The sequence below is a fragment of the Clytia hemisphaerica genome, unplaced genomic scaffold (assembly GCF_902728285.1).
Source record: "Clytia hemisphaerica strain Z4C2 unplaced genomic scaffold, Clytia hemisphaerica genome assembly, whole genome shotgun sequence".
Taxonomy (NCBI): domain Eukaryota; kingdom Metazoa; phylum Cnidaria; class Hydrozoa; order Leptothecata; family Clytiidae; genus Clytia; species Clytia hemisphaerica.
The window spans coordinates 244,253-316,060 of NW_027104302.1; the positions used below are offsets into that span (position 1 = coordinate 244,253).

Here is a 71,808-nt window from a genome sequence, read left to right on the forward strand (position 1 = left end):
GCTAGTTGAAACTACCGCGCGCAGGTAGCAGCGTGCTAATTTCCTTTATCTGATATTCCGATAGCGTATTTGCGGCCGCCCACGCTAAAGCTCTAAAGGGGCGGGCCAATATATTAAAATATGCCCGACCTTCAGAGCAAAGCGTGTCGTAGCGTATTTCCACACCTGGTACCAGATAATAATTTCCTTAGTTAGAGGAGTCTATGCTCTATGTAACAAATCCCTCATTACTAAAAATAGACAAAAAGAGCGACAAATTTCATAAAGAACGACAAATTTTAGTTGGACCCGCCAATCCCTGAGAATAACGAGGCTGGGCTACCAGGCCTCCAGCTCTACTCTGTAAAGTACCACAAACTACCAGAGTGTGTATATCACGTATCTCACAAAATAAGAGACGTTTTGGTTTACTTACAGCAATAATAAAGAATTTGAAACAGTCAATAAAGGAATAAAGTGTTCAATACATAACAAACAAGTAAGCACGCAGAGCGAATTTCAAATTTTAATCTAAAATATCTTTTAATCTCAAAAAACATCACGTAGAGAACAGGAGATGTTTTTTTTGAGATGAAGATATTCTAATAAATAGACGTTACTGCGTAGAAGAAAATATGTACCGTTTGGTTTGACAGAGCTATTGCCAAAACATTTATTTAAACTCGCATGAAATTCCATTAATCTTTCCAACTTTTACCACCGTGAGTAGTATCACAGCGTATACATATAACGCCATGAAGACAAATCCTGAAGGACACGCGTACTTAGCAAGAACAAAAGTAACCATGGCAATCATCCAGGATGGTTCCTCGAAAATTTCTTCCCTTAAGGGGTCCTTAAGTAGGTAAATTTTAGAGAAAGCTATGTTGTGGGATTCACGGTATCCAACGGTCGTAATCTGTTGTTTTTTTCTGCCGATATCTTGAGATTAGCTTATTACCTTGTTACACAAATATTACTAGGCAAGTATTCAAAAAAAACTTAAAATTTGCCTTAACTCGCATGAGTTCAAAAATTTATCGGGTGTGGCAAACTCGTCTATTGTATCCCATGCTTTATTTACGTTACTCTAATGGTATGACCAATGTCAATTGAATTTCTATTTCTGTTCTTTATCCTATTAATTATGGTATGACGCCCATCAGTAAAAACATAAAAAAGCTGCTAATACAATACACAATTTTGAACGGTATTGAGAAAAAGCCGTGGTCGTCTGGTATAGTCAAGGAACTAGGTAGTCTGAATCGCAGACCTCTATAGATATACTTGCCTCTTTTAGAAACTTTTTTTCGCTAGGGGATGAGCAGAATGCCTAGGAACGAGGTCGTTGGCATTGGTTAATAATCGCTTTAATTTCAATTGTGTCCCTGAGGTACGAGAAGATTACACAGTTTTGACATTTTGAATAAAAATAAATTCTTTTGTTGTTCTTTCCCTTCTAAACCAAAGTTATTTACATTCTTCTATCAAAAAATTCATGTAATAAAGAAAAGTATCTAATCGAACAATGAACACAATATTGATACTTGAATTCTCACTATAAAAGAGAGGTTGTCTTTCGACAACGCCTTCCTTCCCGCCTAAAATTGCGGAAACTAACTTTTTCTATACATGTAACAATTTTCAATAACCTTAACTCTGTAGTTACCTTTCAAAAAATTGCATTTTAAACCATAATAATCGGGTCGGAGATTATTGTCAAGTGACATCGCTTACTTCTAAATACAACAAAACGGAGGTATTATGCTATCCGAATATTACTCCATAAAAAAGCTCCAGGCTTTCAGGTCTCCTTTCTTATATAGGAGTTTTACACTAAAAACGAAGAAAGATATGACGTATACTTAACACAGTCTAATACAATTCTATGATATAGATAATTAAGAAAAAAATCAGCTCTTACTCCTAAATTGATCAAAGTCCAACCTCGTTCCATCCCTGTGCATTATCAGTTTTTTATGCTTACTGATAGCGCTAGATAATATTTTCTGTCGTCTATATCAGTAACGTAAATAAAGCCTGGGATACACAGGGATGAGGTTGATCGAAGTCTACAAAAAACAGAGGTTATCTAGTTTAGTTTTGATCTCCTTTTGGAAATTACATTTAAATCTTTACAGAAAAATTTGTTATTAACCAAAATCACATCTAACATAATAATATATTCCTCCTTAAAAATCATATCTAAAAAGCTTTAACTCACAACATGATCAGAATTTTCAACAGGTAAACGCTGTTGTTGGTGCACTTCCTCCGATTGTCCTTCAATCTGACCTGCATTCAGAACTCTATCATTAACAACACTCGTCGCGTTCGCATCAAGTAGTTCTTCTTCAAAATTCTCTACGTTGGCATTATCAACAATTTCAAACTGCTCGTCTCGACTTTCCGATTGTGAACTAATAGTCTGATTCGGGGCATTAATTCCTCTACCATCTCCGACAACCGCGTTGTTTGACGCAGACAGATTAATAACTTCAGGTAAGCTTGTTGCATTGGCTGACGTTATCTCCTCTGTGGATGACGGTAAAGATTGATGGTCGACATCAACCAGCACGTCGCTCGATCCGGAATGAAGCATAATAACAGGTAAGGTCTCATTCCCTGGTTCTTCTTGAATAGGAGATGACGGTGAATTATTTGCTCTATTTCGTCCACCAAATTCTTCCACAGGTTGTGCTATAACAATGTTCTGCCCGGGTTGGGCGTTTTGGTCACGTGATAAATTTAGGGCGTTATCAAGAGCTAAGACAGGGGCGTTTACACCTTCTCCGCTTTGATTTATGACAGGTCTAATGAAATTCTGTGCTGGAAGAACCAGGTTTGGAATGACACCGACTTCTTCTACACCATGAACGCCCTGGGCGGCTGGAGCAGGTGGTGGTGGAAGAGCAGGGCGTCTATCAAGTTCTAATCGTAACCTATCATTATCATGCCGAAGTTGTCTGTTTTCATTTTCAAGAGCAAGAGTATTGTCATTTTTACGTGGACGAAAACCAAGTCGTATAAGTGGCGTCCAGATCTCCAAACCTGCATGTGTGAGAATGACAAGAGATGTCAGCAATACCAACGTTATGAAGACAAATGGTTGCCATTGTATTGGAATCTCTTTGAACAAGAGACGAAAACTTTCTCCAAATGCTGATGCACATAATTTCAAAGGTTCCAAAAAGAATCGAGCCAGACAAACTGATATAGCCTGAAGAATGAAAGAATGAGAAAATTTGAAATCCAAAGGTCAGAAAACTTGGTTTACTTTGTTAAAACTTTAGCAAGAGTTTTTTCTTTATTCTACTGCATAAAGACTGCCCATAACCATTCTCATTGCCTGTGTTTGGACTGTATTCGAGTCTTACCCACTAGACCAAAGTCACCAATATCACTGACCCGGTAGGACCTACTCCCTATTTGAAAAATTGATCGCAAAAATGTCCCTGATAAGAAAAGTAATCTAACTTCACTCTCATTGCAAGATTAGATTTGGAGGTTTTTGGCAAAACTCACCGAATTACATGATTTTTTATAAGCATATCATAGGTCTGATACAGTATGAAAAAAAATTGAACATACGCTAAACATCACCTTGAGCCTACGAAAATGTATTTTCCTAAATTGCCTGTTTTTGGCTGGGATTTTGCGGATTTTCGGAATTTCCTTAAAATTTTGTATAGCCCTCCTTGTAAGCATTTTCAGCCTTCTGAAGCCCTCGACCTAAGCATCTCCGAGCCTGTTTTCAAATTTTTGTATGCTTATAAAATTAAAAAAATTTTGGGTTCCAAAAATTTATGAACAAATTTATGAACTTTGCAAGGGGTATAAATCTTCTAATCCACCAAATTAGCCCTGTGAAAAAAAGTCTTTCGGTCAAACGTCAAATTAAGAACACTCCAAAATGAAAACTCTTATGGTATTCTACAATTGCAGATTCTTATTGTTTTCGGCGTTGGTTAAATTTGACATTAAAGTCAACAATCGCGCAAAGTCCTTACCAAGCTGGCGCAAAACGTCGTTTCAACGTTCATCTAACGTTATATGGACGTTGTGAACATTAGATAAGCGTTGAAACAACGTTGTTTGCCAGCTGGTTCAAAAGATCCATTACTTACCATCATTGGACTGACTTCCCAAAAAGGATCCACCAATAAATTCTCATGATATTTGACACATTCGTCGTCTGCCAGTGTGAACCGGTCCTTAAACCAAATCAGCAGAGCGTCCAATTCAGATATCTTTTCCACAGGTAGACATTGTTCAGGGGGTTTAGGGAGCTGCATTGTACTAGCAGTCTTCTTGGCAAGGGCCATTTTATACATCCTGTTAAAAGAAATTATCATTTAAACATATTTTGTCCCTGTTCGAGAGATTTGAGATCTATTTAGTTTAATGCGCACATTTCTGAAATAGTAAGAAATATTAATCAGACTTAGAGAATAGTTCCGCTTGAAATTTTTTGCTAGGCAAGTTTTTTTCGAGGCATGTTCGTCTTATTTAAAACCTTTAAAATCTTATAATATGAGATATTATATGGGTGCTGGCAGCCGGTCCGAGGAACAAAGTCAACATTGGAAAGAGCGGAGGTTCCAACTGGGAGATAGACTGAATGATGCGCTTATACCATAGACCACTTAGCCATCGCTGCTAGCTTCTAGTTGAGATATATGGATATACATTCTACTCTTTAAAAAACATAAAATAATTAGCTCTATTGAAAAAAAATTAGGACTCGTAGTCCAAGCAGAATGTTTATAAAAGCAATTCCACGAGCTTAGAAAGTTTACCCTACCTGTAATATTCCCAACAAACACTGATTACGAAAACAACGAAAAACAGGAACGTCAAACGCCCCATCATGCTTTGCGGTATGGAGACCACGTGATGGATAATGTAAAGTATGAGAAGTGTGATAACAACAATAGCCGCTGTTCGCGCGTTCATGTATGGTTTGATACAGACGTATGAGGAACGGGACAGAGGCTAAATGAGAAAAAAATAATTATAAAATTGAACAGAGAAGAGTACTCCATAGACAGGAGTCCTTTATAATGCGTGTAATAAAGTAGTAAAGGCGTTAAATGATAATACGATTATTGTTACATGATTTAGTTTGTAAAATCCTTTATTTCTGGTATGTCTGAATTAGTCGTCTAGCTTGCTAGACTAAGTACTCCATAACAAATTGTGCCAGTTTACCATTTTTCCCCATTTTATCGAAAGATTTGCAAAATCTCTAGGAAAATGAAAGAAATTTGTGCAAAAAAGGGCAAAACCGCGAAAATTAAAACCCACGAAATACAAGTTTTCCGATTTTTTTTCGACCCCGAATATTAGTTACGCAAGAAAGTTTCATGGAGATTGGACTATCTAATCAGGAATCGTTAGAGTGGATTTCAATGTACCCCTCTCCTCAAGGAATAACACAAAACCCTGACACCTAAGGATCAGATAGGGTTAAAAGAAAACGTACAGTTTTTAGACTTACGGGTTCAAACCCAAAACTAAAATAGAAAATTTGGTCTCACACACTTCTTTGTATGAGGTTAATAGACAAAATGATATCAATACTTCAATTATTCACCTTGAACGCTTGGACAATGAGATCCAGCAGTTGTTTGTTATCAGGTGGTCGTTGATCGTCTTGCAGTAAATGTTCTAGTTGTTCGTAATCTGATCGAAACATCATTAACTCGATACCGTACTAAAGAACAAGCAAGAGAAGATGCTATTACCACGTTTTTTTATAAGAAGAAATTATATAAAGAACATTAAGGCTTCGATGGCCAAAGAATTAAGAACATGTTAAGAACATTTTAAGTATTTGCGAAACTCGAAATCATCGAAATTCTTGAGAAAATTGACAAAAATACCCGCAAATAGGGAAAAAAAAGAATATGTTAAGAACATTATTAGGCTTTAAACTCAATAAGTTAAGAACGTCCGAAGGCTTCAAAAATATTGGTATTGGATCTTCTTATAAAAACCGTAATGTATTGAAATTAGCGCCCGATTCGGACGATGGGTTGAATCTAGCGTTTTCTTTGTTTTCTGTAAATAATTATCAAAAGTGTTCCAATGAGGAACCTCCCATATGGAAATATCTAAATGAAATAAAATGTGAACGCTGAAATCGCCATTCTTGTCCGATCTTTGATTTATTTATAAAGAATGCCTTGCCGAAAACAACAAATATACAAAGCCACATTTCAAACTAGGATTTTTGCAGGGGGGGTTTGTGCTAAAATTTGACGTCAACACAAATCCCTCAAAAAAGGCCCAAAACCTTCCGAAACGACTTCGGGTTTTTCTCTGTTGGCTCTAGGACCTAAATAGATTTCTAATTAGCCAAAACAATTGAGGAAACGGATTAATGTTCGCTAATAAGAGGTATTTTTTATGAGGAATTTTTCAAGGTGGAAACCTAATTCTGCTGGGCTGTTATGTTCATAGAGAGGCAACTCTTCAATACAAAACAAAGCCACTTAATTCTCATTTAAAACGTATTGCCCGCGTGGTTTTTAAACAAACGCCATATTGAAAATAAAATTTATAGCCGGTTTTCGAAAAAAAAACGTGTGCCGTGTGAAAACAAAGAAGATGCGAGATCCTATCCGTTATCCCAAAAGCGGCGCAAATTTTAAAGCTTCACTTTTTTTGCTTGAGAAAGGTTGATCACGCGGCTTTAAATTAAATGGTTAATACCTTGTTTTCTTCGCCTTCTAGAGGCTTCATTTTCTCTTTAAATTCTCTCACAAACTGTTTGAAATATGGCAGACTTTCCATAGTAGTGTATTGATCCGAATTCGAAAGTCGTTCTTGGAATTCTTTCATCTGGTGAACTGTTTTGTTTAACTTGGTTTGACAAACTTCTAACCTGAAGACAAATACAGATAAAATAGGAAGACATGCAGTCCTGTATGGGAAAAAAAGAATTTCTTAAGTTGAGTCCGAAAAAGCTTGATTTGACACTCTTAGATTGGAAATGAAGCCATTTATTGCCCATCTAAACTCACGACCCGTGTGGTTTTCACACAAACGCCAGGTGTATAAACAACTGTAATCTTTTTATATAAATAATAAGTTTTCTCTTTTGCTTTCTTGTCTCTTTTCCGCGGGGTAGGCTACCCATTCGAGTATTATTTCCAGGAAAACTGATCAATCTTTATGGAGAGCTTTTCTTTTCTCAAACTTACTTATTAGCGAACGTAGTGTAGTACGGTGCACAAGGTTGTGGGTTCAGCCCCCAGCCGGGTCATACCAAAGATTCCCAAAATGGTAATTGATGCCTCTCTGCTTGATACTCAGCAATCAAGAGAAGGATCAAGGGTAATTGTGGCAATCCAGGGAAAAACAGTGACACCCTCCCCTACCTTCGGGTCACCTCCGACTGCGGTCGCAGACTTACTATTAATTACTTCCTCCCAAGGCCATTCTAAATTTCCGTCATGGATATTCAAAGAAGGGAGAGGAGAAAAAACTACATACAGAAGTTTCACTTTTCGTTAAAAAAAAGGTTTATTCTTGATATCCATGACGTAATCTTTTATACGGAAACACCCGAAAAATACCAGGTTTTGAACCAGTTTTGATTTTAAACAATGAATTTAATTAGAAAATTGACTAAAAAGTAATCTAGCTTTAAGCTAAAAATTCTACAAAATTGTTGAATAATTTGTTTTTTATGTACAAAAATTAGAAATTCTGTTAAAGATTATTTTAATACGAATCTTTCAAATCAAAGGCCGAGTGTTTTGAGATGAACAAAAGCATCGAAGAATGTTTTTTCTCATTTTGAATTGCTTCAGGCTATTAAAACATTTTTTGAATTCTAACTTTCAGGCATATTTCCAGGGTTTTTGGAATAATGAATCGAGTTCTCAAACCGGCTCAATCTTCAAGAAAAAAAACTGTGAAAAAAGGGTAAAAAGGTAAAAAAATTCTTCAGGTATTCAATAATTTTAGCAATTAATTCTACAACAAAAGTCAAATTTTATAGGGGCTCCATAACCCTAAAATCATATAAGGGGGGGGGGTACCATTTATAAGGCCCCTAAGAGTAGACTACACCGGAATGACACAGCCATTATGTCGAATGCTGCATTCATTGCACCAACGCGAAAAAAACTTTTCGTCTTTATTCTAAAAATATTTTTCAAAAATTAAATTTATGTAGCAATCAGCGAACACACATGGTAACTTTTCTCCACCCTTTTCTCGCAATTTGCGAGTAGGGTATGTCTTTCATCAAGTTCACAGCAATAAGTGATATGGACAACATGACAATGAGTAACCCTAAAATAATAGCAGGTGTTGGATAAAGGTTATCAAAAATAACATCGTGTAAATAGGCCCATAAAAATTCAGTGTTCCGGAACAATAAAACGATACCAACGTTCAAGCATTTCAAGCTCAAAACTTCCATTAGCAGCGCTATTAAGCATACCATTGCCCCAGCAAGTACCAGATAACAATACTCCAACGGCGATCTTGTAAGAACGAAATCAGCATCGAAAACGAGCGGCGAAAATGCGAAAATAATAACACCAGCGAAATTGATAACGAACAACGATTGTCGGAAATCGGTTTTCCCGACCATTTTTCTCGTCAAAACATTACAAAACGAGTAAGCAAAAATGCTCATAAAACTGAACACTACGCCAATGACATACAGATACGGATTCGGTTTAACCGCAGACAATCGATTCCACACGATTAACACAACTCCGACGTATGAAGCCAGACCAAGTAAGATATCAGATAGTCGGGTCTTCTCTTTTAAAAATATCCAAGACATGATAATGGAGAGGGCAGGTGACGTGGCAGCAATGACGGCTATCGTTCCCAAATCGACGTACCTCAAAGACAAATTAGTAAGCAACGCTCCTCCGATTCGAAACACGGCAGCTATCAGGAGAAAACAAATATCAGTTTTGTTCTTAGGAATAGGACGTTTGCCATCTGTTAACAAATTGGACCCTACTGCCACAAGCCCAGTGATAAAACGCAACAACATAGCTTCTGATTGGCCCACTTGGCTGTTTTTGTAAACGTATTGATAAATCGCGTTACTGACCATATATAGAAAGCCATAACCAACAGAGCATACTAGACCAACCATCAATTTTCTTTTACCAGTTAAAGAATCCATAATCAAAGTCAATGTTCAGTATAAGTTCAGTAAAGTTAAATATAACTGAAATTTGATATATAAATCAATCGTTCCAGCTGTAATACTCCGATCAATGGTAAATTATTGGGGGCAAAGGCGGTTGACAAGACTGTCACGCCCTAAAACGAACTTCACCCAATATGTTAAATTAAAAATGATACATTTTTTTTTCATCCAGTCAATTGGTCAGAAAGATAATAAAAATACAGTACTGACAGACCGTTAAATTGTCGATGATAACTACATTAGCGCATCTCGAAAAACTCTAAAAAGGTTCAGAGGAATGTAAAGATACGGAAAAACAGTTTCTTGAAAACAATGGAAAAACGGCTCACCATATACCAGGTCTGTCGAGTTAATAGGTTTCTTTTGTTGTGTCGCTGTAAAAAATATACGCAAAATTAGCGTGTTGTTAACTTTGGGTAATCAGAAAAGCTGTTTTCCATCTTTTAACATTCCTCTGGTCTTACACAGAAAATTATACTGTGCATTTGTACAACTCTCAAGAGGATAATACGTTAATTAATATGTTAATAAAAGGACAATTAAATCGAGGCGTAGCCTTCATGTTAAACCGGGAAGTTTATCATATTGATTAAATGAAGAAGTTAGATTTTTTTTGTAGCCACGAAGTATTCAATATATTTCTGTTAACTTCGTAAAAAATGTTGATGGTTCCAAAACACTTTCTCCGTCAACTTGGATGTATTCGAAATTGGCACGGAATGGGTTAATATTAGGTTTTTCTTGATAGCACAAGGATAAGTCTTTGAAATTCAAGAGATTCTAAGGATTCGCGAATCTAACCGAGTCAACCTTTTCTCCATAATGGAATTGTACCAACATAAAAAATTGGGAACAAATTTATCGACAACCTAGACGATGTTATCGTCCGTTACAGTGATAAGAAAGGCGGGAAAAATGGCGGTATGGCGTTATGGCGGTATACGGAAAAAAATCGGCGGGAGAGTTTCGAAGAAACGGACGATACCAATTTGGCGCATCTTCACTCAAACGATTTTGCCTGACTGACCTCTGAGAGAGGTCAGCGGGTTTTCGAGATTTTCCGTTTGCGTTTTTTGTTCGAACTGAGTGCAAACAGTGCAAACAGCTAAACGTTTGAGAAAGATGGCTGATGAAATTTCACTCAGATTGTTTTTATGAGATTTATTTTCATGGTGGCGAACAATTATTTCTACTTTTATTAGTCTTTTTTATGTATGAATTTTTGTGTACAGTATATAAGTCTTTAGTGTGTCAGTAGGGATTAAAGTCTATTCACGATAAGTGTGCACTCTTTTTTCTTTTACCTATAACTTTTGAAGGAATTCTTCAATCTTTATAAATTTGGTATCGTTGGAAAGATATTAGTGAGTGGAACAATTTGCAATAAAAAAATCTTTAAAAGAATTCTAAAAATGAAGATGAAAATGAAGAAGAAAAAAATTAAGATCTTGTAGAAAAGTGCTATAACTTTCATTTTCACTGGAGAGATTCTTTGATCTTAGGAGATCATCACTGTGAAAAAATTTCATTAAAATATTTATTCAATATAAAGTTATGATACAAAGTTAATAAGTGATTGACCCCAAAAAACAGCAAAAAACTGCAGAAAACAGCGTTTTTAGACGTCAATCAGCTTATAACTTTGTTTGATATCTTTTGACTGAATGATTATTTTTGAGAATTTTTTTCACAGTGATGACGTTCGATGATTAAGAATTTACTTCAGTGAAAATGATAGTTATAGCACCTTTCTACAAGATCTTAATTTTTTTCTTCTTCATTTTCATCTTCATTATTATAATTTTTTTAAAGTTTTTTTTATTTCAAATTGTTCCACTCACTAATATCTTTCCAATGATACCAAATTTATAAAGATTGAAGAATTCCTTCAAAAGTTATAGGTAAATGAAAAAAGAGTGCACACTTATCGTGAATAGACTTTAGATTCCTCAAGATTTGCTTTTTGAAAAATCTTTTTGAATATGAACAACAACCTGACTGACTTTCCCCTCAAGATTCCATTTTAATCAGGCAAGGTATGTTTTCCATTCTTTCCATTCCTTGAAATTTTCAGCTTGTGCTTTTATGTGGTTTATGAGCATGAGCAAGTAAGTTTCACATATTCTCACTCTATTCTCAACTACTTTATACCTCAAACTACTTTTTGATTTTTGATTGAAAATACTTTCCTTCATGTACTATTTTTTCATGTTTGTTTCTAATCTATTTCCCCAAGTTTCTAGGAATAGAACCTTCTAGAACTGGTGTTACAAATTCTAATTCTTCTTATTTATTGGGTGTTCAGATTGCCACTTCACTGGACATATATAACTGGCTTTTTTGAGATTTTTCTCGAAAAGTAAACAGGGTGTTCTTAGGTTAGGTAGGGGCAATTAATTGAACCAGAACATAGTTTATATTCAGTTAATTCCAGATGTACGAGTACATGAAAAACCAAATGTTTAAAAGTCACCATAAATTTTTGGCAAATTCACAGTGTGAAAGGTTAAAATTTTCATGAATTGCACCTTTTCACTGCAAATTCATGATATGTGCCATTCCAAGGTCTTCTGACATTACATCACGTACCCAGTATGTGATTCGTTGTAAGTGACGTAAAATAAGTCAATACGTCACTTTCAACCAATCAGCTGTGGAATAGACAATGGTGCATATCAAGAGTTCACCAAAAATGTTTTTGTGAAATCACCAAAAAGGTTTTGGTAATAAGTTTCCCTACTGCTTATATACCTTTTTATAAAATTATTTCTTGTTATTTTATGTAATTTGTGAAATTTGTGAAATTGAACCAGCAGAACGTGGTTGGAAAATTGTTCTGTACGTTATATGAAGAATAAAACCATTCAAAACAATAAATGGTATGGTACTGCCAAATGCAAGCTGTGAATACTCATGTCGCTACCCGTACATTGAACCTATTTATTCAATTTTTGAGAAATTTTTCTATATAAGTGATTAATTTGTTGTTTTCTACTAGTTTAGGGTAAGATGTAAAAATTGTACTTATACATTATCAAGCAATTGTTATTCCTTTACTATTCTACTACAGATCAAGACATTCAGCGACAAATTTTTTTTAGCATAATCTTGGGTTGCGGGAATTAAAATATTTCATATATATGATTTTTTTGACTTAATTTGGTGAATTGTGTGGCAAAGGAATGTCTACATCATGTAAAAAAATTCCAGAATTATGCCAATTTTAGCAATTTTTTAACAAGAAATATGGCTGTTTGAAAAAAGAAACTGTCTGACTGTTGTCGCCCTTTGCTGAAAAAACAAGATTTTGATTGGGGTATCTTTTGGGCATTTTTCCTTTGCAAATTTCTTCCAGTCTGTACAGAGAGTTTACACACCAGATCTGAAGTCAATCTGAATAGTGCTCTAGGATTTATGGTAATTTTAATGCTACATAAGTTAATGTAAAATATGGTTTCGCAATAGCAGACAGTATAATGTTTATATAAAGAAGTTAGCAAAACAGAACTAAAACTAAAATTTTATCCTTATTTTTCTTAATTTATATAGGAAATCAGGAAAAAAACAAATTTTTAATTTAGAGATTACTTCAGGGATTTTAATTAGGGTGAGAATTTGTTCTGGCATTTTTTGGTTTAATTTCTCGAAACCCTGAAGTGAAAAAGCTCAGTTTTCACTCCAATCAGCCGATTAAAAGGCCATTTGTAGAATATGTAGTACGATATGTCTGAGAAAATAAAATATTTTATCTTCTTTTAAATAATCGTTTTTTCCAGCTAGGATTTGGATAAGACTTTCAAGTAGCATTGTATGGTAGCAATAACAGCATCTTGCTGTACCATGAACGCCCCATGAACGTCTACAACTTCCACCTAAGGCCAGAATATAATTATCTTTAAATATAGAATATGGTGGAAAATATTGTAAACAAATTGTCTTCAATTGTCAAACTATCCTGTAATGATTTTTTGTATCAGAATAAAACTCTTCTCTAGCTGCCAGAAGCACATAGTCTACCTTCAAATTGATACCATCTTCCAGACAAACAAAAATTAAAAACTTCAAAATGATTCCCTGTGGCTATAATCTATAATATAAAAATATAAAAGTTAAAAATTAGTAACTTGTAGAATTTCTAACAAAACAAAAATGGGGAGTATTGAAAAGAAGGTAAGAAGGGAAGTGTGTAAAATGATACTAAATGTACAGCAAGTGTAGTGTCTTTGAGTTATAAAATTAGTTAAAAAGAAAAATGAAGGTTGTAAAAAATATTAACAACAAACCTGTTAGTCTTTGTGGTGATTATTTCTGAAGTCAAAGTATGTTAAACATATGAAGCATGGCTCTTAAAATTTAAATACTTGTTGCAAATAAATTGCAAACTAACATTCTAAATTTGAGCTACAAGATAAACCCATAAAGAAAAGAATTTCATGCAAGAAATTCCTTCAGCCAGTGTAGAAAAATAAGAGTTGATACACTGTACGTTACGCTTTCGAATGTTTTGAAAATGGTCGAACGAATCGTCAATAATACGCAAAGGCAAATCCACGGCTTTTTTCAGTTTTTTTTCTTTTGCGCCAAATTGGTATCGTCTACACTGTAAACATCTCCGCCACTGCTTACTCCACCCGAATTTATCACGCCTCTCCTAAACTATTCCCTTTTTAGTAGTGATCTTGTGTAGACGATAGGATCGTCTATCGACAACCCTTCTTTTTCGAAGTTTAGATGCAAAACTAAAATTATAAAAAACAAGTGAAAACAAAAGAATTTAGAACAATTCATCGATTAACCTTTCTTTCAAAATCTTTGATGTTGTCTTTTTACAATCTCGAAGTTCCGATGCTAAACTGTTAACCTCTTTATCCCATTGCCCTGTTGTTGATCCAGCGTTCTAAATAGGGAATGATGAAAGTTAGATAGCAATAAGGAGTGAAAACAATCAGTCAGTAAATATAGCATTTAGCGAAAATGCACAACGCATTAAATTTCATCACTGAGCAAAAAATGAAAAAAACTAATGAGCCAATCCCAAGAAAAGCTGGTAACGGACAACCTCCGAGGTAGGTCCAAAAAAGTTTTTGTCTTGTTCAAGATGACCGTTTACTACTAATTTTTTGCGCTTTAATTCATATTATGAGGTCATCTAGCAACATTATTTCCTTACTTTTACTATTATCAATATCCACTATACAGTTGACTCTGGCTAAAGACCGGTCTCCACTTTCGCGCGACACGAGGAAAAACTTTAGCGTTTTTGTAACCTCATTGGTCGGTTGAAAAATGAAGGACATGAAGCAATTCCATTGGGCAAATCTGACGTAACGGTTGTATTTCAAGACGGTTTCTCCTTGACGGTGACTGGAAGCAAGTTCGAATTGTAGAAATATTCGAATGATAGAGTTTATTGTACAGTTCACGCTCTCTCATTCGATCTTCAAGGGGAATTGGATTTTCATCGAATAAGGGAGCTTATCGAATAGGGAGCGTCGTTTATGAGAGTTTTTTGTTGACGGGGATCTTAAATTTCATCGAGTAAGGGAGCCTATCGAACAGTAGAATGTCGAATTAGAGAGCGTCAACTGTATTTCTATTGGGAAGGTGTATAATAGGTAGTATAATACTAACCTCTTGACCAGTTGGCTGAGAGTTGTCTCTTTTCTGAACATTTTTTCCATTTTGGACAGGAGCAAGCTATACATGAAAATGGTCAGATGGTTAAACTAACTTTCTATGGCAAATATTACAAGATTTTTATAAGAACAATTTTATAAGAACACGAGGCTGAAAAATTGGCCAAAACCTTAGAACAAACTAAGAACAATCTGAGCCTCAGATTTCAGAAATTACTAAGACAGTACTTTTAACAGATTTAAATGATTTTAAGTAAGAAAATTAATAACAGCACAGCCTGAAACAAAATTTACTGGTTCTTATAAAAAACGTGTGGGCAATTCTAATTCTTCTCCATGCTCGATGAAATCTCAAAGCTGTTTACGTTGGAAACATAAAGAAATAGACAAGTGTAATTTGTGGAACTCAAAGTTTCATACAATCATCAGCCAACAAAAATGGCAAATTCACCCTAATATTTTCCAAATTGGAAATATTCGAGTTACAATTTGTTTTATATCACATTTAACGGAAAACATAGAATCGTTTTAATCGTATATTGCGGAAAACACTATACCCGATTCCGAAAAAGGCCCAAAAATCTTTACCGAAAACTTCTAGGTTATTTTATCGCACCAGCCTATCAATAAACTACGACGGATTTTAAGCTACACAAAGAATCATATAGTAACCAAATTATTTCAAGAATCCCTTTTTTAGAATAATTTTGAAAAGGCCCCCAAAAAGTTATCATTTTGAAAAAAAACATCCTGGTGGTCACATAAGTCAGAGTCGATATTTTACGTGGATGGCCCAGTAATCTAGACAGTCTTCTGAGATGTTTTTCAAGGGGTGCAAGGCGGCCAGCCGGGTTATGGCTGGTAGGCCCGGGATTCGAGCCAGGAGTCCCTGATTGTTGCACTGACACCTTAGACCACTATCGCCACCAGGTTATTGGCGAGTTTATGTATCAGATGATATCGAGGGCGACGGTAAGTGAAGTCGACGCAAAACAAAAATCGATAGTTGATGTAAGGATCTATATCGCCTTTGCTTACCTAACAGACGACGGTATTTTGGTGTTTTTACCGCCGTCGAGCAAAATGGACGGTGATTTTGGCGCCGCCCATCTAGCACAAAACGTTGTTTCGACGTTTATCTAACGTTCATAACGCCCATAAAACGTTGGATAAACGTTGAAACAACGTTGTGTGCCAGATGGGCGTGTAAACTATGCTTTATACCGTCTACTTCGATTTTTCTCGAATACATAAACTCGAAACTATCTAAAATCAGAATAAGACAAAACGTCAAGAATATAATTTTCACCTCATCCAAGTCCAGATTGTCCCAAGGATCATGGATGTTTCTATGTGCGCTTTTATCTTTCACTTTGAAGATGCCACCATCCTTATCTAATTCATCATCAACATCTTCGTCACGTGATTTATCCAAACCAATCATATCGTCTCTTTCATGGTCATGTGACATGGATAAACCAATGAGCACCAAGAACAAGACAATGAATATTTGTAATCTGGTAAACATCTTGGATCCTTTTTTTCTTTCACATTTTTATAATTTTTTTTTAATTGTATTTAGTCAACTAAAACAAAACGGTATTGGGATGAGTTAAATTCGCTTAAGATTTTTATAATTCTTTGGAGAGCTTTAAAGAAGAGAGTAGACTTAATTGAAGTATAGTCGCCTGTGACGTTGTAGCTAACGGTTTATCTGATATTCCGATGGCGGATTGGCGGCCACCCATGCTAAAGCTCTAAAAGAGCAGGCCAATTTTCCATCGGAGAGGAATGATAGTCGTGCCACATCCCAGTCGGATTCAACTACCCCAGTGCGTAAACCTGAAAGTATTTCTGTTGGAGCCGACAATCTCCCAAAACGAGGCCTTGGTTACCAGGTCTTCCACTGAAAAATCCTTGAAGCGGTTTTGCAAAATTTCGTAATTCAAACACTCCAGATGTTGAAAATTTTCCGACCTTCAGACCTTTGGCGTGTCGGATGAAAACTTCTGCATCTGGGGCCAGATAAGCTAACGGTCACCTCACACGCACTACATTCGCTTAGCATTGTTATTTCCTAGCTAATCGATTATAGTTATTATCCTCGCTTCGATTTATTTCTCCGTTTATTTGCCCGAGTTTTTTTTATTTCGCGTAAAAATTGTAGGGGTAGCTAGGAATTACAGAAGACCGCAAAAACAAATTTAAACATTTTCTTTCGTTACAGTATATAGAAAAATAATATCATAAATAAAAAACAATTTCTGAGTATTCTAGAGTTTGAAAAAACTTATTTTCGTATGTCACCTTTTCTTCTTCCCATCAATATTGTCCAAGCCTTTGATGTATTTTTTCGGGATATTTCTGCGATCTGAATATTTAAGAAAGATTGAGTATTAAAAAAAAAACGATGGAAACGGGGATCGGAAGCGAGGCTAATTTGGCTAAGATATTGGTTTATGCCGTTCAGTTATTTTTTCAAACCGAGTAAGACAAAAGACTTATTATTGAATAAAATAGCAGGTGATAGATGTTGTCCTAGACTAGTAAACTAGTCGGTTATTAATGATATAAAACTGTTAATCAAATAATGTAAACAATAATCAAATATTCAGCGCGCGTGAGAGAAAAGGAAAATAACCGACTAGAAGCTTCTTCCAACGCCTTTTTTTCTTCACCTAAAATCGTAAGGAGAGACATACAGATTTCTATATGTCTGACCCGTGCGGGATTGCATTTATTTTTCTTTCTGTTTATTGCATTTTTGGAAATGCTCATTTATTTATATGTTCCCATGTTTAATGTTACTATGAAATATCATTTACTCAAAAAAAGTTGGATGGATTCTCAAAAACCTAAAAAAGGTTGTAAAATTAAACATCGTTTTTTGAGGGAAGAAGCTTCTAGTCGTTGAAATTCAAAAAAATACATGCAACCTCACCTCTTTGATTCTTTTTATTTGGAGCTTGAATTTTTTCTATATGGGTCTGTTATCAACGACTAGTTTACTACTAGTCTAATGTTGTCCGTACACAGAGTGTACTACGGAGCGATAAATGTGAGATTCACTCTAGTACAGAGTACTATAGATGTCATAGCGGGCAATCAACAGTTTTCTAGGGACGCTTGAAAGTATTGGGGCGCAAAAAGGCTACTTCTGCTCTTACGAGGTGGTTTATCTAACAAATCCTGCATTACTAAAAATAGACAAAAAGAACGACAAATTTTGCCGTCCACAGCCCCGAACGAAATACCACTGTATTCATTCCTCTTTGTTTATCACGGAAATTAACTATGGAAAATTTTCGAAAAATTAACAAGCGGAGGGGGGAGGGCGTTTATTTGGGGAACCTAAGAGTTTCTTTAAAGCAATCATAATAGTGACGTACCTAATAACGTTTTGACGTGTTTAGTTTGAACACCTTGAACTTGTACCGCGAAACGATCGTTCTTCCCTACTGGTATTTCGTGCACTGGAAAAGACAAAAATAATAAATGAATCTTTTAAGAATCAACGTGTTCCAATTTCGCCATCATCAAGGCAAAAGATCTTATCTCAAAATGGTGTCTGTAGCAACTTTTTTACATTGATGATATAGAATTTTTAGATTGGGTCCTTTTTCCAGTTAGTATTCTTCTCAACTACAAGAAATTAAAGATCAATCTCGAAATTTTAAGTTTGAGGTATCTCAGCCACTAATTTCGAAAAAGGTACTTTTGCCTCGATGGCATGCGATGTATCATAGATAGTGTTAACTAATTACATCAAAAACTTTATAAGAGTCTCGATTGTTTTCAAAGGGCCAACGACCAGCAAGCTTGGTTGTCTTATGAACTGAACAGAACATGAGAGATTAAGATGGTTAAGTTGTTGCTGTATAATTTGATTAACTCTTACACGACTAGAAAACGTATAATTCTTACGTGCAGTACTGGAAGCTGCCATCTGTTGTAATTCTTGTGCAAAATCTTTCAAGTCAATACCATACTGATCCAAATTCTTCACTAGTGTCACCTAAAAAAGTACAATGAAAAATAAATATTTTTCTTCCATCCCCAGTTTGCATTGTCGTGGCGGGAAAAATGTTCAGGGGTGTCCGAGCAAAAAGTTGGCCCCCCTGTTAAAATGCCACTGCTAGTATCACATAGAAAAGTACAATGTATAGGAAAATTTTTTATAACCAAAATATGACAATATTAATCCAAAAAACAGATCATCCACTTATGTGCGCACCACCTAAATGTAGACATTGGATTAGGTACATCCATAAAAATCACTGTCCTAACCTGGGAAATCTCAACTTTTAGAATTACAGTCGAATATCAACAAACAAGGGTTAATTACAAACCTTTTTGTTACCCATTCGCTTTTCTGTTGTTACTTCAATGCACTCCATTTTCCCTTTCCTAGAAAGAAAACCAAGCGATTTATAAAAAAAGTTAAATTTTAGTTCCAGAAGGATAATAATAAGGTCACGTTGTGAAAGATCAGCTTCTAAATATTGTTCACCTATTTTTGTATAGTACAGAGGGTTTTTCTCCAAATTGGATGTTCACATTTTATCTCTGTCAGCCAATTAGAGGAATGCATTTTCAATGAAAAACCTGATTACGTGGACACAGTGACAGTCCAAATTTTACGACGGAGAATACGTTACGTGGAAACAGTGACGGTCCAAATTTTATGACGGAGAATATATTCATTTTCTTACAAGACGTATAGCTGGTATAAACTCTCCTTCATAAATTTTTAACCCCTCTTAGATCCGCCATTGTGGACGCATCATCTCTACAGAAGGCTGGATAAAACTATCTTATGATTGTGATTGGTTAGCTCGGCCTGCAGAGCATTCGCCTTAAAATCTAAGGGTTGTAGGTTCGAACCCTAGTCACCTCTTAACTCAGAAAGTGAGTAGCTTAAATTTGGGCGGTAATCAACAAATGGAAGCTGAGAGTAGGTGTGGTGCCCCACTTCAGTATTCGACCTCCCAGCCAGGTCTATCGCAAATAAAAAAGAGGATAGACATCGAAAGCCACCAGATGAAAATTTGACTTCCCAAGCGATTTAAAGTACCTGAAAATCAGACCGGTCTTGGTCCGGTATTACGAACGGTCCAGTAGCGGTCAAATTTTTGTTTTAGATCGGCCTTCAGACCTTCTAGAAATGTGATCTCTAACGGTCCTGGCCGCTTCTAGACGCTCGTGGCCGCTCGTTAGACCGGTCCTGACCGCTTGTTAGTGATTTTAGAAGCGATTACATAAAAAAATTCTTGTAAAAAGAAGTCGACTGGACGATCGGGGCCGGTCTGGGACCGGACGCTTCGCAGCGGCAGCTAAATTAACTAAACTAGTAACGACCTTTTGGTAAATTTCTATCAGTCATTTATCGGCCCTTAAAAGCCCCTTTAATCGCTTGGGGGGGGGGGTCACATATATTTACCTTATGATAGGTTTTTCACCAGGAATGGCAATTTCACAACATGGGTTCATGTTTTCCACCATACTGAAAGAAAGAGAAGTGAAGTGAATTTTAATACCAGTGATTTCTCTGATTCAACCTTCAAGGGGCAGAGAAATATCTTCATTAGGGAAAAATTCGAATTACAGATAATACCATTTCATACCAGCTGAAGAAACCGATATTTTAGTTCAAATTACAGAAAGATTCGGAAAGAAAGGAGGATTGTTTAAAGAGCCGAGGATTCAAATTAGAGGTTGACTGTGTTATCAAAAATTCCATTGCAGTAGAAAGAAAGTTTCTTTACTTTTTTTGGGCTAAAGATTTCAGCCTCTATAAGCAGTATAGACGTAAAATGACTTATGAGCTTCAGGAAAAAAGAAAGATTAAGACCATCTTCAATTCATAGAGACGTTCGATTTATTGAAATTGATCAAAGTAAGGTTTTCCTTCTGAAGCGAAAAATGGAATGCACCGAGTAAAAAATATTAGCACGTTAGTTTTTTGTGAATTAGTCGAATTTTGAGACTGAAAAGCGTCTTTATATACTTAAAGAGAATGACGAAAGCTAAATAGGGGGTCCCGAGATTTGTTCCAGTTCCATGGTATATTCGCTGATGTCAGCACGGGTTTTAATTGGTTTAAAAGGTTCGAAAGAGAAAGTTCTTTTGAGTTAAGGCCGGTTTCCACTTGCGCGCGCTACGATTGCACTTTTGGGCTTCAATCCTTTTTGCTTGGAAAAAAGATTACGTCATAAAAATGTAGCGCGCGCTTGAAAAAAAAGTTGAACACATTTCAACTTTTTTCGACCGTTACGTCAGTTCGCGCCAATGGAGTTGCTTCATTTTTCTTTTGACCAATTTTTTTTTTTTTTTCCGTTTTGATTGAAAGGTTATTGTCAACTGTATATTATTAACAAAAACTACACTACATTGTAATAAAAATAAAACGTAAACACAAAAGGGTTTTATATGTACAATTAGAATTTCCTGGGTCGTTACCCGTACTGTAATTTTCTACTTATATATATTGTTAAATTTTTTCCCTTGTATAAAATATTTACAATCACAGATTCTGCTCGCAGAATTTCAGACTCTCAAGGTTATCTAAGATAACCTTTCGCGATCGCGAGCCTCGCACGCACCGTATTGTTGCGCGAAGGAGCGAAAAACAAAGTTTTGTGCGAATTGCACGTGTAATCTCATTAACATTACAGTCCCGTTTGTCTGCGATTAATCCCGCTAAACGTTTGTAGAATACCATGCATTCTTTTCCCATTGCTCCATTCGTGGAGAAGACTAGGGGAGTGAATGTTCCATTTTCAACTTGAAGTATTCTTTCGTTGTAATGTCTTTTCTTCTCTTTCTCGTTTGTTTCATAGCACTTTGTAAGCTCTTGGCTTCGGTATCTCTGGGCTTGTAGGTCAAAGACCCTTATGTCAAAAAATGCCCGTTGACCCCTTGTCCAAAAGCTAACAGTGCTTACGTCGAGTCTTGCTTCTTTCGATTGGTTTCCTCTTGTTTCTTCGCCTTCCTGGATTTCTGATAGTATCGGTTCAACTTTAACGTCTTTGCATACTTCTTCTAACATCTCGGCAGTGATATCACGCAGCTCATTATGCCTAAGAGTGACAAAACCTCCTTTTTTACATGACAGAGCATGCGCAACGTCGAAGGTTGCACCACATGCACATTTTGATGGCATCTTGTCTAGTTTCCAACCGTAGCGCAATCGTATAGCATCAGTAAACTCGTTTCTAGAGAGGTCCAATCCATGTTCTTTCAATGGCAAGGTCGTCAGCCAGTTGGATACGCCTTTTTGACCGTTCGCAAGGGTACTCTTCTTTTTGTCGGGTGCCATTGATTGAATGAGATAGTCGAGTTTTTCTTTTTGACGATCTGACCTTTCTTTTGTGATTTGATATTTGGTCGCTGGATTTTCAATTTTCTCTTTACCAAGAATTTGATTTTGGTTGTCATTCGTCATTCGTTGGGAATTATTGAACTCTTCTGATGCTGTTTCCACAAACATCTTCAATCCCAAGCCACCGAGTCGTGGTGGAAGTGAGAGAAGCTGGCGTTCATCGTCACTGACAAGTCGACCACCAGTGAGAGCAGGAATCAAATGGTGTCGTATCACCTCATCAACCGGTTGCAGATATTCCTCGATGTCAGGAACTGTCCTCAGGAAGTACGTGAGTTTGTGCTGGTAACCTCCAACGAAACAGGCGTAAGCAGATTGGGGTTGACTGACAGCAATTTTGGACAAAAGCGTGATCTCGTTTACCCAGGTCAGAACTTTTTCCGCGATGAACGAATCTTTAAACTCTTGGCTGCCAATTACTGCACCAAGATGCTTCGATCCTTGTGTTGTTATTTGGATATTGGTACCTTGAAAAGCTTTGGTTGCTTCTGCAATTTTCTCATTCTTTACGATGAGCCACGATTTAGTGGGTTTCGGATGGTAGCCAAACAGTGGACCTTCAGCACTTAATTTGTCCCACCAGCTTCGAAGGTTGCCGAGGGATCCAGCAGCTGTTAGATCGTCAGCAAAAGCAACTTCTTTCTCTGATCTTGATTGTGGTTTCATCGCCAGTTGATGTAGAAGGGGTGTCGTTCCTATTGCATATATTGCCATACCAAGTTGAGTTGAGTTGAGTGGTACCTTCAAACGATTTTAGTTCGCCACCACCGATTACGAATAGCTTAGCTGATTTGGAATAGCAGTTTCGAACGTAGGTTGCCAATAAGGGACAGGTGATACCAATGTTGTGGAGGAAAACAGCTCTATTTAGGCTGTTAAATGCATTTTCAGCGGCAACCAGAAGTACTGCGTCTGTCTCTGCCTTTTCAAACATTGATCGCATTGCGTGGATAGCAGCCTCGCTTCCTGATTTCTCTCCGCACAGCTGTGAATTTGGAACTGAGTTTGTTATGTCTGCTTTAAGGACACTCATGACAACTTTGCCCATTATTCGTCGTAGCACTTCCCCGACGCCTATTGGACGCACACCGGGCATCTTGTCAAGAGGAATTAATCGAGATGCCATTAATGATTGTAAGGAATCGTCCATGATTTCATTGGTGCATAGATGACGGATGACTAAGGAGAGAGCGGTTCTCAGATTTCGTCCTGCTTCTCCAAAGCTTCTAGATGTGAGAATATGGCGCCAACCATCAGCATCTAGCCCCGAAGGACCCGATCCGCCTTTGGTTAGCTGGGCTGCTTTGTAGATTAGATTTTCATCAATCACCTCGAAGACAACCGGTTCTACTTGTAGAAGTGGACCTTGGAGAATAGCGGATTCGTCTGCTGGTTTCGCACGTGGATGCTTTACTCGAAGCTGTTTGATGGTATTGTCGTCCAATGGGAGTACACCTCCGCGCATGTTGTTGGTTAGTAACTTGATTGCTCCATTGACGTTGCCTTTTTGCATCATGTCTCGAAACTTTCGTGAGGTAGTGGCGAGGTCTTTCTTCTTATACGTTGAAGGAAGGCGCTGCTGTATAGTTTCCGCTTCTCGGAGAAGTTGGTGAAAGTCTCCTTTCTTCCAGATTTTCATTCTTCTTTCAAGCGCTTGGAGGTGATCTTTACTCTTTGACGTTTTTGATGGCTTCTGCAGAAGAAGTGCTGGCATGATTTGGATGGCGGTGAATGCACAGCTTTGGAGTGGAGTTTTCTCGACGAACGCAGTCAACAGCTTTGTGATTTCTCGAATATACTCTTTTCCTGCATTTCCTTTAGGCAGCAGAAAAAGATTCTTCTTCCATGTTACTATTCTTTGGTAGCACATATCTATGTCCCGAATGGCCTCGGACCCATCAACGTCATTCCAGCGGAATGATTGGATATTTGGGTAAATTACAGCCTGAGGATGATTATTTGGAGGGTCGGGTGGCGTTGGTGGTGTTGGTGGATCAGGAGGTTGCTTTTTGTTCGTCCCTGACATTTCTTCTGACGTCACTTTTTGTTGATTCTCTTGTGACGTCACTTCTTTGCCAGTTGGACTTGGCTTTGTAGTGACTTCCTTTTTGCCTTTGCAAAATTTTAGGTGATATTTCCTTCCGCCTTCAGATTTCAATTCTTTGTCGCAATTTCCGCATGGGTATTTCTTATCGAGTGGTGGGAGAGGTTGCAAGAAGGGTTGCGAGGGAGGTAGTATTTTATCCTCGGGCATTTGCTCATCTCTTCCCTGTTCTGTTAGATCTCTTGATTTTGGGTAGAGATTCGAGAACGACTCTCCAGTGCCGATTTTGTTGACTTGCTGTGGTGGAAACACTATGAACTGTCTGATCGGTGGTCTGCTATCTTTCTGTGTTGAGGCGATGTTGATGTCATCTTCCCTGCATCCATTAGCCATTTCTTTTACACGTAAACAATATCCCTATTTGTCGAAGGATAACTGTTTTAAAAAGAAAAGATCAGGAACGAATGCGGTGGGATATCGGTGGGAAGGTGTATTCTAGACTCTTCACTCTGTCGGAGAGACGCGTCTACCTCCTGGCTGCAGAGGATTTTTCTTCTGGCTATATATTCGAGCCAATCAGTCTTTTTCAACTGATCTTCTGCACCCTTGACTACAGGCGTCTTTTCTTCGAGGTACTTGTTCGCCCTCACGCTCAGGCTACCTTGACTGCGGTAGACTTTTCTTCGGGATTTTTCGACCCTGTCTAGCACCTTGACCTTGATTTCGGCGGTATTTTCGAACGTTTTTCTGACGTTAAGACATTATAGCGTCTTCTTTTTCGAACTCCAAACCAGAATTGACGTCACAAAAAAAAAAAAAAAAAAAAAAAAACTCAGCGTTTTTTAAAAAGAATTTCATTAAAGGCCGGTCTCCACTTGCGCGCGCTTCAATCGCACTTTTCGAGAAAAGCTTCCATGCTATTGGTCAAAAGAAAAATGAAGCAACTCCATTGGCGCGATCTGACGTAACGGTTGAAAAAAGTTGAAATGTGTTCAACTTTTTTTTCGTGCGCGCGCTACATTTTTATGACGTAATCTTTTTTCCAAGCAAAAAGGATTGAAGCCAAAAAGTGCGATTGCAGCGCGCGCAAGTTGAGACCGGCCTTAAGCCTTTTGTCGTTCTCTTTAAGGCCGGTCTCCACTTTCGCGAGAAATGAGCGAAAACTTTTTAACGTTTTTGTAAGGTAATCTTTTCTGCAGGTAAAAACGATTGACAAAAAGTTTTCGCTCGATTTCGCGCGAAAATGGAGACCGGCCTTTAGCTGAGATGGGAATCCGTCTGAGGCGGAAGAACTTTCAACATTGTATTCATGGTATGCACCATCGCAAGGTCTTCCATGGACCTAACAGCTGATTGGTTGAAAGTGACGTATTGACTGATTTTACGTCACTTACAACCAATCAGCTGTTGGGTCTGTGATGTAATGTCAGAAGACATTGCAATGGTGCATATCATGAATAGAGGATCTAACGGAAAAGCGATAAAGAAGAAATTTATCTTACTGGCTCATCAGTTTATCCCAAGTCAACTTCTCCTGATGTTCACCTTTCTTGAACAAAACATCCGTCAACAGTGGGTCTAACCGTACAAATTTCTTGTTGTTTGGGTCAATCAGTTCTTTCTTTTTAACATATTCCATTAAGAGTTTACGGATGTCCGGTGATGCTAAAACACATCCTTTGCTGATATAAGAAAATGGAGAAAAAAAACGTTAAAAATATCATCGAAATATCTAGTTCAAAGGGACTGCAGAAACCTTCTTTTTTATCTAAAGATATCATAACTCTGAAATTTTTAAAAATTGGGTTCTTTACACGGTTTTCACGTTGAAATTCTATTGTTTTCTTGAGTATCTCAGCTTTGGAAAATATTTAAACAAAAATAGGAAAGTAGAAGAAATCCAAATGCCAGATATCTCAAATCATCTGGCTATTCCATTAAAATAAACATAGTAATAAAAATGACAAGTAATCGAAACGACAATATTTGGACACCCAAAGTAAAGTGGAAGAAAGTGGAAATGGAGTTTTTATATCTGAAAAAGCTAATTAAAATTCAGAAAACGCGTGTCAAACTAAAAATCAAAAACATTCAAACTGAGCGAGAAATCATTTTCACCAACTTAACGCAACAAGGACAAAAGTTGAAAACCAACAAAACAAAACAGCGACAAACCTTAAAACCAACAACAATAACAAAATAAAAACAAAGAACCAAAAAGTAACAACGCACAAATAAACAATAAGCTCTTATTTGATTTGGTTGGTCGTTAATTAGTAATAAAACAATTTTGTTACTTTTTCTAAAGAACGCGTCATTTTTATTACTTTAAATGACCAATTATTAAAGTATCTTATAAAAACTCTTGAGATCGGTCACCAAACCATCGAAAAAGTCAACGAAATAATTTATAAGTGTTCTGATAAAGACCGGTATTCATGATATGCGCCATTGCAATGTCTTCCGTTCCACCCAGTAGCTGATTGGTTGAAAGTGACGTAAAATAGGTCAATACGTCACTTTTAACCAATCAGCTACTGGGTGGAACGGAAGACATTGCAGTGGTGCATATCATGAATATCAAGTATCTGAACATGAAGAAAGTAGTAATAAGAAAGTAATAACATCGTTCTTCTAACCATGAGCCCCGTCAATGGGGGGGGGGGGGTATCCCACTTTTTTGCATACCATGCCATACTTTTTTTAAAGTTACTATTTTAAGCCATAAAAACTATTATTCTCCCCAATTAGATAACGTGTGGTGTTTTGATAAGGTGTTCTGAGGGTGTAAAAAAAGAACATTTTTCTTCGTCGCCCAACCATGGTGGGTGACATCTTTTCCAAAATATTACCCCCCCCCCTCCCTTACTCAAAATGGCTCGCCGGGGCCCATGCTAACTAAAGCTAGCAGAGTTAAAAGATCTTGGGAGGGAATAGCATAAAAAAAGGAAAATAAAAGACAGTGTACCTGATTCCAATCTCCTTGAAGAAGGGTATTGTTTTGCCGGACACAGAAAACAGTTCTCGAATTTCGACACCTTGTTTATTTTTGGTTTCTTCATCTTTCTTTTCTTGTAGATGGAGTTCTTTCATTTCTTTCGCTAGCTTCGCAAAATCTGATTGTTTGAATTCCCGTAAACTAAACATGAATTTTAAAAACGAAAGTTAAAGGTTTTATTTTACATAAAGTGTTGCCGTTTCATATCAGACACATATTTCATATCAGGACAGTGTCTGCCTAATTGTTATATTATGCTGATATAAGCGAAAAAATGTTTTTCTTTCCCTCTATCTAACCAATCTTCCTCCACATACGTGTCAATCTAATGTGGAAAAGCTTGTGAATTAAAATTGATGAGTAAACAGACGGAAATATTCTTATTTAAAAACAAAACCTTTAATATACTGTAGGTAAAAATGAAAAACTGATTCACATTCTTTTACAAGAGCAAACTATATAAGAACAAGGCCCAAAGCCTAAGGCCTCGATTGCCAAAATATTAAGAATAGATTGAGATCATTTTAAGGCTGTATGGACTTAAAAAACACTGTTTTTTTGGAAATTGCACATAAATACTTGAAAAATGGTGAAATTATGAAAAGTTAAGAACATCCGAAGGCACCAATGTTCTTATTAAAGAAACATGTTTCTAGCTAATAGCTATTCATGCAAAAATAGCATGTACTTCGTCCCCGAATGCAAATTGCTTTTAAGGATAGCTATCATTATGTTATTTTAGAAGATCGAAGTTTATTTGCGTTTTAGAAGCAAAGACTCACGTTTCGTTCTCTTGGTTGATTTTTGTGATCGACTCGACACCTTTTTGAAATTCTTTCATCTCTATAATTCCTCTGCTAACCATCTCACTCAGAAATTTTGACATCTGGAAAAAAAGAAGACAGATAGGGGCAATGAGATATAACCAAAAGTTAGAGGAACAAAACTTTAGAATTTACGCCGCGTGGCAATTTTTCGAATACTTTTTTTGGGTTACTTTCAATCTGGCATTTGCATTAGAACCACGCGGGCCATGTGATTATAAATGGTTTCAGATTAATCTCTCGCCTTCGTTGGAATGTAAGTGATGGATGCAGAACGAATGCCTCGATAAAAGCTAAGATAAGTAAAAAATGTTACACAGACACAAATAAGGACGGTTTCCTGAATTGCCAGGGTTGATAAGAAGATGAAATGAGTTTAAATTGTTATTCTAATCATTATATTCATGACGTAATGTTTTCAACGGAAAAGCCCTGGTCTTTGCAAGTAGTGGCAAATTAAACCTAGAGAATGGTTTTAAATTTCCTACTACTGGCAAAAACCGGGGTGTTTGCGCATAGAAAACATTGCGTATTGAATATTATGAATGAGGAGTTCATTTGAAACAAGAGCCAGTCCATCCAGTTAGCGAGTTAAGTCTACAAATTAAAAAAGTTTATGTACTCAATTTATAAAAGGCTTAGCCCTAGTTTAGACGGCTGACTTTTTGCCCTGCATATTCTAATTGTTAGAGTAGGCAAAAAGTGGGCACAAAGATGGCACTTTTAAAACCTTTGCTAGAAAAAGGTTGAAAGAAGTCATTGCATTGACGTCAGGAGAGGGCAATGTATTAGCGAGTTTATGTATTCGAGATAAATCGAGGGGGACGGTATAAAGCAAAGTTGACATGTCTCCAAAATCACCGTCCACTTTGCTCGACGACGGTAAAAACACCAAAATACCGTCGTCTGTTTAGGTGATCAAAGGCGATATAGAGCCGTACATCAACTATTGACTTTGTTTTGTATCGATTTCACTTACCGTCGCCCTCGATATCCTCCGATACATAAACTCGGTATTGACTTTAGACAGCCAACTTTCTGTTAACTTTAATTCACAATCAGAATAGGCAGGGTGATGGGCCGTCTAAACTAGAGCTTACCTTTTTATATGAAGATTTCTTGACATCGATTCTTTGACCCTCGGGACTGGAATATGGAAAAAACATTTACTTATGTATAGTGGAATCAATAACGATGTTTAATGTGGATAGCTAAGTAATCAGACAGTTTTTTGATCGTTTTCACGGGGTCCATGAACTGAACGGAACATGGAAAGGAGCGGGGATTTGATTTGAAGAAGGTTTCCACTGTAGCCTTCTGTCAACACCCCTAAACTTTTTTATTTTGAAAAAGTTGATTTCTTTTCGAAATTTCAAAGCGCCATATAAGAAGCTGTAACCAGAAAGTAACGAACTCCTTTTCGTATCATTGGAAAGCTATTTTTATAGCCTTTCAAAAAGTATTAACCTTTTGAAATCAAGGGGTCAAGAGCTAAGGCCAAAGTCTTGAAGGCTTATACGAGTCCCTCGTCCTATCGGTTGCTGTAACTGGTTGCAGTTGAAGATCTGAGGGGGATTCAAAATTTATGATGGAGAGCCTTCATTTTGGAGTATGGCTACTTTAGGCTGCAAAAAAACTTTCGGCACAAACTTTCGCGAAAAAGGGCAAAAATCGCGAAAGTTTCTGTCTTTAAAGTACTCACCCTCGACCGCAGTCGCAAACGTACTTTTACAATGTATGGTGTTTATTATTTTTAAGTTTCAAAAAAATTAGCTTACCAGGCTGGATGTAGGTACTGACTTGCAAATTTGGTGACCAACATTGGTAATTCAGCTTTCTTTGAGTTGATAACAGCTTGGCAGAAACAGTTGTTTAATAGCTGGTCCATCTCCTCTTTAGAAAAATGTGACATAATTTTTTAGACTTGATAGACCTGGTAGTTATGTGCGCCATTTTAAATTTGACTTTTACCGAGGCTGTTTCATTAGAAAATAATGAATCCAATTTCCGTTTTTCCAGGTACCTTTATCCCATTAATTTTCGCGTAATGTATAAACTGCCGGCTGCACGAAAGCTAAAAGATTGCACGATACCTTATCGGGGAAAAAATGTCGGGGTTTTAATAAGTCGGGGAAAAATTTCGTCACCAGAGGCATTTTTGTCCTTTTCCCCGACCAAAATTTCAAACTCGTCACTTTTCCTCGACCAAATTTACAATTTAGTCACTTCCACCCGACGAAATTGTCCAAATGAATTGGTTTCCTTCACTTGCTCGAAAAAAGATCTTGTAATTCGACCTTTAAAGCACTAACTTCTGTAATTCAGGGTGTAAAAATTTGCATTTAATTTTTGGTTGGAGTATAAAAGTTTGGGTAAAAGTTTCGGTCAGGGATAAAAAAATCGGCTAAAAGGTTTGGTCGGGTGATAAAATGTCAGGTAAAAATTTCGTCACCCCCTCAAAATTTCCGTCACTTTCCCCCGACATTTTTTTCCCCGATAAGGTATAGTTATTTTTCTGATTAGTGGAAATCTCATTATAGCACTGTTTTCAAGAAATCAATTTTGAATATACCAACAGGATGTTAACATCTCACTAAAATCCGTACCACAAGTGGTGTTCTAAGCTCTGACTTTATTTTTTTATCCTTTACGCCTATATATTTTTTCGTCAAAAACACACAAAAACTATCCCAGAAATTATCAGATACGCAAAAATTAAAAGGTGCGCGAAAACGCTTTTTTTAAGAGGTGCGCGAAAATCAAAGGCGCCAAATAAAAGGCGCAAAATAAAAGACGCGCGAAAATTTATGGGATTTTTAAGGTTCTACAATGTAAATAAATAATTATTAAATCATTAGTTCAGATCTAGACTTAAACATTCAGTACAAAAGACTGATCCCAGACCTCAAATAAGATAAACAAAAGTTTAGATTTTAGCTGTATATTAACCCTGTGGAGATAATCGTGGTTCATCTTCTTCTTCACAGGCGGCCTCTGTTTTATCTCCCTCATTTATTGTTTCAGGAGAGAGAATTTCTGTTTCATTGGGCTCATCTTTTTCTTCAACATTATCGTCTAAAATAAGACAAAATGAAAAAATATTGTTTGGAAGCTCTAATCATCAAAGTAGCCTTGCGAAAGTAAAAAAGAAGGTTATCGTTATTGCAGTAAGAAGATACTACGCAAGTGAACCAATCAGGCAAAGTTCTGTTCACCACTGACGGGGGGGGTCGAATTCAAAACCGCTTGATTTGTAAAAAAAACATCAAAAACTAATAAGATTTTAGTTTTTTCAAGTTGACTAAGCTACGTAATAGTAACGTGCGCAACGCACTGGGCTCAACTTCAGTATTTCCCCAACTAATTCGAAGGCCCGATTGTAGATGCTCAAATAATAGGGTGCAAGAACTCGCAAGACCTTTAAAAATAACAGGCTAAACGGAATTTCAGCTCCAAAAATTTTCTCTAATTCAAATTTGTATCTACCAACGCGGATTTCTTTTCGAATTAAACAAAAAATCTCCACCATAAATTCGAATCGAGAATAAAAACAATGATCCCATTTAGCGTGAAAATTCTCTAAATATTACATACAGAAATAAATAAGATATCAATCAAATTGACTAGAGGTGAAAATATTTAGGTATCACTGAAGCTTCTACACATATCCCTTTCTCTAAAATCATTCATCATGTCATGACAATCTGGACTAAGTCGTTTTAGCATAACTGACATATCAAATGGTCTCAATATTGTGAGATCGTTCAATGTCCGAACTCTGCTCAAGGGAACGTATGAAAAACTGATGTCAACATTTTTCATCCCTTTTGAAGAAACAAGGTCGACCACAACTTTTGAAAGTGTTTGCCCTTGACTCTTATGCGCTGTACAGGGAAACGCAGGAACAAGAGGAAAATGAACCCGCTTCCCTTTGACTTTTTTTTCCCGAATTGGACTGTAAAATTTCAGCCAAATCCAAGCATTTTTGAAGTCTCTAGGCTGCCCTAAAGTTTTAGCATCGTTTTGGCGGAAAACTCGTCCCCAGGCCCCAAAAATCAAAATTTTCAAAAAAAGAAAAAAAACACCCCCAGATATTCACCCAAGGAACAAGTGTGCAAAATTTCAGCCAAATCCAAGCATTTTTGAGTCTCCAGGCTGCCCTCAAGTTTTAGCCTCGTTTTAGCAAAAAACTCGCCCCCAGGCCCCAAAAATAAAATTTTCAAAAAAAGAAAAAAACACCCCCATATATTCACCCAAGGAAAAAGTGTGCAAAAGTTCAGCCAAATCCAAGCATTTTTGAAGTCTCCAGGCTGCCCTAAAGTTTTAGCCTCGTTTTGGCGAAAAACTCGTCCCCAGGCCCCAAAAATCTAAATTTTTAAAAAAAGAAAAAAACACCCCCAGATATTCACCCAAGGACCAAGTGTGCAAAATTTCAGCCAAATCCAAGCATTTTTAAAGTCTACAGGCTGCCCTAAAGTTTTTGTGACAGACAGACAGACAGACACACACACACACAGACAGACATTGTCAGATTGTAGCTCAACTGAAGTTGAGAACTGAAGGAGGCGTAAGGAGCCGCCCTGCAAATTCGAACGTTTGCTTCCGTAATGTAGCATTTTCCTTAAGTTACGTAACAATGACAAAGCCTGAAAACCTCTATTCATAATATGCAACACTGGAGAGTCTTCTGAGAACTTTTAAAAAGATTTTCCACCCAATATAAAAAACTGTCGAACGTGCTAACCGCACTGGGCTCAACTTCAGTGTTTTTAAATCATTCGTAGGCCCAATTGTAAAATTGTAACCAATTTCAATTAAAAACTCATGACCACCCCCTTAAAATGGAAATTATAAAATAATGAAAACCATCCACAGGGATTAGCCCTTGAAGTCTCCAGCCTGCCCCAAAGTTTTAGCCTCGTTTTGGCAAAAACTCGTGACCACGCCCTTAAAAATGAAAATTTTCAAAAAATGAGAAAAAACACCCCCAGATATTCACCCAAGGAACAAGTGTGCCAAATTTCAACCAAACCCGATCATTTTTGAAGTCTCCAGCCTGCCCCAAAGTTTTAGCCTCGTTTTGGCGAAAACTCGTGACCACGCCCTTGAAAATGGAAATTTTGAAAAATTGAAAAAAAGACCCCCAGATATTCATCCAAGGAACAAGTGTGCCAAATTTCAACCAAATCCGATCATTTTTGAAGTCTCCAGCCTGCCCCAAAGTTTTAGCCTCGTTTTGGCGAAAACTCGTGACCACGCCCTTAAAAATGGAAATTTTCAGAAAATGAAAAAATCACCCCCAGATATTCACCCAAGGAACAAGTGTGCCAAATTTCAGCCAAACCCGATCATTTTTGAAGTCTCCAGCCTGCCCCAAAGTTTTCGGACAGACATACATACACACACACATACATACATAGACACATACATACATACATTGTCAGATTCTAGCTCAACTGAAGTTGAGAATAGAAAAGTGACGTATTGGGTGGAACAAAAAAGAAAAGTTGTATAATTTCGTGAAGTTGTTGCAGTGGTGCATATCATAAATATGGATCAATGTTTCTTAAGGGTAAGTAATAAAATCAGACGGGTAATATAATTGCATATACAACCTAGACTTTTCCTTGGAATCAACAACAACATTCTTACCTTCCAAATTCTCTAATGTTGTTGCAAAATCTGATTGGTCGGTCAAAGAAGAGATTTGTACCGAGTTTTCTTCGATTATGGGTATAGTACTCTTGTCACCTGCAGCCCTATAAAAATGTAAAGTGAATAAACTTTGCATGAATTACTTTTCGCAATCAAGACGAAAAATTCTAAATTCAGATTTTCGCTAAAATTTCTAGGAAAACAAAAGAAATACGGGAAAATTTCAATTCGTGAAAAAAAGTCCACGCAAAAATTAATCAACTCAAGTTAAGGGTAACATTGCTTTCTCTAACAACCACAAAAAATTAAACCGGGATAAAGATTTCATAAAAATTTGCGTCTTCTGAAAACCAAAACAAAAAAAACTAGACAGCAAGAACGTAGGAGTGTAGTAGTGTATTGTGTGCTCCTATACAGGAGGTCAAGGTTCGATTTCCACTCAGTGCTGCGATTCATTTATCAAATGAATGTACCGTCACTCGGGTAAACCTAGACCATGTAAGGGGAATGAGGTACACAGTGTAAGGGAATATGCAAGATATTGTTTCTGTGATGGTGCCTTCTTGAACGCATGAATAAGAGGCGATCACTCTGATTTGCAAATGAGATGACAATTGTAATTTCGCCGATATGACATGGATCTGTTTTGTCGCGGCCAGTAGCGTGGTGGGTCGACAAAAAATTGGGCAAACTAAGGAGGCAAATTTGGAATATTATGATTTTAGCGCCCCCTATGAAATATTGGGGTGTTTTCTCTCTTTTTGGACGAAAATGTCATATCTAAGGTGTAAAAGAGCAAAGGGGCGCCGTAATTAGTAATCATAGGCGTCTCTTTGCGCCCCCTAAACCCCCCTGCCATCACGCTACTGGGTACGGCAACGACGTTGTCTGGTAAACGCAATAATTTCCCTTTTCGGCTCATGCCGGCCACGGGTCAATCGCCTTACCTCCTTCCAATTCTTTAACTTACCACAGATGATCTTTGACACAATGGTATATGGTCAATTTCTTTCCTTGTGGACCACCGGTTTCAATATCACGTTTACTGCAGGTTGTGATTCCCACTGCTACTGCTGCTCTGAAAAAAGATGGACAGTTATGGAATTCAAAGTCGAGTTTCTTTAACTTGAAATCTTAAGAGGGATTTGTTCGAATTAGGTGAGATGGAGATTTGTATAGTCTGTTACATGATTTTCTATGATATGTACAAACCACATGCTAAAATGGACCTACTTGATGATGAGAGTCACATAAAAATAAAACCAGAAAAGAAAGATAATAATGTCCAGCACAGAAGCAAAATACAATAATGAGAAGGAAAAATTAAATAAAAAGCACATCACTCTTCGCTGAATGGTTAAAAGGTGATAGGAAAAACAATACTGTTGTCCGCAAGCAATTTCGAATTAGAAATGTGCAATCTTATCGAAGAAAAACTTTTAGATTTTTTAGAAGCTCAAGATTTTGACATAAAAAAAATCACGTAAAATTTTTTACGGCGAATAAGAATTTTCCGGAAAAAGTTGTTTCGGCCATTTTTTAGCACACATTATTATGTATCTTTCTGGAAAAAATCAGGAAATTCTACGTAACAAATTTTGTTCGAAAAACCCTATTTTTGGGTGGTTTTTGGACCAAATTTGCCCAAAAAAGATTTCTTTAAAAATCACATTTTGAGCTTTGTCGCTTTACATCATTGTGCAAAAAAATCAGAAAGAACTAATGAGCCAATCCCGAGAAAAGCTGGTAACAGACGGACGAACAGAAGAACGATGGAACGGACATCCGGGTTAATTTAAAGGACCTCCGAGTTAGGTCAAACAGTTTGGGCAGATTCTAATATTGAGAAGCCGAACAAACGAAAAAAAACACATGCAAATCATCCACAGAATAAGAATAAAAATGTCGGTCAAATTTGACTATTCTTCTAGCCTATTTTAATATTATTTGAATAGACGGACAGTAAGAATTTAGCTAGGAAGCTAGGGAGCCAGTCATTGCGGGGAAGGCAAGTTCCACGCATTCCCCATCTTTTCAGAAGTAATAAGGGACATAAAAGGATGAAAAGGCAAAAATGATGCAGTGGTGCATTTCCTGAATAAAGCTACTGTAAACTGCTAAGAAATGTTTTGGTACAAAGATAGTAAATAAAGAATTGAATCAAGTTTAATTTACCCGTTCCCAAGCAGTGTTACGGCGGCAATTTGATCTTTGTGGAAATCACCAAATCCAGTTGCAGGTGGAATAATACCAGGAAACATCAAATCTGTCGAGAAAAAAAAGAGAAATGTTACCTGGTTTACTAGTCTAGTATGGTAGACGGCTCATTCAGACGGACAAAAAATCCTTTTAACTACCATAGACTCAAATCAGTGTTCGTGGAATCGTTTTGTCGGCTTTTTGTTTTAGCCTTCTTTGAGAAAAACGTCAAAGCAATGCAAGCAAATTTCGAATTGGAAATGTGCAACCTTAGCTGAGAAAAACCACTTGCAGTGGTAGATTTTTCAGAAGCCCGTGATTTTAACTTGAAAAATAGTCCCGTAAGGCGAAGAAAAGCAGTAAAATCAGTAATATTAGAAAATCCATAGAGGTAATAAAAGTTAGATGGAGTAATAACTTTTCTGTAGAAGTCATAAAACTCTTTAGAAATTTCTTTCAAATCGGCCTCCTTTGATCACCTTGATAGCAAAAATCAGTCACGATATAGATTATAAGAACTAAAGTAAAGTTATTCTGTCCAAAGAAACCTCGTATTTTTAGGTAAAATGCGAATTTTTTTCGAGTAATAATTTCTTTATAGTTTTAAAAGAAGTTTTTATTTTATCGGGAAACTTTCGAGAGGTAAACTTCTTCAAATATTGCGAATTCTTTGTTGTTTGCGGAAGGTTCTTTGCTATAAATATCTTTAGATCTAAAATAGCAGCTGCCTCAAAATTTTGATAGAATATAGTTGAAAGATTGGCATTAGTAAATATGTAAAAATTGACAAAATTTGTCGAGAGCAGCGAATATTTCAAATTCGATGTTCTGTGCTTATTCTTGCATGGTTTTCTTATCTTTTATCAACAAAACTGTCATCACACAATGAACAAATTAAAAATGTAGCGTGGTTTTATTCAAATTCTCTTCGACTCAAGTATTCCCATGAGCGAAAGCAAAATTAATGGCTTTTCCCCAAAGCAACAAAGCAACAGTTTGCTATCAACGATACAATACACTAGAATAGTAGGAGTGGTACCTCCATCTATATTTTTATTACCTCCACGGAAAATCATTGTAAGCGGAATTCATTAATTACCACTCACGCTAAAAGTTTACACCCAGCTATTCTATTCAGGCGCGCCTGTCTTTTAAGTAGAATTAACAAGAGACTTTCTCAAAATTTCAGCTCGCTCGCGCGGCTTGAGAGGGGGAGAAATTTCTTTCTTTTGTTTAAAAATGCTGCGTGAACAAATGGTAGGAGAAACGTTAAATGATATTTAATAATTTGTCGTGTTAATTTCAATACCGTTAAATTCTACCTACTTATTTTGGCGCATTAAAGAATTCGTGTTTGAAAATATATATCATCCACCTACCTGCACCTCCTTGTAAATTATTGAGTACATTTGGAAATGTTCTGAATGACAAGATTAAGTTCGGATGCTGCCATAAAGTGTAAACTAAAACATAGAGAAAACTTTTTTTATGACAAACTCGGTAAAAATGATCGCAAGCCAAAACACGTGAACTGAAACTTGTAAAAGCAATAAGCTAAATTTTTCTTTTTCCCATTAGAAATTTAGACCATTCATATACATTCCTAACTCAATTCTTCCTTACATCAACGCGTTTTAAATCAATGGTCTGTATAATGTATAATTAAATGTAATTTTTAGAATGAAGACATTCAGTACTGTGGTGGGTCGACTAAAGTTCGGACAAACTGGGGAGGCAATTTTAGAAAATTTTTTTATTTTGGCAAAACCCCGCCCTATGAAAAGTAAATCTCTTTTTAGAAATAACGCGAGCAATGCGAGCACGAAAATTGGGGGATATTTCTCTTTTCGGCCGAAAACTGCCTTATCTAAGGTGTATAAGAGCAAACGGGCGCCGAAATTAGTAATCAGAGGCGTTTTTTGCGCCCTTTTTATTTTGGCGCCTCTACCCCCTCCAAAAAAAAAAGAAAATCGGTCGCTGGGGGGGGGGGCACCACGGTACTGAAGACATTCGATTGTCAAGTAGAAAAATCAACTTACGGAACACGTTTGAAAAACTGTAAGCCTTGTGCCTTTAAGTGTAAACTCAAAGTATTTTATTCACTTTTAAGGAATTTCTAAGAAATTGTTACAAAATTGTTCTAAAAACGAAGAAGAAACAGAGGAAAGACTGTTAAAGGTGTTAAAAAAGTCCTTTCAATACACAATCCAAACCAGGGGACTAACCTGTCGGTAGAATGCACCCCTCTACTTCAAAAAAGATAGGATTCTTTTTCAGACAATAACAAGTGACATTGCGCTCACTATACGTCAAAATCTTCATGACACTCATTTCTTCTTTGTTTGGTATCAAGGATGTTAATGTTTCTTTGGGAATCTCTGGAAATGTCTTGCTGATCGTCTCTCTAATTTTTCGCCTATAATATAAGGTATTGATGAATAGTGAGGGTACAGAACAAAACATTCAAGTCTGAAAACTTAAAAAGATCCGAAAGTTTCGAAAATTTTAGATCTTCTTATAAAAATTGTGTATCGATGGATAGTGATAGCGAAGGTATACAGAATAAAACGCAAATGGACATATTATGCATGAATGCAAGTTTCTTTAAAGGTTCAAGTCTATATTAATGAAGATTCTTCAGTATTTTTCATCCAAAAATCGCCAAATGTGTTCATAGTTGACGATATTTACCGATAAATACCTCAAATACCTTACCTCTCCGATCCTCTAATGGCTGTGTTGGTCTTCACTTTGAATGGTTTCTTGAACATTTTCGATAGTGTTATTGTTGTTTTTGTGTATTATATTATAATTTTTTACTAATGAAGGAAAAAGAAGAATGAATTTTAGAAATTCAGAGAACATCAAAGATAACTTTGAAACATAAAATCTTAACGAGTTTGAAAATAACTTTTTTGCAAGAAAGAAAGATCATTCCAAACGTCAGTAGAACTCTAAGTTTGTAATAATTTTTGGCTTTTAGCTTCTTAGCTTTATATAACAGATGAGATGGAGTTTTTATAAGTTAGGGTATACGTAATCACATGATAACGAGTGCAATTCGAGAATAATTGCACGAGTGATTTTGTTGTTATTAATTTTCAGAGTCCGAAAGGACAAGGAAAATTCGAAACAAAAAAATCACGAGTGTCAATAATCATCATAATCAAATCAAATAAGAGCTTGTAAAAACTCGATCTCGTCCCTTATATAATCCTTGAAAACAGTTTCTAAATCATGGTCAACCAAAACATTTGATTAGAGTCTTATAATGATACCCTTCTCGATGTTGGGCATCATATTGATGGGCAACAGGTTAGCACCATTTGGGTACTGAGTTTCAAAAGAAATCTGATCAAATAATATACATTATATATCCTTTGCCAAAGATTTCAAATTTAGGCTATTGAGTATAACCAATTGCTATCCAAACCTCCATAATAACAATCTGTAACAATACACAAAATTTAAACTTTCTTTTTCAATTCTACTTATAATAAATTACAATTTTTCATTACACAATACTAAAAACACATAATAAACGACCTAAAAAATCACATTCGCAAGTTTCTTTAACAACAGATGCCCTGTGATTATCTTTGATATCCAGTTTTTATAGAACTAAATAAATCAGAGTAAGCCTCATAATTCTCAGAAAAAAAATTCTTATTATTTTTTTAATTCTCAGAAAAAAGCATAATCAAAAATTGATAAAAAGCCAAATCTGTAAACTTGGCTAAAACATCGATTGGAACCTGGAAAATATGACTTTTATCCGATAATAAACTAACTTTTTACATTGTATGCCTAAGAGGTATAGTATTGATATAGAAATGACTAAGAGAACTTTAAAAAACAAAAAACTTATTTTTTGAAAATAAATAAATTGAAAACTTGTGATCCTCCAAAAACAAAAGTGTTGGTATGGACAACACTCAAGTAGCCTTTATAGCACTTTCATAAATGAAATATTTTTTATTTGTAGATAATTAGGCAATTTTTTCAACATTTTTGATAGAAAATTTGCGATTTTTACCATTCTATGTTTGTACTGACAATGGCGCAGCAGAAAAGCTTTTACTATGAATAAATTTAGATTTTTTAATAAATACCTTATTAGAACTAATTTTTGCAGGAATTAATATTTGCGGTCAAAGAAAAAATTGGAAAAGTTGTATTTCGCAGGATTTAATTTTCACGGTTTTGCCCTTTTTTGGACAAGTTTCTTTCATTTTCCTAGGGCTTTTTTCAAATTTTTCAATAAAATCGGAAAAAATTGTATTTCACGAGTTCAAATTTTTGTGGTTTTGCCAAAAACCTGCGAAAAATGCTAAAATTAATTCCCACGAAAATTAGTTCCAATAAGGTAGCCTAATAATAGTTCATTTAGCAGGCAGAAAATATTCTTTAAATTTTAAAATTTTTGGCCATCCCCCTAAATTTCCCCCTAAATTTCTACCTTTCAGATAACTAAAATGCTCAGTAGAAAAATAGATTGAGAAAGATAAAAATCGTTTTAAATGGCAATAACCAAAATAATTGAGCCTTTGTACTTAGACGATGAAATGAGGACCAAAGATTAGAGTAAATTGAGGTTTTCCATCTTGGCTTTGCATTAAAGAACAGCTTTTCTACAATATTGAAATTTCAATTATAGGACCAAATTTTAAGCCAAAATTGAAAGTATAGCATAGAAAAATCATTGAAAGTTTTGAAAAAAGCTTTTATGCAAAATAACAGGAGATTTTTTAGTATTGAGCTGAAGCTCTTTGCTGTGTGGACAAAATGGATCAAACTTTGCCAAATATATCACACGATGAATAATTAAGATGTAACACATGTCATTAAAATCCAAAATCATCTTCTTGGTCAAACACTGTGAAAAATAAAAGAATTGTACCAAAGATGAACAGATTGCCAATCATTACACAAGCCATAGCACCATATTTGATCTACAAAATTGTATTTTAAGAAAAGGATTAATAAAAAATAACGATTAAATAGAAGAAGCAAAGAATTTCATCAATTCTTGGTGGTTGACACTATAAAAGGCGTGGAAAACTTTAATATGTGAGTGCCCCTGAAAGCAAAATCTACATTTTTCAATAAACGATTTTGTCGTTTTTAAATAATATGTTATGTCGTAAAGCATATGGTTATAATGGTTTTTGTGCAGGAGGGAAAGAGCTACATTTAGAAAGTTTATAAGTTAGGTAACTGCATAGTCTTTAAAAGTATCTATTATCAAAAGTAATTTTTAAGATAATTCAAAAGGAAGGTCAGGAATTTTCCAAACTTAAAACTCATGTGTACGGCTTCTTACTTTTAAGGGTCAAAACACTATGAACCACAACCCAGTATCGTTTCAAATAGAGAAAAAAAAATTAACCATATTTGCAGATCATAACTTACAACACTTGCTCTGGCCAAAACAACAGGTAATCCTGAAAAAACAAAAAAATTATTTGAATAATAAAATTAATGATCAAATTTTTGACAGTTTCTCCCAAGAAGATCTGTTGAATTCTGAGACAAAGATTTTGGTAAAAAACTTATAGCATACGCAATTATGAAAATACAAATAATTTGCGTATTAGAAATCATCATTAGTTAGATTCGAAAACTTACCAAATGCTGATATGACGATTCCGGTGGTTAAAAACAAAGCAATTTCAATAACCAAACTAAAAATTATAAATAAATTGTTGTGTTGTGTATTGTAAGCGAAAAGAAAACATTTCTAGTCATAAAATGACCCCTATTTTTGAAGGTGGTCTCGCATTTGCACAGTACAATATGAAATACAGCATTTCATTTATGTACGCATTTTTAGTCAATCAGATTACTCATCTTTTTGCATGTTGAAGATAAACAACATTATCATAAATAAATATGACGAAAAATCTGAACTCAAAAAATATATTCCATATAATTGTACTCGGTACCGTGTAATAACTATAAATAAAAGAAAAACATAAAGAGAAGAGAAACTCGTGATTTTTTCTCTCGAATTGCATTCGTTATCATGTGATGATATATATACAAAGTGTTTTTTCTTACTTTGATGTTCCGCTGAACGAGGAAAAATCATTCCCAAGTCTTTTGCAAATCAATGTAGGGATTGGTGCAAGTATGTAGAAAAATACTAAAACAAGCCAAGAATTGAATAGTGAGATGAAAATATAAATATGTTTTCTTGACTGAATAAAGGGGTTCGTTTTCACTTATTTTCTATGATAATGAACCCTTTCTGATTGAGAACACACAATTATTCATAAAACTATCAAATTTTATGTTATTAATAGAGTAGTAAAAATCATTTAAAAAAACTGTCTCTAAGTTTGTTCAGGAAGTGGATTAACAGGGACAGTTCTCAATATTTTCTTAAGAAGAAACTCTTGGAGCATAAAATTTCAAATTAAAAAAGCTATCTTACAGTTAAACATTATCCACCATGGTCTGAAAAAAATTTAGGATTTATAGAGTTAATAAAGAAACTGTTGAAAAATGAACCTATAGGACTAAATGTAAGACAGAAAAATGAAGCAACTGCTAAAAGTTAAAATCAATTAGAAGTAAAATAGTTCTATAAAGAACTATTAATTATGTATTTCAAAAAGTTAAATTTATGCCTTTGAGACAGGAAGACAAGTGCTTCTAGCAAAAAAAAAAACAATAAAAAAGGATCTCAAGGTTGATAATGTTTTACCCTTTTTCTGTTTTGAATTCATCTAAAACACATCCGAGGACGACCAGCAGAATACCAATGGCAGCCAAAAAGGACATACCAATAATTCTAAGATAGAGAATCACTTTAGAATGAATGAATGAATATATTTTCATTGTTTTAGATTGAACAAATTCTCATATCACAATTTTTGAAGGATTAAGACGCAACAAAGATTCAATCTATCCAAAAAATGTTCACGGTATTGTGTCACTTTGAAACATTATGAATAAAAGGCATGTTCAGGCATGTTTTGATAAAATCTGGCTAAATTTATTTGACCATAAATAACTGAAACTTCTAAATAAAAAGGCTTCCAATCAATACTTCTTCTTACCTTGATAGAGTCCCCATTGTAAATGATCTGTTCCTTTTTTTATTTTTCCTTTTTATTTGACTAAAAGAACAATTTTTTCATAATTCCAATTAAGTATAATGTTGCCTCATTCTTTTAAATTGTCTCTTCACAATTAAAGTGCTCGATACTACTGCAGAGTGAATTACTTCATTAAAAGAAACATCAGTTTTCTTTACCAATACTGCTGGTTTTCATGCATCATTGATGCAATCATCAGTTGGACTTTTATTTACCTCATATTATGGAGTTCTTTTCCAGGGTAATGCATTATTAATTTATGGAAGTGTATTTCTCAGGTCTTTTGACCTCTATGAAACAATCTTACATCTTTACAATCTATTCACAATAAGTGTGCACTCTTTTTTCTTTTACCTATAACTTTTGAAGGAATTCTTCAATCTTTATAAATTTGGTATCATTGGAAAGATATTAGTGAGTGGAACCATTTAAAATAAAAAAATCTTTAAAAAAATTCTAAAAATGAAGATGAAAATGAAGTAGAAAAAAATGAAGATCTTGTAGAAAAGTGCTATGACTATCATTTTCACTGAAGTGAATCATTAATCATCGAACGTCATCACTGTGACGTCATCACCCACTAATATCTTTGCAATGATACCAAATTTATAAAGATTGAAGAATTCCTTCAAAAGTTATAGGTAAAAGAAAAAAGAGTGCACACTTATCGTGAATGGACTTTAGTTTGGTAATTGAACTGTTCGATTAATTACGTCTGGTATGTTTTCGAGACATCAAAGGGCGACAAACACTCTTCTTTGATTTACGATGGAAAATTGGCCTTCTTTAGAGCAAAGAGCAATCAAACGCAGTCGAAAGACAATTAAATGGCAATCGATCACAGTCGAATGACAATCGAATGCAGTCGACACAAGTGTTGTCAAGAACAAGTCCAGGTACCCCTCAGTTCAAAAGGGGCTTTAGTCCATTTTTATGAAATTTGAGATCTTTGGTTTTTCTCAATCTCTGGCTCATTTGCTCTCTTTTGATGTACATAACAAGTATATAGTTATTAAAGTTAAAAAGGCTGAAAACTTCATACTGAAGCTCTGATAAAAGTGAAGTTTAATTTAGGGGACATCTGGTCTGATTTTAGGTATTGTTTTTTTAGAGTTTTTGGAAAAATTATTCCAGGGAGATTAAAATGAGCTATCTCACTTCAAGAGATTTTTTTTCAATCACTTTCTATGGCCATTTAAAAAATCCCTCTTTTTCAAAATTTATGACGTAGCTTATGTTATATGTTTTCTATGTTCTTTCAAGTAAACAAGATTAACTCCTGTTTCTGTGTAGCTGGCATTTCTATAAAAAAAATTTTAAGTAAGTCAGAGATGTGCAAGAGCATTTAAAGTCGTTAAAACATCTTTTTCCCAACATTTTGTCAATGAAAGCTTACTCCAACATCTTCATAGAAAACTGAAATATTTATATAGTTGTGGACTGGAAAAATCATCGAAATTAGAAGTTTGAATTAAAATGTTCTTATCAAAACTTGTTTAAATACAGTACTTTAGACTACAGACAAGATTTCTGTTCTTATAAATTACGAACAAAGGTTATGTCAAAAATCAGGTAAAAGAGAGGAAATTGTAAAACACTAAAATCTGAATATGTCAGTCAAAAATAAAGATTTTGAGTTCGTTTTTTCTGCAAACTTTTTTTTACTAATTTAGCTATCTGGCATAGAATTATGACTGAAATGATCTACCAAAGCAGACGTCCCCTTTAACTCAAAAGAGGCCTAAGTCCATCATCTTTTTACAATAGAAGGGCCTAAGTCCATCTTCTTTTTACAATAAAAGGGCCACAAAAATAAGCTTGTTAAGTTTTGAAGAGGCTTAAGTCCAATTGAAATTGCAAATGGATTAGGTCTCATACATCCTAAAAGTTTAATTGGGTTTTTCTTTATTTTACTAAGATTGTCTTTTTTCTTTATCTTGAATCTAGGTGTAAGTGGCTTTATTTTGGAATGTTATATGTGCAGGATTTGAACTTTAAAAGGCAGAAATTAACCCTCACATGTTTTTCAAAATTCATGTTTAATTCAAAAGAGGCCTAAGTCCACTCTGCAAGACTTACTAAAGTTCCACCTGTTACGTACAAAAATATCTACTTTCCAAACAAATGCCTTTTCATTAGAAAATCAACTTATAGCTATGGTTTTCTACTTCAAAGCTTTACCATCAAAAATGGTTTCAGAATCAAGGAAAAACTTTAATTGCAATTTTCTCAAAACTACCAAAATGGACTTAGGCCCTTTTTGAACTAAGGCTCACAGGACTTGGGCCACTTTTGAATTAAGGTAGCGAAGTGCAAATTAGGATACCTTCGGCAACCTCTCCTACTTAGGAGAGTATCTTAAATTGGATACAAAAAAGTATCCAAAATAGCAATCAACATCTTAATTAGGATACTAAAAACCAAAAAACCTATATTTTTCACCAACCAGAGACATCCGCGCCATCTTACCATTTCCAAGATGTAAATAATAAGCAAATGAGATTGTGTACTGAATTTGATCGAGTTTGGCTGGCGGAATGAAAAACTATAGCCCAAAACACCACTCAAATGTGCTAACTAGCATACGCGAACCCTTTTTTCGTGCGAAAATCGGACCGTAGCGGGTTGTTCCGTAAAAAGAGAAACAAATCTATAGCTCGTGTTCGCAAAATTTTAGGCTCTGAACGGCAGATTATTAATTTTCGAGGAACCCGCCAGAGAAATTACTTGAAATTTTGGTCAGTGGTGCAAATCTTGATGAAGAAAAGGTTTGCATAGTTTTCCGCCAAACGCGGATCGAAGCAGTAACCTCAAAAATTCAGGTCCAAGTGTCTGCTCTCCTATTTAGGATACCTAAATCTCCAAATTAGGATACAACTCTCCTAGTTAGGAGAGATTGCCGACAGGTATCCTAATTTGCACTTGTTCTTGACTGGTGTTTCAAATAGTGAAATCGAGTTGAAAACCAGTCGAACAACAATCAAACCAATCAAATATTACCCAGAATTTTGATGTTCGATTGAGATTCGATTGCGTTTGACAATCGAATTTCAATCGCTTGATTGCATTCGATTTGGTTCGACTGGTTGGATTGTCGATTCTGTTCGATTGAGATTGTCTGGTTTAAATGGTCAGAGTGTAGAGAGAGAGGAATAATTCTTTTCCAGGCGTAGTTAATTGATATAATCGATAATCTTGAGTAATCGATAAATAATCGATAAGTAATCAATGGATTAGATATCGATTAACCAAAGAATCGATACACGATAGGTAATTGGACCTTCAAAAAATCTTGAGTATCGATCAGCGATCGATTATTTCCAAGCTATCGATTACTTATCGATCACATATCGACTACATACAACCTATCGATTACTTATCAATCATGTATCGATTGTTAACAAGCATCGATTACTTATCGTTCATGCATTGATTACTTATCAATTATTTAAATATCTTTGATCACGTATTGTTATCGATTATTCAATCACGTATCGTTATCGATTATTCGATCACGTATCGTTTTTGATTATATATCGATCGTGACCGACTATTGACTACATTACCGGCCCTTTTTACGCTGGCCCTTATTCCACCAACAAGCCCAAAAATAACGCTAATAAGGTCCGGCGTAAAAAGGGCCAAGTTAAGGTATTTAATGACAGTTAGGGAAACCATCCAGGATCCTGCCATTCTATAAGCCAGCAAAAACTAAATGACACTTGAAAACTTAAGTTTCTTACCATTTTCCATCGAAAACAACCAAAAACATTGCTACTTCCCAAAGCCGGAGACCAAAACAAATTATCTTCCAAGATTATGGCGCTCTTTTGGATCTATTGTTAAGGCCATCTAAAATGATGGAAAGAGTTGCGGAAAGACAAAGGCGCTCGCGGCGTCAAGGGTGGTAACGCCAAAACGCCCAATATGATCTTCCAACAGAAGGCGAGTTAGTTGCCGCGCGAGTTACGTCATGCACTCAACCGCAGCGCATAACGAAGCGTGTTTAAATGAATATCATTAATTATAAGAATATCTTATGTGCTTACTTTCAGTAAACTTCGAGTGCTTCATTAAAGATGAAGAAGGTAAAAAGATAAAAAATGCGCTGGATAATTTTCATTGTAACAGTTTGATCAATCATCGCTGAAAGTTTGAAAAAGTTTTTCCAACGCAAAAGAAATTGTCAGCCAATTAAAAGCACAGTGTGCTTATACTTACTATGTTTGCTACATCGTCTAGGCTAAAAAAGTGCAAAAAGACACGAACGCCATTTTTTATTGAGTGACGTTATGATTTTTTTGATTGCGGCCGCGTACAGGAACTCGCCAAATGTTCCTAACTGAATGAAGTAAAGAAAATTTCTGGAATTCGCCAAATCTCATACCGATCGTATTCTATTACTGTGAATAAATGCCCGCTTTGGAATTTAATAATGCTCCTCCAAAAAGGCAAACCATTCAAAACACCACTTCTCTCTAAATAAAACGGTAACTTTGTTTTTTTTGTTAACTTTTTTTGTTCAGCCTTTCAGCAGAGGGTTTGAGAATGCTTCAGCCGAAATTTACTGTATACTTTTAAAAAAAATGAGTGTAGTAGCTTTTCTAGGCCCTATGCTACCAGGGATTGGATTCAATTCAAAAGTACATCCCAATCGAGATCAGCGAAAAATGTTGCTTTTAATTTCGCGAAAATGGCGAAAATTTGAGAAATCGAGAAATTTAATCTCGCAAAGGCGAGAGTTTAAATCCAATTAAAGTACCACTCCCTAAAATCTGATAAATAATCGATCACAAATCGACAGTTGAAGGACCCTCCCGGCGCTCTGGAAACGTCCGGTGCAAAAAGTGCCGTTTTTCCGTGCACCGGAACACCGGAACGTGCACGATTTTTCCAAATCGAGCTGCACCGGAACACCGGAACGTTCCGTTCTGCATGATTTCCGCGATATAAATGCGATAGCGTTCGCTGCGCTAATCATGTAAAAAGTAACTACGCACGCGCGAATACGCTCTTCTCGAGATGCATAAATTTATTGTTGTCCTCGTTTTCAAACATATTTCATTGCTATGAACTATACATTTAAACCAATTTAAATTCCCAAAAGGCAAACATTAACTCTAAAACAAAAGTACTTGAAATACAAAATGTCTCATGAGGTTGTAAACAACTCAATTATCATTATGTATATGTAATTTTATAGCAATGAAATCTGTTTGAAAACGAGGACAACAATAAATTTATACATCTCGAGAAGAGTGTATTATCCAAATTCTAAAACCAAAATAAACATGTTTTAGCAGATTTTTTTAAAAGAGAAATCAGATTCTGGGTGATAAAAGCGTGATAAATTGGATATAGTAAATGACAGTCACGGAAATCCTTGCATTTGCACGGCTACGTTGCATTTGCAACGGGTCGAAATCGAAAGTAGCGCGAAAACCCGGTGCAAATACACTGGGTTTTTGGACTCTGTGCATTTGCACGGGGTGGAAAATTAGAAAATTTAAGATTTTGCAGTGGTTTTACAATCAATTAACATCATTCTTTTTGTTTAGAATCAATATTAAGAAGATTAATCAAATACAATAAGATATACCAGGTAATCCTTCTTTATTGTCTTTATATTTTGATTTGGAAAATAAGAATTGTTCCTCATTATGCTGGCGTAAGGCTGTGGCGAAGGAGTTTATCCGCACGGTCATACTTGCGATTTTCAAATGCGGGCATTGAATAGAATAGAATACGGGCATTGTGTGTTTAATAATCCCGATCCTGCCACTCCATACTTATTTTTAATTCTCCAGCGGTCAAGATTGGATGAATTACTTCTTCTCTAACTGTTTCTTCTTTTTCTTTTTCATTTCAGTTTTCATTTTTATGGGAACACAATTGCGATCATCATATCCAGGTGAGACGTGTATTTTCCAGATTTTCCAACGTCGTAATATCATAATGACACACATCCATTGGCGAGGGCGAGAATATGCTGGAAACCCCTCGTATCAGAGATCCGGTGGAGCCCCCCGCCCCACTGGAAAACTTAGCCAAAAATCGTCTGTCCGTTGGAAAAAATAACCTGAAATTTTAAACCACTTTAAAAGAACCGAATGACTTTACCCTCAGTGTGGTGGAAAGATTGCACTGCAAAACCATTCTCTCTGTAAACTTAGAGCTGGAATATATATTTTCTATCCAAATCGGGACACTACGATTAGATAAAAATTTTCATCCACACTGAAGGAAAAAGCTCCACCGGGGTGGCACTGAGACAGTGGTGTATTCATGATATTCATGATGTAATCTTTTATACGGAAGCACACAAAAAAATCCGGAACTTTGTTATTTTGCCACTAGTTCCGGGTTATCTCGGGTGCTTCCGTATAAAACATTATTACGTCATGAATATCATGAATGTGCGTGAGAGAATGAAAACAACGCCCTGAAAGAAAATAAAGACCAACGAAGTTACAGTCTATATTCTATTAATTTGATTGTAATGATCAATGGCCTCATTTTTAATTTGGGCCACTTTTTTTAATGTTGTATGTATTTTGTAACGTATATTATTTTATAAATTGTTAATTTTAAAATAAAAAAGGTGCGTTCTTATTTTCTTCTTCACGACTCTTGAGCAACACGCTCTCCCTGAACAGCTCATAATGGTAACAATCGGTAACATTGGTGGCGGCACTCTAAATAAAGAATGAAAATTAAAGTTATGACTGTGGAAGATCTGTGGTACGGTAGATTTTGTTAAGCTTGAAACTAGACAAAGTGACCGTCGCTCAAGTCTGTGGATAAACTGCTGAAGTTACGGTAACAAGTAACGCACACTAATTGATGGGAAGCACAAAAATAGATCTAGATTTCAGCATAGATCTAGATGAGATAATTGTTTCATACATACAACAATGTAACTTACGCTGTCTAAGGCTCTCAGGCACTTCTTGAGTTTAGTGAAAGCAGTCCGTAATGATTGTGATAATGACGAATCGTCTCTGCTTCGGTTGATCCATTTTTCCTGAATAAAAAGAAAATAAAAACATTATTTGAACTTGAACTTATTATTTACTTTAAAGGTATACTAATTTAAATATAAGATCATATAAAGATCAGATGCGTACTTCTTTGTTTATTTATCGATGATGTTCCCATGTGTGATGTGCGTGATTATTTTTTATAATTGAGCAAAGTCCGCAATATCGTATATTCCCGACTAACTCTATCGCTGGATAGCCCTGTATCTAACGATCATACTTTGTATTGCGCAGTGATCAAATAAAAAGTTTGGTTGGTACTGGCTAATCACTTTTTTTTTCATGACCCTGTCTAAACGGCTTTTTAGAGCGTGCGAAAATCCCTTGTACCGGAAGCACCGGAAGAGCACCGGAATTTTCCGGTGTGAAAAATGGCGTTTTTTTAGCTGAAATCCAGACCGGAAAACACCGGAGATTTCCGGAGCGCCGGGAGGGTCCTACAGTTGATCGATTAACTATATGATTGATCAATCGATGATTAATCAATTTTTGATCGATATGTAATCGATCTATAATCGATAAACAATCGATGACAAAATTGATCGATAAATAGAGGGGGGTGCCCAGTGCACGAACGGCAAACTTATTTTTCTCTTTTCTGACTTACTTTTGGTTTTTACATAAATCCTTTTTGACCATCTTGTAAACAAGCTTGAAGTCCTTCTTTCAGTTTGTTTTCACTTTATTTGAAGGCTTCTTCTTGGAATAATAAGTCGTTAAAGCGAGCGCTATTCGGACCCAGTCCGCGAACGAGGAACCAGTGCGCGAACGATCTTTTGAAAGAAAAAATTAGAGCTCCCCTCGCAGGTAATACTTTAATTCTCTTCCGAGATGATACAGGGGTATTTGAACTTTTCAAAACCACACGCTTTTTCACCAAAAAAGCGTCTTTTTTATAAGAACTTTAGCGTTTTACTAACCTGTTTATTTTTGTAAATATTTTTTTGTCGTCCATTTTTTTGTTTTCTTTTTCAAGTTTTGCTCATCGAAAAGAAGCGCGGCATTGTAGTGTCTTCATTTTCAATTGATATCGCCAGCGCTTTCGAATGTTTTGACGTTGCAATGTCTTCATTTTGAATATGGTGTTCGGATCGTTCGCAGACTGGAACCTTTTTTTATGTCAACTACTGGTGATATGTTTCTATTGATTTTGAATTAATGAGCTAACATGTTTCAATGAAATTTTGTGTGATGGAAGATAACAGGTTTTTAAAAGAGGAAAGTCATTTTCAGAACTCTTCTTGCGCAAATTTTCTTATAAAAAACATTTTCTCTCGCGATCAGCCATGTTTACAAAAATCCTGATTTTCGTGATTTTTTTACTTGGCCTCGTTCAAAATTGGTTTGGTGTTGTTCTAGTACTCCGTTTATTTTAATTTTTGGAGAGATTGCAAGGGATAGTTTGAGGATTCTGCTGCACAAAGGAAGTTCTATAGAAGTTTGTTTTTGGTTGTTTTTTTCAAGTTCAAAGACGCTCGTTCGTGCACTGGGGCCGTTCGTGCACTGGTGACTTGACTCTAATCGAGCTTTGAAAAAATCTTGAGTATGGATTATTACCTATCGGTTAATCCAGACGGTGTCAATCGAACGAATCGAACGCCGAATCAATCGAACGCAATTGAACGCAATCGAATAATTGCAATTCGATTGTCGAACGCAATCGAATCGCAATCGAATATTACCCAGCGATTGTATTCGATTACGTTCGATTGATTCAATTGTATTAGATTTTATTCGCCTTAGTATGGTACTTAAGCGCCCGGCCGCCCACGCTAAGAAGCTCTAACAGAGTGATCCAATTTAATTTAATCGCAATCAAACTCATCGTACATAATCGTAATCGAACGATATCGAAGATTAATCCAATGTAATTGACAATAAATCGAACCAATCGAACATAGTCAACAATCAATCGAACCAATCTAACCTTACTCGAACGCAATCGAATATTACCCAGGAATCGGCCGTTCGATTGAGATTCGATTACGTTCGACAATCGAATCGCAATTATTCGATCGCGTTCGATTACGTTCGATTGGTTCGATTGCGATTTTTGTTCGAAGTTGTTCGATTGACACCGTCTGGGTTAATCGATATCTAATCCATCGATTACTTATCGATTATTTATCGATTACTCAAGATTATCGATTATATCGATTAACTACGCCTGGGGTATGTTAAAAGTAGTGACTCTACTTAGATTCCTAGAATCGATTTATACCTTGAAAAAGAAAATATAAACAGATATACCATTCAAAGTACCGCCATCTTTAAAAGACAATAATTCCACTTTCGATTTCGAGTCCGTGCAAAGTTAAGTTTCATACCATTCTGGAACTCCTTAATGGGTCGATATTCTTAAGGAGGTAATAAATCCTCTTTTTCTTTAGATATAGTTATCTCCATTATAAATTGTGCGTACCAAAGTCGACTTCAAAACCAAATGACCTCAATCATCAAAGATTTTTCTCAAGTATTCGCTGCTGTATGCGCTACAAATCAAGCTGCAAGGTGCAAATTGGTAAAGAATCTGTGTGTCATTTTGTGATTGCCTTCCTCCACTTTAGAATATTTTGTTTTGTTGAGTTTGAGTAGTAAAGTTCATATAGTCAGGCAGATCAGATGTCAGAGGATTGTGATCTCTGTTCTGAGGTGAGAAATAAACACAGGATTTCCGAGGGCAAAAGTTTTCACCAAAATTCAAAATTTCCAAGAAGGCAAGAGAAAAAAATGTATGAATTTTCCAAGAATTGAATTAGAAAAGGTAACGGTGGAATTTCTGACACATTTAGCGAAAAAGTAAGTAGCTACAGTACATGGATTTTCTCATCAGAATTTCCGACCACCGCACTGGAAAAAAAAATATTTCCAAGAATAGAAAATTTTAAAAATAGCTACACATTGAATCGTCCAACAGAGGGTAACAAAAATTTTCTGGAATGGGCCATAAAGCTGGTAGCGTGTTGTAGTCGCTATTTTAGTCTATTTTATCATCTCTGACTCTGGGGAGCACGTTTTGTGAGTTTCTTTTTGCACCATTGCATTGTTTTGTATAAGATTCCAATTTCTATGGTTCTTCTCATTTTTCTGGAGTCTTTCTTCTATCTCTATCGTTCCCAGGATAAACTGGCATGAGATTAAGGGTTTTTTTCTACAAAAGGTATGGAAAATCTTGTGTTATTATACCGTCAACTATGACCCTGCCTATGCCCCGGACAGTCCGGGGCAAATGTCTGGGGTCTGAAAAAAATAACTTTTTCCCCGGACCTATGTCCGGGGCTCCAATTTTTGCGCCATAAATTTACCCCGGACGTATATCGCCGAGAATTAGAAAAAAGCCCGCGCGGTCAGCGATTCTATAAAAAGCGACCGGCTGCGCGGGCGCGCGCGGGCTGTCCGGGGCGTCCGGGGTAGTCTCTCAAAAACAAATAATACGGACCCCGGGCACGCATCAAAAAAAACCCGGACTGTCCGGGGCATAGGCAGGGTCGTCGTCAACTGCTCTAACTTGGGACTTATCTGACAAAACATGTCATGGGACGGCAATTCTGCCACCATTTGACTGAACCTCCAAAGTCATTTGATTTGGGTTAATGAATGGTGTATTAAAAAATACACAATTTCTCTTTTTCGCACAGAGTAGGCTTTTAAATAGAAATATGAAAAAATCTGTAGTAGTGGAACATATTAGTAGCAAAACAATGGAGCGTTTGAGGTCACTTGCACGGCAAGTTTGTTGTCAAAGAGATTTAACAGTAAGTGAAAATGCAGGCCAGAATATCAGCAGTCCCATGTTTTGACCAATCGTCCCAAGTTAGAGCAGTTGACGGTATTAACTCATGTGAAAGTGCGCTCAAAACTGCCTAACTTTTCAAAGCATATTTTTCAACTATCCAAATTCCTACGGCTAGTGTGAAACACGGGTTACAGGGCACGGGTCACGGGGTCACGGGTCACGGGGTCACGGGGTCACGAGGCAGCTCAGATCAAAGTAATTCTAACAGAAAATGTTTTAAAAACACTAAAAATTATTGAAAAAATCAATTTTAAGGTACTTTATCCACGTAAGACTTTTAAACGTCAAAATCTAACCATGTGCTTTCGAAGTTTTGCGTTGTGTACAATGCACACCGCAACTTATTACATGCATATAACTTAAGCTTATAATATCAATATAGCGCTATATGCATGTTATATGTTATACGTAAGTCCAGACGGTGTCAATCGAACGAATCGAACGCCGAATCAATCGAACGCAATTGAATGCAATCGAATAATTGCAATTCGATTGTCAAACGCAATCGAATTGCAATCGAATATTACCCAGAATTTACTGTTCGATTGCTTTGATAACGTTCGATTGTATTCGATTACGTTCGATTGTATTCGATTACGTTTGATTGATTCAATTGTGTATTAGATTTTATTTGCTTTGGTATGGTACTTAAGCACTCGGCCGCCCACGCTAAAAACCTCTAACAGAGTGATCCAATTTGATTTAATCGCAATCAAACTCATTGAACATAATCGTAATCGAACATTAATCCAATGTAATTGACAATCAATCGAACCAATCGAACATAGTCAACTATCAATCGAACATTACTCGAACGCAGTCGAACACAATCGAATATTACCCAGGAATAGGCCATTCGATTAAGATTCGATTACGTTCGACAATCGAATCGCAATTATTCGATCGCGTTCGATTACGTTCGATTGGTTCAATTGCGATTTTTGTTCGAAGTTGTTCAATTGACACCGTCTGGGTAAGTAATATACATATTACAATTCCCATCGCCTGAAACCGAGATTTCTCAAGGAAATGATAGTACGGCTATTGTTAAATCATATCTCATTATATCCCCTCCCTTGAGTATGAATATAATTTTGAATGGATAATAACATAAAAAGATGGTACTTTATATATAAATGTGTTAATATTTTTCACCTAACCATTTTATGAATTTTTGGACCTACCTCCGGGTACCCCGGTGGAGGTTCTATAAATTAACTCATGTCCGTTCGTCCGTCCGTCCGTCTGTCTGTTACCAGCTATTCTCAGGATTGGCTCATTAGTTTTTTCTAATTTTTTTGCACAATGATGCTAAATGGCAATGCCCAGAACGTGACGGAGCCCGATTTTTGAGAAAAAATTTATTTGGGCAAATTTGGGCCAAAAACTACCTAAAAATAGGGTTTTTTGGACTTTGTGCAAAATCCTGTCATTACTTTTTTCTGATTTTTTGTACAAAGATGGAGGTCAAGATTCTCTAAAGAATGGCTGAAGTGGTTTTTCCCGGAAAATTCTTATTCGCCTTAAAAAACGGATTTTCGTATTTTGGGGGAAATTCCCTTTAACCAAATAAGAAAATATAGCTTTTCTCAATGTTGACTCATAATTTTTTTCTGATTTTTTGCGCATTGATGCAAAATGGCAATGCCCAAAATGTGACGGAGCCAGATTTTTAAGGAAATTTTTTTGGACAAATTTGGGCCAAAAACAGCTTAAAAGGTTTTTTCGGGCCTGAATGGTTTAAAGTGATTTTCGTATTTGGGGAAATTCCTTTTTACCATTTTACATTATTCAACACACAAGCTTTTCCATTCTGAGTTTTTGTACAATTATTGTCACTTTTTTCTTATTTTCATCTGATGTTAATAATTCGGTAGGTCCATTCAGCATGTTGCTTGTTAATTTTTAATATCTCTAAAACCACTATCTTGCAGCATTTTAATCGTTTTAAAACATGTCAATCTATATCTAGTCACATAATTAGCATCCTATTGAGTATGAAAAAATATTTTGCTGTAAATTGGTTCAGAGGCCTTATATTTTATGATTTTGACAATATTTTTGTCATTCAATATCATTTTGTCAATATTTGTGGGTGACATATTTTTTAAAAATTTTCATGATAATATTATTCGTATATAATTGTTTCAGACATACTATACTAGTAATATGTGCTATGTAGTATGTGTTATGAATTATACGTCATGATATCGTTACATTTCTTTCCGGTCTGTAATTTGTATGCCCCGTGACCCGTACCCCGTGACCCATACCCCGTGACCCGTGACCAGTGTTTCAAACTAGCTGCAAATTCCTAGACTTTTTCCACAAGAAAAGTGGCAAAGGAATCTTTAGTACGAAAATGGACCAGTTTGCAGAGTATGGCAAGGCTGCACTCGAGGAAAAATCTGGAAATACCAAGTTCCGCACTAAAAGAGTGCACTTGATAAATTTTCGTCTGGACAAGGTGCACCTATACCTCAGATTGGCAAAAAATTGCTAAAATTAGCTGCACTTGGGGTTAAAAAACTGTCTACACTTTCACCTGAAAACCTCAAATTTTGCACCTGCACTCTGCAATGAGAAATGGGAATCTTATACAAAACGACAGAACAACGGTGATATATCTGTAATAGCTATTATTATACAAGGGCACCACAGTAGGCAGAGCTACCTTCCAAACATAATGCTTCTAAAACATTTGAATAGAAATTAAAGACTTATTCCGATTTTTAAATTTTCTTAGTAGCACCTAGGCCCTGCCATAATACTGCAAATAAAGGCCTCTGACCTGTAATTACTGGTCATTTTGTAGTTTCTACCGGTCATTCTGAAGCTCAATCTTTCATTTTGTCAGGTTAAAATTTGAAGACTAGAGGCTTAGATAGATACTTGCACTATTTTAAGTATTCTAATAAAAAGAGGAATAGATTTTGAATTAATTAAAATTAAACATCTGAGGAAAATAGTCATCCCACAGAAAATTCTGCAACAAGAATCTTGTTGTGCGCCGGAAAGTCAAAAACTGTTACGGCGTCCTGTTCATAAACACAATCCCGCAACTTTGTTGTCATTCCCAGTCCTTTTAGACAAACGCGTTCCTTACGATTTCGAGATTTCAAGGTGTGATAGATATGTATCTTGGTCTAATGTCAACATCCCTCATTTGATTCTGACACCCTTCTTACAGATAGCATTGAAAGGTAGGTTGGAATGGCTGATTGAAAAAGATTTTTTCCTCTTTCACCGCCAATTTAAAAAAATAAATAATAAAAATACAGTCAGGTTTAACCGTAGCATACTAAAAAGACCACAGAGTATACTATGACCTCATAATTAAGATATTTGACTTGTATTAGGATCGTACTGGACCCTTCTTATTTCAATATTCAGGGCTATTATTGAGAAGTTTGAGAAGTACCTTTGTAATTTTCTCTTTTTTACAAAAATTATCATTTTCAAACTCACAGAAGACCCTTAATCTGAATGCTGCAAATTGACAATTTGAATATGATAAAAACCTAACTCAAAGTCAAAGTTTCATTGGATTGACTGAACCCTTATTAAGCTTCTCAATGATAGCCTGGAAGGGTACTGTAATATAAAAAACATGAAGCAAACTTCTCAGAGCTGGATCTGATTTAAATAAAATTGAACTTCAAAACTTTATTTTTTCCAAAATTTTTCACCTATTTGGGTGACATAAACAGACTAACACTCGTACAGTATTGGCTTATATCGTTAGAAATTTCTATTTGGCTATCTGAAAACTAACAAAATCTCTCATACTGTAGCCAAAAATCTACAAAATCTTAAGTTTAAAACAATCTCCAGCTACCCAGGATACAGATGTATCTGGTTTGTTAGATTTGTCACATTTCAAAGAAATCTTAAAGAAATGTGGGTAAGATTCCTCAGAAAATCATTTCCAGCTTATTCATTGTGTCTAAAAATTTCATTTTTATAAAGTGCCAGGAAATTTGTAATATATTAAAAGCAGACTATGTCGGCCATTCTGTAGCAATATTCAATCTTTTGAATATTTAGTTCAATTCAATCTTTGATTCTGATATTTAGTTCAATCCAATCCCTCATATTTGGTTCAATCCAATCCTTCATGCTCAAATTCAATCTTTTAAATTCAAATTCAATCCTTCATATTCAAATTCAATCTTTTTCATTCAAATTCAATCCTTCACATTCAAATTCAATCCTTCATATTCAAATTCAATCCTTCCTATTCAAATTCAATCCTTCTTTATTCAAATTCAATCTTTTCCATTCAAATTCTATCCTTCAATTCAATCTTTCAAATTCAATCTTTTTCCATTCAAACTTTTCGAAATTTCATTCAATCTTCCTGGGTACGAGTGGATTCAAAAAGAGTTCGTCTCCAGACTTCCGCCCAGCCGCGTACTTTATGTTTTTTTGTTTTTTTTGGGATAATAATAACTGATGAATTTTATCTTCAGCTTGAATTTGCCACTAATCTTATTATCTCCTTAAGATTTAATAGTTTAAGACTCGGAGTTCGTGTCAGAGATGTTAAAGACACTTTGAAGACTCGTTTGTAAAGATGTCCCTAATCCATCCATCTTTGCAAGTCACCATTATGAATCTACCATTTTCTGATGTCCGAAAGTGGGAGAAGATCAATGGAGGAGGGAAACTATCAACGGAGATAGGGATTTATGTTAGGAACAGATCATGCTGATTACCCTCTTAAAATGTGCCATAGGTTATCAAAACTTGAAAAAACATCAATTTTTAGAGTAGGAACCATTTTTGGTTTCCCTACCTGGGCATTTAGGGTCCACCGACTGCTCAAAGGGGCCGCCCTAGCAGTGATTTTTTTCTTTGTCAAAGGATAGCCATGTGACCCCTCATTGGAAAGAGAATTTCATGCAGATTCCAGGTCACAAGTAGTGACTAAAAATGAGGTTATAAAAAGTTATGCTAAAAAATGATGATTTTGTGATTTTCCCTCTAAAAACACATGTTGAGTATATTAAGCTCTTACAATCATTTCCCTATCCAAATCGTTATACTTTGATCAATACTTTCAAAAAAATCATACAGAGTTGAGTAAATCAGACTTTTTGCCATAGGATAGCAGTATTTTTTCAAGAGCTCAGTAAGTACATGTATGAAGAAAATGGTACTCAATAAAAACATGACATTCTTGAGCAAACTCCAAATAACTTTAAAAAGTTTATAAAATCCTCCAAAGAAGTCAAGGTAATTAAACTTAGGCTGATAAAGTCAAAGAGCAGAAAACTGAAGCCTTTACTGAAAAAGAAAAGGCAAGTTTGAGTGAAGAGTCAAAAAAGTACTCATTATTGGAGACTTATCTCAGGCCCATATAACTCAAAAGAAGAAATTACTTAAGAAGTACGTAGAAACAAACTTGGATGATAAACTTAAGAACAAAAGGATGTATAATGAAGTGAAATATGCCAAAATTACATGCATGTCTCTCAAGCAAACAGCTGCAGTCTTTCGTTTGAGAAAGTACTCCACAGAAGAGTATGTTGAAAACTTGAGCTCTTACCTCAGTACTGCACGTTGTTGCTCTTAGATAACTATTGGAGATCTTAGAAATGTTATACATGGAATTGTGGGTAAGAGGGATGATAGTAAATCACTAACACTGGAAATCAACTATCCTTTACAATGTCAAGGGGATGAAACAGTACAGTAAAAAAACTTGTGATATTGGGGAGCAGTAAAGTCCAAAGACTTGTGATATTGGGGAGCATGTTATTGGCTTTTGGCATGAGGGTAATGAGACAAAATGACATTTAGGAGTAGTAGAAAAGGTTCAACCAGTAACAGTTTCATACATGACACGAACACAACTGGACATTCCCTGAAAAAGTTGAAATAATTAAGACATCTGTCGACCAAGTAATTGCGACTAAAATCAAAGTCCAATATCTTGGAACTGCGAGGATAAGATGTTGTCAAAAATATTTCAATTTCAATTTATTAGGTTTAAAATCTAATAGCAAAGGAAGTACCCTTCAAACTCTGTAAAATATCTTTTGGATGAAATCCTTTTATGCTAAAGTCTATACAACATGTGTTCAGTATAAGGTTTGAGAGGTTGACGGACTTTCTAACTTCAATGTTCTCGATTAGAGCAACCAAATTTCTTATTTGTCAAAGAGCTCCTTTATCCTTGGTTTTATAGTTTTTAATTTTTTTAAATGATCCTGTAGATTCAAAATGTATGATATCAGTAGAAAATAAGCACTTATGTTTATTTCATGTAGGTCTTCCAAAAGATATAATGAAAGTATGAATTAATTGCGAAAGTATGAATTTTTTAAGACATTACACGATTACACTAAAAAAGCCTCTTTCAAGAGCAATGTAATGTACTCTACAACCTTATCACTTCATTTTTGATGCATAGTCATGATGTTTTTCTTAATCTACATTAAATTACCTTTCAAATGAGGGGTAACTTGATAGGTTTTTGAGAATTCTTTTTTTAGGCAACCTAGCAGTGAGATTCCGAGGTGGGCGTGGCCTTAAAGGCTCCGGTAGGGAAGTCAAAAAAGGTTTCTACCGAATTTGTTCTACTTTTTCTGAAATTATACATGTTTTGGCACATTTTGAAGGGGTAATCAGTATATGATTCAAAAAATCCATTTTTAACATAGATCCCTAGGAGAAGGGTTACCAGAAAAATCAAAGATTTGAATGAAAAAAAAGTTCAAAGATTGAATGAAAAAATAAAGATTGAATAAGTTAAGAAAAGATTAAAGATTAAACAAAAAATAATTAAGTGAATTAAAAAAGATTGAATTTGAATGAAAAAGATTGAATTTGAAGGAAAAAGATTGAATTTGAAGGAAAAAGATTGAATTTAAATGAAAAAGATTGAATTTTGAATGAAAAAGATTGAATTTGAATGAAAAAGATTGAATTGAACAAAATACGAAGGATTGGATTGAACCAAATATCGGGATTGAACCAAATATGAGGCATTGGATTGAACTAAATATCAGAATCAAAGATTGAATTGAACTAAATATTCAAAAGATTGAATATTGCTACAGAATAGCCGCCATAGCAGACCCTCTAAAGTTCTTAAAAATCTGGTTACTTTACAAGGGATTTACTAGCAATGATATGATGTAATATAGTGTCTATAAAAATTTTACTGATTGCTGAATTGAAAAGAACTTGAGCATTGATATTTGCCAAGCTTCTTTATATCTAAAGTCATGTCAGCTTAATCTGAGTAATTCCCTTGAAAGCAGTTTCCACAAGGTAGTTATAAAAAATTCACACTTAAATCGAATGAACTATAATTATGTAAAGTAATCATTCACAAGGCTGTATAGGTATCTTATTTCAATAGAAATAATCTTTGTTGAAAAAAAAAAACTCTCAGTGACTGAGATAAAATGGCACCATCATGGAGTAAGTTATTAGAAAAATCACCAAATTTCACTGTAAAGAATTGTTTATTGGCATTGTCTCTTGTTGCTTCGACAGCCGCTACAGTGAAAGCTATTACATGGGGAAGGAAGAATTCAAGAAGGTAAGCCAATTACAATACAAGAAATTTTCCATGTACAGATAGGCTCAATCATTTGAGACCTGTGACAGCACTCTTCCACCCACACCTAAACTCTGAGGAGCTTCCAAATGGCTGAAAACACTGTTTTAAGGGTTAATATCTCGAGTTAGGTACAAAAATTACCTACACTTGCAATATATCTCTAATTTTAATTTTTTGAGAGCTTTCCAAAAATATACAACAGGTCTCTCTTTTCTCAAGCTAAAATTTTCTTTAATTTTTTACCCTATGATTTTTGCCAAAGTGTCAGGAAAAAAATTGACACTCAAGTGGCACCTACCCCTTAGCTTTCCAAAAATGTATAACAAGTGCTTTGACTAAAAAAATCGAGCGACCTAAAAAAAAAAAAAATTCCCTCCTACTACATCAAGTATATTTACTTTACTCTGCTCTTATTAAAATTATTCTTCTGAACCAGTTAAACTACAGTATAAGATTTCTCTTGTTTTTAGGGGAGGAAACAAAAACCTTCATATCCCAGCTAAGGTATATCACCAGTTTCAGATTATATAGTCTCAGCCCATAATAGTAAATATCATTTCCAAGTCTGAGGTTGGCAAATGAAGTAAATTTCGCAAAAGTTTACTTTCTCCTGTACTTTTTCTAAAGTAAGTCTTTATATCATATGTTGTGTTGTGTTGAACGGTGAAAAAGAATGCGGCTATTATAATTTGACTTTTTCCCAACTTGTTTGGGACTTGGTACATTCTCAAGGGAATCAATCATACTAACGAAAATGAGACACAAACAGATAATTCATTTTAACGCTTCATTTTAATTGTTATTTTTAATTGTTTTGTTTCTTCAGAAAAAAGATGGAAAAGCATCTGTCGACTCAGCATTTTTCAAGTAAGATACCAAAAGTTGAACATTTTATAAACTTATTTGGTTCATTGTCAAGAGTTCTACATGTTTAGTTTTACACAATTTTGTCATAATTGTTATTTGGTAATAATCATTAACAGCTAAGAAATTATGCAGGGGGGGGTCATGCAGTTATTATATAAACACTATGACAATTACTACCGTGGTGGTATATAAACCAAAATTTGGGAAAACAGTTACTCCACCAGTGGACTAACTGCAACATGGGTGGTGCCTAAGCCCAAAATTGTGGATTTTGGTAGGATATGTGTACTAAGTGAGCACTTTTTTCAATTTTTCACTTAAAATTTTAGGTTTTTAAAAATTCCGGAAGCAAAAAAACTCAAAACATTTTTTTCAAAAGTAAAAAAAAAATCACAAAATTTTTTCTTCAATCAAGGCATGGAAGATATTTTAACAAACTTGGAAAATGATTGAGATATTTAACTCTTGAACTTAACTCCACATAGTGTCAAGGAGTAACTGCAAGACCCCCCCCCCTGAATTATGTATTATGATAATGTCCACTCTGTCTTGGTGTAAATCAGAATATTGACCATTTTACATCTATGCGTTTTTCTTTTTGATAATTTGAATTTTGAGTTTCTTAAAAGTGCTCTTTTTCAGAATTTGTTTTCTTCTATATTTGATCGATGGACGGTGTGATGATGATTATTTTGTTATTTTATGTAGCCAGGAAATTACTACCATCTCCAGCTCTAAATACGAATTGATGATGTTTAAAAGATTTGAAAAAATAACTAAGAAATGGAACCAAGGATCATGGAAGCTCTTTATCTGATTAGTATTACTGTTTTCGATTTGGGAGCCATTTGAAACATATTGTAATATTCAGGATCTTCCGTGACCCGAAAGTATCATTTGATTTTTGATTTAAAATCAAATCGAATTTCAGAAGAAAATTGATTTTCAATTATCCCTCACCAATTAAAAATCTAATTTCAAACCAATTCTTGATTTTTGATTTTTAAATCAAATATTGCATTTATCTGAGATGAGAGCCTGTTCTTGGGAAGCGCACTTGTCCAAATGGGACACGGTTATCTTTCCATGTCACTGACACACACACATGGTACATGAAATTTTGTCCGACTAAAAGTACGTAGGAAAACATACTGTAATGATTTTCGAAAATCACTTTCAATTTCTGATTTTTAATTTTTGATTTTCTAAGAAAGACACGCATTCTATTCGAACATTTTTATGAGAATAATAAGGCTCAAAAATGCCAGTAAACAAATTCAGCCTGTATTTGAGTTTTCATCGTTGAAACAAGGTATAAAGGTTGAAAGGTTGTAAGTCTTAGAAATTAAGAACAGTTAAGGATGTATCTTCATTAATAACTGTATTAAAAAGTACCATGTCCATCCTTATGAATTTGAGGGTGTTCCTGGGGCTTGGATATTTGGGTGATTCCTGATATGAACTGAGAGGAACGTAACGAGGAGAGGATCTTTTAAATTTGGAAAAGAAATTGTGTCAGCGATTTTCCTTAAATGTTCCTAATAATCATAATTTATTGCTTTAGTTAAAGAAAAATAATAAGTACTCTGGTAGTTTATCTGAAACAATGCGGTATCCGATATACCTTAGGGAAAAAGTAAATGCAAAAATAAATTAATAAATTAATGTGGAACAAGAAAGCTTAAGTAGCGTTTAGGCGGCCCAGTAGTTTTAGTAGTTTCAACATATTTTATGTTGCAGAGTCGCCATTCAACTTAATTTAGATTTGAAGGAGGAAATTCTTTCGAATCGGGCAAAGAATTAATAAAGGCATAATAAAGAATTATTAAGTGCTTAATTTATTCTTTTGACTAATGTATCTTTTCCAATTTTATGGGAGAGATTTCCATTAATTTCTTGTATGATTCGAGTTGCTCTGTATCGAAGAATTCACTCATATAAATTATAAAGATGTATGGCAACGGAAACTATGTCGACACTACTGACACTGCTGGACCTTAACGCCGCTTAGGCTTTCTTGTTGTATTTAGCTAGGTCAAGGGTCGGCCTTTTTCCCGCCCAAGGGTCGGGGTTAATATAAATTGCCGTCATTTTCAGAAACACGCGGTCGCGTCTTTTTTCAGAAACATGCGGCCGCGTCTTTTTTCAGAAACACGCGGCCGCATAAAATGACACGCAGCCGTGTAATTAATTATGCGGACGCGTTTTTTAGACGCGCCCGCATATTTTAACACGCGGCAGCGTTTTTCGACAAAAACGTGCGGCCGCGTTTTTATCTTTTAATACCCGGCCGCGTCGTCTTTTCGCTGAATAACGCAGCCGCACATTTAACATGCGACCGCGATTAATAACTTGCGCCCGCGTGTTACAAAAGAAACACAACCGAAACTAAAAGGTCCAATTCAGCCACGGTAAAAACGTGTAGTTTCAAAAAAATCTGAAAGATTTCCTACAATTTTCTTTATAAGAACCTGTAAAAGTTTTCTGAGGCTCGGCTGTTATTATTTTTTTGGCACTTTGAGCCTCAAATTGTTCTTATTCTGTTCTTATCTATACGGTGAAATTGAAGTATTTTAGGCCTTATACCCAATTTTTACCACTTTTGCCCCTAAATTGCTTGAAATTTAGTATTTCAGGCTCAGCATTGTTCTTAAATTGTTCTTATTTTTTGGCGATTTTGAGCCTCATTGTTCTTATAAAATTGTTCTTATAAAAAAAAGTGTACTCATTTTAGTATTTTCACAATCACACTTTTTGAAACACCCGGTATCTATGCGCTAAGTACCTCTTTTCAGAGGTTAAAAATCTTAAATCAAATATTATAAATTTAAAGTGATTTTTGAAATTCATTATTGTACGCTTGCTTCAGAGTAACACTTAGTCGGACAAAATTTCATGTACCATGTGTGTGTGTCAGTGACATGGAAAGATAACCGAGTCCCATTTGGACAAGTGTGCTTCCCAAGAACAGGCTCTCATCTCAGATAAATCCAATATTTGATTTAAAAATCAAAAATCAAGAATTGGTTTGAAATTAGATTTTTAATTGGTGAGGGATAATTGAAAATCAATTTTCTTCTGAAATTCGATTTGATTTTAAATCAAAAATCAAATGATACTTTCGGGTCACAGATTGATCTTGTCTGGTGCTTTAAGGTGTATATTTATTTTTATTTTAGACAGCTCATGAAAATTTTGAAGCAATTAATTCCAGGACCATTTTCAGCGGAGGTTTGAAGTCACAAAATTTTGTTTCTATTTAAAGTATTATCTACCGTTTTACTGTAGATTGTTTTATTTAACTCAAAATGTGAAATTGCCTTATCTTTGGTAAATGAAAAATATCAACTTGAGCTAATTTTGCGATTTGGAAGATGCAGAAAGTTATACTTGACAAAGGAAGGAAAGTTATCCATTTTTCAATAATTATCAATAATTTTTCAGCTCCCACCTCGGGTCGACTTTTCATGATTTACCATCGGATTCCTCAAAAGGCAATGTTGCAGCTTTTATGTCTATAGACAAAAATCCACCTAAATCAATAATATATAATATTTCTCATGCAAAGAATTCATTACAATTCTGGCTGATTTGTTATACCTTTTGGGCTACTTTAACTTACGGACTTCCATCTTTGCCAGGCTGAAATCAAATTGCATTAAGGCTCGAAATTATTATGTAAAGTTTTTTAACAATTTGAAATAAAAATCGTTGCAAAAAATGTAAAATTTCAATTTTAGAGTGGTTATTTGGTTTTGATTGCATTTTCACTGGTTGCCAGAACATATTGCGATGTTTATATGATCTCCATAACGACCACTATTGAAAGGTTTGAATTAATAGAATGTTTTCTCTGTTTTCTGTCGATATACCGGGTGCACCAAAAAAGGGTTAAAGATTTATCAAGATATTTTTAATTAACGGATGAGAATTTTCCATTATTTTATTCACGATATGCACCACTGGAGAGTCTTCTAGAATTTTTAAAATTTTCCAACCAATACGTCACTTAAGCAATAGAAAAAGTGACGTATTGGGTGGGGAAAAAAACAACAGAAAAGTTGCATAATTTCGTCTTGCAGTGGTGCATATCATGAGTTGTACAGAATAAGGCCTAACTTAAATTTTAATGTATAAAACTTTAAAATCGGCTCAGTCAGTCAAAATTGATTTTGATATTTTAGGGTAGATCAAATCTCCAGTTCTTTTAGCATAACTTTTGATTGACTGAACCGATTTTAGAGATTTATATACCAAAATTTAAGTTAAGCTTTCCTCTATAAATTAAAAAAAGGATCAAAAATTCTTGTTCGTAAATTCACAAAATCTTAACAAATTTGTATACTGTTTTGGCGCACCCGGTAGTATTATCTATCTGCTGTTACTGTAACTCTATCCTTCCTAGGCTTTTTCAAGGAGTATATGTGATATAATAATCTGCAAATGTGAATAATAGTTTTCCGCAATGACAAATAAACGACTGAATAATCTGGAAAGTCTCATTCCTATTCACCTTTCTTTATCAAGGAAGAAATTTGGGTAAAAATTAATTTTAATTAATAAGTAGAATCGTATTACTTTGAAAGGATAATGGTGACTTTTGATAAACAATGAGTTCTAAAAAAGCAGAATGACATCTCATTTTTGTCATGCTGTATTAAGAATAGCTGGTTGTACAGACATTCTGTTTCTAAAGCTGTTCAAATCCGTTACTAGACAATGTCAACATCATTATGACGTTTGTTGATTTATGATTTATAAGAGGATATTGAACTATGTGTTAGTTTAAATGATATAATAAATACTTGGAAAAGCAATTTTCAGAATTCCCTGTGTAAAAGAAAAATTGTGCCAAGTTTTCTTGCAGAATCAACAGTATTTAAACGCCTCGAATAAAACAACAATTTAACACTTGCGTCATAAGAAATAACAATGTTGTCACCCTATGCAAATGTTAATAAATGACATTGTCAAAGACTGACAACCAAACTTCCTCCTTCTCACAGACCTAACTGGTAAAATTGACCTAAATATTGTCCCCAGTATAAAAAATTCTACTACAATTTTTGTCCCCGCTGAGAAAAATCAAATAAACAAATCCTCACTGCAAAATTGTGTGCTATTTTTTCCATCCCTGCTTAATTTTCTGACTTGAAAACAATGGAAAATTAATACTCATCGAGTTTCAGACCGTTGTTTTTACCCCCACTGGCTAAAAAAATCCTACTACTCTGTCTCTGAGAAGGGGGTGTAACCAAACATTTTAATATAGCTTGAAAATTTAGCTTTCTGGAATTTTGAGAACATTTTTTGATTCAGTTAAAACAAATTTCTTTTTGAGATAAGAATGAAATAAGATTTAAGCATAATTTTTTATATATTATACCTGGAAAGATTTGATTTCATAATTCATTCTCTGAAAATGTAAACAAAAGGTACGTGTGTGAAATTTTCCAATTTAGCATACATAATCAGAAAAAACTAGATGATAAACATTTTTTGATTCAGCTAAAACAATAAATTAACACTTATGTTTCAGTTTTAGGAAATCACAATATTGAGCTTATGTCATCTTATATGAATAATAACAATAAACATCTTGATATACACGTTTTTTTTGTAAGAATAAACTATATAAGAACATAAAGGCCTCGATGGCTTAAAGAACATGTTAAGAACATTTTAAGGCTTTGCGGCTTCTAATCTTTATCTTGGATGGTCTTGTAAAAAACGTGTAACTGGAAATTTTGATTTCATAACTGGAAATGGGTTTCATAATTGGGTTTCATTATTCTCTGAAAAAGTATGCGTCTGAAATTTTCCTGCAGAATTTGCGAAATTTTACAACATTTTTTGATTCAGCAAAAACAATAACTTAACACTTATGTCAAAATTTTATTGTCATCTTATTGTCAACTTAAACGATAATATTTTGATATAACTGGAAATTTTGATTTCATAAATTCTCTGAAAAAGTACAGGAAAAGTGTGCGTGTGAAATTATATTTCTAAACATTTTTTTTTTGATTCAGCTTAAACAATAGATAAACAAGTTGCGTCACAATTTCAAATAGTATAAGTATGGATAAAGTTTTAGTTTTTAGAAGCATATAAAAAAACGAGAGATAGAGTGACAGTCAACATCGACCAGAGTTTTGACAAGACCGTAATAATGGAACTTGCTGTGTTTAGCTTCTTGCTTGGTGTAAACCTCATTGGTGTTTCAATTGCAGAGCCGGTGGTGGTCTCTGGGGATCACCAAGAAATCGAAATGCGACGCGTCTTAAATGGCCAAGTTATCAAGACAATCAAGATTAAGGAATATGATGATATAAGGCTTGCCGTGTTTTATGAGCAAGATGTTATATTTTATGCATCTGATAAGAAGGTCTACATGATTGAATTATTGGATGATAATGGTTTACCAAATTTATCGAACAAAGGTGAGTGAGTGAGAAAAACAAGAGGCCACATAATTCGAACTTCTGCAAATCGATTACACATTTTTTCTTATATACAAGAACGCTGTTTCTTCTTAACTCTTTGAGTTTTAAGCCTAAAAAAGTTATCAAATTTTTCTTGTTTTACCCATTTTAATATAATTAAAATTATTATAATAAAATGATTAAACTCCCTTCCTTCCTAACTCGAACTCGACGACTTGACCAACATACTTTGTATTACTTCCATTTCAGGATTGTTATTGACCGATCCGTTAGCTGACCACCGTGAAACTCAAATCTACGAATTCCAATATACAATATGGAGTATAGCCATTGATAAAGTGCGACGAAAGTTAATCATTTGCGAAATGTCTGATATCTACGAAATGGATTTCGACGGTACTGGATTAAGAAAGATTTTGACAGATGGTTATCGGTTTAACGCTTTACAAATCATTGGTAACCAACTCTATTTTTCAGACAGAATTGCAGCACACTGGAAAAGCCAGTACGGTATCTACCGTATGACAATTACACCGAATAAGACCATATCCCGGACATCATCGACACCAGAGTTTCATCAAATCGTTGGTGGACACAAAGAAGATGTTATAAGCATGATGGTGGAGAAATTCACCAAGAAGTTGTTCTTCAGACGTGGAACAAATAGTATCCATGTTGTTGATACCAACCTCCCTGCTGCCAATCATCCAGTACAATCGCCGAGGGTTGTTATTGCGGATAGCCAATACGTTGATGGCTGGGGTGGTATTGCTGTCCATGGCAACCGGTTAGTTTGGAACCGCAAGTTAAGCAGTAATGGTCAATTGCTTCTTGGTTTGATGAATAAAGATTTGAATTTTCTTTCCAAACGCAATATCTATGTTTATGGTAAGGCAAGATATGGTTATTTGCCAAGACAGTTGGATATCTTTGATCATCTGTTTCCGACTAAGGCACCAGCACCAGTGACGACACTTCAACCGACCACTCAAGGCCAATGCATGTGTCCCTGTGCGTGTTCAGCTAAAGCCAACAGCTATATGAAGAGTGCTAAAAAACTTCAAAAAGTTCATTGATTTAGCTTTTTCAGAACATTATAGTATTTTGAATATAACAATATTTTATTTTTTGTCTGTATCGCTTTTACATTATTACGAAGCCTCGAAATTATTATGAAGGAAAAATAAAATCCAAGGATATCAATTAAACTGTGTTTTTGATTCAATCTATAAAATAAGTCAATTTGCCCAAACTAAATTCGGAATAATAAATTTCTTGAACCAAGACACAAGCGGAGGTTCATAAATTGATTGCCGGGGGTATGGAATAATGTTCCGGTTGGAAATACTATAATGCTAATAAAATAATGAGCTGATATAGAAGAATTGTAAGTAATAGCTAAATAAGAGTCTTTAGAATATATTTTCTAGGTTTAATTACTGGGGTTAGGCTTTTGAAAAATTAATTAGCGGGGGTGTTTCTATTGGAGACCAGAGAGTAGGGTGTATTTATATCACGTTATATCCTTCGATTTTCAGGACGATCATTTCGAAGAATAGGAATGGCTTCCGCAGACAAATTATGGAGTTTTTTACTGCAATGCCCATGGTTTCTCTCGTCAACCAGCTACTCAAGGTAGGATCGTGCTATTTCGTTAGAAAAATGTTGAAGAGATTTTCCTTCAAAGGGTTGTATCATTTTAAAGGTTTTATGTGTGCATAAATGTTTCCGTTCCATATCATACATATATTTCATATCAGGGCGGTGTCTCCCTATTGTTATATTGTGCTTAAAAAAGTTCTCTTTCTTTTCCTCTTTCTAACCAATCTGAGCTTAGGGGGGGGGGCTAAACCATTTTTGCTTGATTGGGGGCTGTACTTTTCAAAAAATACTGGGGGCTAGCTTGCTAGGGGGGGGGCTGAGTGTTGTGTAATAGAACTGGGGCAGAGATGATAGGTTACATATATTTTAGATTATGTTAAAAACCTTTGCTGTGGGGAAGGTTTTAACCCTCCTGAAAATTTTTTTGCCTGCGGTGCAATAAATTTATTGCGAATTTTCATGCTAATATTTTGCTTTGTGAAGGTGGGGGCTATTTTCCCCTGAAAAGTGCTGGGGGCTGGACCCCTCTGCACACTATGAAGGTTGTTTAGCATAATTCATAGGCTCTTTATTCCTCTATATTCCTACCATGCGGAATTCAACAAGGGAATAGTGGAACGACTCAACTGGGGATTGGACCATAATCCAAACTTTTGCATCGCTAGTGCATTGATCTTTCCACTCCGAGCTATCCAGTTCATATTAGAAGTTAATCCGGGAACAGCTTGGAGTTTTTGAGTCAACCAATTTGAGTTGATTGTGATTAATCTGCTTTTCTTGTGTTTTAGTATGGGATTTCAGAACTGAAACTCCACTTCCGATCCAGATTAACATTGAAACTTCAAAAGGAATACTTAAGGTAACGATTAATTGGAGAATTCGATTATGTTGTGTTGCCCTAAAATGAAATCTGGAAAGGCTCAATTTTGGCACAAATCAGAAATAGATCATGAACATCCCAGGCTTAGATTTCAGAAAGGGCTTTGTGAATAAAAAAGTATAAGAACATTTTAAAACAGTTAAGTCTGGAAATCACGAAAAATAAGAACAGTAAAGCCTCAGCTGAAAATTGTCTAATTCGTGTAATTTTTAAACTATAAACAGCATTTCAATAATACTCACCAGGGATTTTATATAAAGTATTATTCTATGTCCAGTTATGCTTACTCAACAATAAAATACGAATGATTTGATCAGATCATTCATGATCAGATCTGGTTTGAGGGGTTGCTTGTTGAATTCTAAATAGGCGATGCGGCTCTTAGCTCTGGCCGAATTCTTTACCTGCTTTGAAAACTGTTAAAGGATTGGACCGGAGCAAATTAAGAACTGCATTGCTTACCATTCACTTACACAGCATTTTTAAACAAGAGAAAGAACAGCTTTAGGGGAGAACCTTTCGGCGCCGCGCGAGCACAAACTTTGAGAAGTTCTATTGGTTATTCTACTTTGGTGGCATAACTTTTTTTTTG

General features: G+C 35.4%; 5 protein-coding genes across 5 annotated transcripts in view; 2 read left to right on the forward strand and 3 right to left on the reverse strand.

The window, feature by feature from the left end:
• Positions 1-2,073: 2,073 nt before the first annotated feature.
• Positions 2,074-16,333, reverse strand: LOC136817426 (chloride channel CLIC-like protein 1). The gene is made up of 8 exons (XM_067073761.1): positions 16,115-16,333; positions 14,801-14,866; positions 13,966-14,066; positions 6,697-6,868; positions 5,576-5,695; positions 4,784-4,974; positions 4,107-4,314; positions 2,074-3,199 (listed from the first exon to the last, which is right to left on the reverse strand). Exons 1-8 carry the CDS (start codon positions 16,331-16,333, stop codon positions 2,195-2,197), a joined length of 2,082 nt encoding a protein of 693 aa, XP_066929862.1. The 3' UTR covers positions 2,074-2,194.
• A 671-nt stretch (positions 16,334-17,004) lies between these two features.
• On the reverse strand, positions 17,005-38,722 carry LOC136817436 (eukaryotic translation initiation factor 2D-like). The gene is made up of 17 exons (XM_067073768.1): positions 38,622-38,722; positions 38,132-38,322; positions 37,286-37,369; positions 35,883-35,973; positions 34,678-34,785; positions 33,705-33,811; positions 31,002-31,127; positions 29,831-29,945; positions 29,153-29,198; positions 28,011-28,114; positions 27,199-27,369; positions 25,733-25,912; positions 20,246-20,308; positions 19,155-19,212; positions 18,730-18,820; positions 18,195-18,278; positions 17,005-17,176 (listed from the first exon to the last, which is right to left on the reverse strand). Exons 1-17 carry the CDS (start codon positions 38,675-38,677, stop codon positions 17,109-17,111), a joined length of 1,743 nt encoding a protein of 580 aa, XP_066929869.1. The 5' UTR covers positions 38,678-38,722; the 3' UTR covers positions 17,005-17,108.
• Positions 38,723-40,361: 1,639 nt separating this feature from the next.
• Positions 40,362-43,028, reverse strand: LOC136817437 (leptin receptor gene-related protein-like). The gene is made up of 7 exons (XM_067073769.1): positions 42,971-43,028; positions 42,616-42,702; positions 42,343-42,365; positions 41,967-42,051; positions 41,535-41,590; positions 41,319-41,350; positions 40,362-40,858 (listed from the first exon to the last, which is right to left on the reverse strand). The coding sequence occupies exons 1-7, from the start codon at positions 42,985-42,987 to the stop codon at positions 40,751-40,753; spliced, it is 408 nt and encodes a 135-aa protein (XP_066929870.1). The 5' UTR covers positions 42,988-43,028; the 3' UTR covers positions 40,362-40,750.
• Positions 43,029-61,197: 18,169 nt separating this feature from the next.
• LOC136817440 (ATP-binding cassette sub-family D member 3-like) overlaps positions 61,198-71,808 on the forward strand; it is a 15,402-nt gene continuing 4,791 nt past the window's right edge. The window contains exons 1-7 of the mRNA XM_067073771.1: positions 61,198-61,400; positions 61,892-61,925; positions 62,248-62,288; positions 65,468-65,519; positions 66,029-66,117; positions 70,273-70,369; positions 71,125-71,195. Of these exons, the coding sequence (XP_066929872.1) occupies positions 61,264-61,400; positions 61,892-61,925; positions 62,248-62,288; positions 65,468-65,519; positions 66,029-66,117; positions 70,273-70,369; positions 71,125-71,195 (521 nt within the window). The 5' untranslated portion in view covers positions 61,198-61,263. The remainder of the gene's footprint in view (positions 61,401-61,891; positions 61,926-62,247; positions 62,289-65,467; positions 65,520-66,028; positions 66,118-70,272; positions 70,370-71,124; positions 71,196-71,808) is intronic.
• LOC136817439 (uncharacterized) lies at positions 68,386-69,942 on the forward strand. The gene is made up of 2 exons (XM_067073770.1): positions 68,386-68,731; positions 68,984-69,942. Exons 1-2 carry the CDS (start codon positions 68,461-68,463, stop codon positions 69,808-69,810), a joined length of 1,098 nt encoding a protein of 365 aa, XP_066929871.1. The 5' UTR covers positions 68,386-68,460; the 3' UTR covers positions 69,811-69,942.

Bases quoted from the DNA above. Each gene is read 5' to 3' on its own strand.
- LOC136817426 (XM_067073761.1), bottom strand. From the start codon at position 16,333: ATGTTTACCAGATTACAAATATTCATTGTCTTGTTCTTGGTGCTCATT. The intron at 14,867-16,114 runs GTGAAAATTATA...TTTCATGTATAG, and splicing joins ACAATCTGGACTTGGATGAG to CTTGCTCCTGTCCAAAATGG. The intron at 6,869-13,965 runs GTTAATCGATGA...ATTTGTCTTCAG, and splicing joins TCAAAGATTTTGAAAGAAAG to GTTAGAAGTTTGTCAAACCA.
- LOC136817436 (XM_067073768.1), bottom strand. From the start codon at position 38,677: ATGTTCAAGAAACCATTCAAAGTGAAGACCAACACAGCCATTAGAGGA. The intron at 35,974-37,285 runs GTAGGTGGATGA...TTTTCTCGACAG, and splicing joins TAATTTACAAGGAGGTGCAG to ATTTGATGTTTCCTGGTATT. The intron at 17,177-18,194 runs GTACGTCACTAT...TTAAATATTCAG, and splicing joins ACACGTCAAAACGTTATTAG to ATCGCAGAAATATCCCGAAA.
- LOC136817437 (XM_067073769.1), bottom strand. The intron at 42,052-42,342 runs GTAAGATAGCTT...GGCTTGTTTTAG, and splicing joins ATGGTGGATAATGTTTAACT to TATTTTTCTACATACTTGCA. The intron at 41,351-41,534 runs GTAAGTTTTCGA...TTGTTTTTTCAG, and splicing joins AATCGTCATATCAGCATTTG to GATTACCTGTTGTTTTGGCC.
- LOC136817439 (XM_067073770.1), top strand. From the start codon at position 68,461: ATGGAACTTGCTGTGTTTAGCTTCTTGCTTGGTGTAAACCTCATTGGT. The intron at 68,732-68,983 runs GTGAGTGAGTGA...CTTCCATTTCAG, and splicing joins ACCAAATTTATCGAACAAAG to GATTGTTATTGACCGATCCG.